The sequence below is a fragment of the Coregonus lavaretus genome (assembly GCF_964263955.1).
Source record: "Coregonus lavaretus genome assembly, chromosome: 26".
Taxonomy (NCBI): domain Eukaryota; kingdom Metazoa; phylum Chordata; class Actinopteri; order Salmoniformes; family Salmonidae; genus Coregonus; species Coregonus lavaretus.
This window is the reverse complement of record NC_140013.1, coordinates 23,711,914-23,784,002: the sequence shown is the minus strand read 5'-3', so window position 1 is coordinate 23,784,002 and position 72,089 is coordinate 23,711,914. Positions and strand designations below refer to the sequence as shown.

General features: G+C 44.1%; 1 protein-coding gene across 1 annotated transcript; it reads right to left on the bottom strand.

Annotated features, from left to right (window-relative positions):
• Positions 1-28,303: 28,303 nt before the first annotated feature.
• On the bottom strand, positions 28,304-69,611 carry LOC311101403 (replication protein A 70 kDa DNA-binding subunit-like). Its single transcript, XM_084142536.1, has 17 exons — positions 69,481-69,611; positions 69,225-69,275; positions 68,865-68,943; positions 67,591-67,699; positions 67,171-67,259; positions 66,936-67,007; positions 63,628-63,757; positions 63,176-63,278; positions 63,019-63,087; positions 62,496-62,688; positions 60,442-60,578; positions 58,380-58,528; positions 48,052-48,184; positions 38,008-38,184; positions 36,523-36,630; positions 35,217-35,303; positions 28,304-29,532 (listed from the first exon to the last, which is right to left on the bottom strand). The coding sequence occupies exons 1-17, from the start codon at positions 69,511-69,513 to the stop codon at positions 29,425-29,427; spliced, it is 1,827 nt and encodes a 608-aa protein (XP_083998662.1). The 5' UTR covers positions 69,514-69,611; the 3' UTR covers positions 28,304-29,424.
• Positions 69,612-72,089: the final 2,478 nt, after the last annotated feature.

Here is a 72,089-nt window from a genome sequence, read left to right as displayed (position 1 = left end):
ATTTTTTTATGATCCTTTTAAACTATTACTACTAGTTTGATGGTTGTAGCCATCAATTGTCCCATTAACAATCACCCATATTAGCAAACTTATTTCATTTCAAACTTCACATTTATAGGCTACTAACCATAATGAATGATATCAGCAAAATGCCTGCGATAAGTGATTGGTATGGTCCGTGTCGATAATATTTGTTGTTTACAAGGAGGGCACATTTTTCAATGAGTCATTTCCACAGTATTCAAGAACAGGTGAAGAGCACATTTTTTAACCCTCTTCTACAAGATCCCATACTCCCCACTTGTTGTAGGTGAGGCATATGTGTATGCAAACCATTGCCAGGGAAAATCTGTTCTCTTGATGGGTCTTTTACTGTAAAGACCAACATAAAAACCCACACAAAACACCACAAGCTGAATGCATATATGCATCATGGCTACATCAACCAGTGTAGCTAGGCTAACACACATCGGCTACAGCGAGAAGACTTCCTGTGTGTCTGGGCTTATCCCTATTCCTCCTCTCCTCCCTCATATCACTCACCACGCTCCCCCCTCCCTCCCTAACACAGGACATGGGGTCCTTGACATAATGACACATGAGGAGGACATAGGGAGACACCCGGCTTTAAAGACATAATCACCCCACTGCTGTCAGAGATCAGGTCAGACTCTTTCTTTCGCTCTCTCTCTTCCTCCCACTTCCCCCCTCTATCTCTCCCGCCACACGCATGCCTGGCCCGCTTAGCATTTAGTCAGTGTGTCAGCCCCACACACATTCTACATGACAGAGGGTCGACACTTACACCGCGCCCCAGTGACTGCGCTCATCCACTACCGTCGCCCCGGAGGTGAGAGGTCCTCCTTCTGCCATTCACCACAACCCAAAATATGCTGCGACTGTCTTTCTGCCCCTCCAGCAGAGATGAGCTCCAGAGGTCGAGAGGAAGATGGGGGTGCTTTGACACAGGAGGCCAGGCCTCATCAGAGAGAGCTACGAGTGACTGAACCTCCACTTGAACTGACAGAGCACAGCTCGAAACAAAATGGAGGAGCACAAAGAAGGGGTTACATGAGAGATCAACACAATGAGAGCGTTCCACTGACTCCAGTACACTCCTTCTCTCCTCCATCCCTTATTTCATGGACCCCTGACTCCACCAGCACGAGGATTAACATCCACTGCCCTGCGTTCAGCCAGGGGGAAATTACATCAAAAATGCATAATATAAAATCCACTGAATCTTTCTGTTTTCTTCAAGTCAGCAGTGGAAAATACATTTGAAATGTTTTGGCGTTTACAAAAGGCGGAAGTAATGTAAGGATGCAGTGATTCATATTCTATGTGTAAAGATAATTATTTGTACTCATATTAATATGTAAATAATAGTAGACTTGATCAGAGGCAGACAAAGGGAGCTTCAGCAGTAGTTCTGCATGGCTAGCCTCTGCCTCAGCTATTTACTTCCATGAGAGGAATGGAGCATTAGACTAATGAGCAAAGTGGCCAATGCCCCAGAGCACCATTCCCCAGGGGGAGACAGTCAACATACAGTTCATACCCACTGACCCTCAGCTTCTCTACCCCTCTCCTCTCTCTAAAAAACAGATGCTTATTCAACACAGATAAACACACACACACTAAGCGCTCACACACACAGAAAATAGCAGAGCCACTTAAAAGCAAATCAGCCAAATTGCCAATCAATATTAGTGATAAACAGGCCAGGGTGCTTTGACAGGCCTTTTCTAACCCAGCCAGTAGAAGCCTGGTTAATGAGAGGGCATTTAGAGCACACAACACACACACACGGCTGGGCATATCCAAATGACCAGCAGCTGCCAATAAACACAGCCAGGACCAAAGCAGCATATTGATCAGCTTGGACTGGCATGGTCACACAGTCTGAGCTCCATCATCACTGGGCTCCGGCTTCTCTATACAACAACCCTCTGTAATCAAAGGACCAAAGCCCTGAAGGTGGAGGTGGATGTGGGGGGGTCGAGGACTGATGACGCTGGTACTGGAGCTCCATTCACATTTAAGATGACATCAGCCGGTCGGCACGGTTCAAAACAGCCAATCAGAAAGGCAATTACAGCCCTATTACAACGTATTAGTGTCCTTTGACACTGTTAGTGGTGTGGGCTGTCCTGAATTAAAGCAAACAGGTTCAGTATGATAGGATGGGATGGTACTGTGTGTTTTATAGACTTGATGCTGACTCACTGACAGCGTTGTTGTCTTTATGTCAACACAGTGTTTGAAAAGGCTTTTCTATCTCTGTTTTGTTCTTATCTGCAGTGAGTCATCAGTGTCTTTTTTTTTACCCTGCTCTCATCTTTCAACCTTTCACATCTCTCCTGCTCGCCGGCTCTGTTCATCCAAAATTGCCTCCACCCACCCACTCTCTCCTTCTCCTCCTCCGTTCAAACCTAACGACCCATACTTCATCCTCATCACTCTATTTCTCCTTAGCCCATAGTCCATTGAAAAACCATCTCAAGCCATAATCAATTACAGCCAGATCAATAAGTGTTGTCAGAGGAGAGAACCTGGTGACAGAGGTCTCATTGAGTTGTCAGTTAGACTGGTCGTTCTGTCCTCTCAGGCCCTGCTCTCTGACAGGTAAAGATCTCTGTAGTACAGCCATCAACACTAACAAGCTGTCACGCCCTGGCTCTGGGGACTCTGAAATGTTGAGCCAGGGTGTGTAGTTTCGTTGTTATATTTTCTATGTTGATGTTCTAGATCGTTTAGATCTATGTTGGCCAGGGTGGTTCCCAATCAGAGGCAGCTGTATCTCGTTGTCTCTGATTGGGGACCATACTTAGGCAGCCAGTTTGGCACTAGTCGGTGTGGGATCTTGTTCCGTAAAGGTTTGTGTTGTGTAACCTAGGACTTCACGTTTCGTTTGTTTGTTGTTTTGTCGTGAGTTAAATACTTAATAAAATGTACGCTTATCACGCTGCGCCTTGGTCCGTATCATCAGTAAACGAGCGTGACACAAGCAAACACACACACATATATATTCAGTGTTTTTCTTGAGCAATGAGTGTATTTCAGTGGATAACATATTTCAAATCAATTATCATAATTCATCTTCCAAATATTGACTTCTAGGCTTACTTACCACCACTGAAGCTGTTTTGAGTAATTCTCACTTTACAGCTCTACTGCACATAAACTAAGAAGCTTTCTTTCTAAAGGTTAATTTCTTACAAAACCCACTACAATTATTTAGGATTGTGATTAAATCATATTTACACTTGTTGTCAGAGAAGTGTTACAATTGTGAATAGGTTGTATATATATCTTTTTTTTTTATGCAACTTTCGTTAGACAGAATGGCAATTTTTCAGCAGTGTGTTTGTTGCCATGCCCCACGCCTGCCTGGCAGACAAAAGGGAAGTTAAGATAATTGAAATTCTACTGTTATTTTTGATACGTACAGGTAATCGTTTATCGCATTTACCGCCGCAGCATTCCATGAAATGACAAATTATGTGGTTTTGGGGCAGCATGATTTGAGTATGAGCTTTCGGCGAGAGGCTGGGAGCTAGCAAGGTGTCTGCCCTCCATGAGATAATTGCCTGATGTCTTTCAGGACAACCAGGATGGTGTCTAACGTCCTGCAGCTTGAGAACTGCCTCACCTCCCATTCACAGGGAAAACCATATTTACAGGTTGTTGTTCCTAATAGAAAAGTAGAACTATAACAAATGGGTCTGTTCTCCTGCAGACCTGCAGCCCACCTGGTTTAGTGGCATTACTCAGTCTGTTAGGCAAGCTGTCCATGATGCCTTCAGAGGAATGCACAATGTGGATTGTTTGGAGATGCAATCCCAGCAGAGCTGAGGGACAGTATTAAAGATTCAACATACTGTCAACTGTGCCAATGTTTGTGTAAGGCTCAGTCTCTAAGAAGTCATGGGGGCTTTCATCCAAATAGACATTGACAACCCCTATTGACTATTCTGAGTATATCTGTCCAGCTCTGAGAAGGGCTGATTATTGATTTATACAGAATACAGAGACTGTAGCTTCACATGATGGCCATGCTACATTACACCTCTCATCCTGATTCTAGGAAAATATCAAAGGACGGGAGTTAAAAGCCCCTGAATGGAGTTAGAAGTTAGTGTGATATAATGCATAGCATGCCATCAAAAGACACTACATGATGATTGGCACCTTTGAAGACCTGTACGTGTTATAGGCTACAAGGCCTAAATCTTTATCTGAAGGCTTAATGAGGTTGAAGATAACCACTATGTCTTTTTAAATCTCCAGTGAAATGGCAAAGTGCTCAGTTTACCTCAGGCCTTTTAAATTGTCCCGGAAACTCAGATATACAGTACCATATGTACAGTGAGGGAAAAAAGTATTTGATCCCCTGCTGATTTTGTACGTTTGCCCACTGACAAAGAAATGATCAATCTATAATTGTAATGGTAGGTTTATTTGAACACTGAGAGACAGAATAACAACAAAAAAATCCAGAAAGACGCATGTCAAAAATGTTATAAATTGATTTGCATTTTAATGAGGGAAATAAGTATTTGACCCCCTCTCAATCAGAAAGATTTCTGGCTCCCAGGTGTCTTTTATACAGGTAACGAGCTGAGATTAGGAGCACACTCTTAAAGGGAGTGCTCCTAATCTCAGCTTGTTACCTGTATAAAAGACACCTGTCCACAGAAGCAATCAATCAATCAGATTCCACTCTCCACCATGGCCAAGACCAAAGAGCTCTCCAAGGATGTCAGGGACAAGATAGTAGACCTACACAAGGCTGGAATGGGCTACAAGACCATCACCAAGCAGCTTGGTGAGAAGGTGACAACAGTTGGTGCGATTATTCGCAAATGGAAGAAACACAAAATAACTGTCAATCTCCCTCGGCCTGGGGCTCCATGCAAGATCTCACCTCGTGGAGTTGCGATGATTATGAGAACGGTGAGGAATCAGCCCAGAACTACACAGGAGGATCTTGTCAATGATCTCAAGGCAGCTGGGACCATAGTCACCAAGAAAACAATTGGTAACACACTACGCTGTGAAGGACTGAAATCCTGCAGCGCCCGCAAGGTCCCCCTGCTCAAGAAAGCACATATACAGGCCAGTCTGAAGTTTGCCAATGAACATCTGAATGATTCAGAGGAGAACTGGTGAAAGTGTTGTGGTCAGATGAGACCAAAATCGAGCTCTTTGGCATCAACTCAACACGCCGTGTTTGGAGGAGGAATGCTGCCTATGACCCCAAGAACACCATCCCCACCGTCAAACATGGAGGTGGAAACATTATGCTTTGGGGGTGTTTTTCTGCTAAGGGGACAGGACAACTTCACCGCATCAAAGGGATGATGGACGGCGCCATGTACCGTCAAATCTTGGGTGAGAACCTCCTTCCCTCAGCCAGGGCATTGGATGGGTATTCCAGCATGACAATGACCCAAAACACACGGCCAAGGCAACAAAGGAGTGGCTCAAGAAGAAGCACATTAAGGTCCTGGAGTGGCCTAGCCAGTCTCCAGACCTTAATCCCATAGAAAATCTGTGGAGGGAGCTGAAGGTTCGAGTTGCCAAACGTCAGGCTCGAAACCTTCATGACTTGGAGAAGATCTGCAAAGAGGAGTGGGACAAAATCCCTCCTGAAATGTGTGCAAACCTGGTGGCCAACTACAAGATATGTCTGACCTCTGTGATTGCCAACAAGGGTTTTGCCACCAAGTACTAAGTCATGTTTTGCAGAGGGGTCAAATACTTATTTCCCTCATTAAAATGCAAATCAATTTATAACATTTTTGACATGCGTCTTTCTGGATTTTTTTGTTGTTATTCTGTCTCTCACTGTTCAAATAAACCTACCATTAAAATTATAGACTGATCATGTCTTTGTCAGTGGGCAAACGTACAAAATAAGCAGGGGATCAAATACTTTTTTCCCTCACTGTATATATATATATATATATATATACACACACACACACACACATACACACACACTACCGGTGAAAAGTTTTAGAACACCTAATCATTCAAGGGTTTTTCTTTATTTTTACTATTTTCTACATTGTAGAATAATAGTGAAGACATCAAAACTATGAAAAACACATATGCAATCATGTAGTAACCAAAAAAGTGTTAAACAAATCAAAATATACAGTGGGGAAAAAAAGTATTTAGTCAGCCACCAATTGTGCAAGTTCTCCCACTTAAAAAGATGAGAGAGGCCTGTAATTTTCATCATAGGTACACGTCAACTATGACAGGCAAAATGAGAAAAAAAATCCAGAAAATCACATTGTAGGATTTTTTATGAATTTATTTGCAAATTATGGTGGAAAATAAGTATTTGGTCAATAATGCATGATGTTTCCACCCCCATGTTTCACAGTAGGTATGGTGTTCTTTGGATGCAACTCAGCATTCTTTGTCCTCCAAACACGACGAGTTGAGTATTTACCAAAAAGTTCTATTTTGGTTTCATCTGACCATATGACATTCTCCCAATCCTCTTCTGGATCATCCAAATGCACTCTAGCAAACTTCAGATGGGCCTGGACATGTACTGGCTTAAGCAGGGGGACACGTCTGGCACTGCAGGATTTGAGTCCCTGGCGGCGTAGTGTGTTACTGATGGTAGGCTTTGTTACTTTGGTCCCAGCTCTCTGCAGGTCATTCACTAGGTCCCCCCGTGTGGTTCTGGGATTTTTGCTAAACGTTCTTGTGATCATTTTGACCCCACGGGGTGAGATCTTGCGTGGAGCCCCAGATCGAGGGAGATTATCAGTGGTCTTGTATGTCTTCCATTTCCTAATAATTGCTCCCACAGTTGATTTCTTCAAACCAAGCTGCTTACCTATTGCAGATTCAGTCTTCCCAGCCTGGTGCAGGTCTACAATTTTGTTTCTGGTATCCTTTGACAGCTCTTTGGTCTTGGCCATAGTGGAGTTTGGAGTGTGACTGTTTGAGGTTGTGGACAGGTGTCTTTTATACTGATAACAAGTTCAAACAGGTGCCATTAATACAGGTAACGAGTGGAGGACAGAGGAGCCTCTTAAAGAAGAAGTTACAGGTCTGTGAGAGCCAGAAATCTTGCTTGTTTGTAGGTGACCAAATACTTATTTTCCACCATAATTTGCAAATAAAGTCATAAAAAATCCTACAATGTGATTTTCTGGAGAAAAAAAATCTCAATTTGTCTGTCATAGTTAACATGTACCTATGATGAAAATTACAGGCCTCTCTCATCTTTTTAAGTGGGAGAACTTGCACAATTGGTGGCTGACTAAATACTTTTTTCCCCCACTGTACACTGCTCAGTAAAATAAAGGGAACACTAAAATAACACATCCTAGATCTGAATGAATGAAATAATCTTATTAAATACTTTTTTCTTTACATAGTTGAATGTGCTGACAACAAAATCACACACAAATTATCAATGGAAATCAAATGTATCAACCCATGGAGGTCTGGATTTGGAGTCACACTCAAAATTAAAGTGGAAAACCACACTACAGGCTGATCCAACTTTGTTGTAATGTCCTTAAAACAAGTCAAAATGAGGCCTCCAAAACGTGGAGGCCACACACGTGCCTGTATGACCTCCCTACAATGCCTGGGCATGCTCCTGATGAGGTGGCGGATGGTCTCCTGAGGGATCTCCTCCCAGACCTGGACTAAAGCATCCGCCAACTCCTGGACAGTCTGTGGTGCATGGAGCGAGACATGATGTCCCAGATGTGCTCAATTGGATTCAGGTCTGGGGAACGGGCGGGCCAGTCCATAGCATCAATGCCTTCCTCTTGCAGGAACTGCTGACACACTCCAGCCACATGAGGTCTAGCATTGTCTTGCATTAGGAGGAACCCAGGGTCAACCGCACCAACATATGGTCTCACAAGGGGTCTGAGGATCTCATCTCGGTACCTAATGGCAGTCAGGCTACCTCTGGCGAGCACATGGAGGGCTGTGCGGCCCCCCAAAGAAATGCCACCCCACACCATGACTGACCCACTGCCAAACCGGTCATGCTGGAGGATGTTGCAGGCAGCAGAACGTTCTCCACGGCGTCTCTAGACTCTGTCACGTCTGTCACATGTGCTCAGTGTGAACCTGCTTTCATCTGTGAAGAGCACAGGGCGCCAGTGGCGAATTTGCCAATCTTGGTGTTCTCTGGCAAATGCCAAACGTCCTGCACGGTGTTGGGCTGTAAGAACAACCCCCACCTGTGGACGTTGGGCCCTCATACCACCCTCATGGAGTCTGTTTCTGACCGTTTGAGCAGACACATGCACATTTGTGGCCTGCTGGAGGTCATTTTGCAGGGCTCTGGCAGTGCTCCTCCTGCTCCTCCTTGCACAAAGGCGGAGGTAGCGGTCCTGCTGCTGGGTTGTTGCCCTCCTATGGCCTCTTCCACATCTCCTGATGTACTGGCCTGTCTCCTGGTAGCGCCTCCATGCTCTGGACACTACGCTGACAGACACAGCAAACCTTCTTGCCACAGCTCACATTGATGTGCCATCCTGGATGAGCTGCACTACCTGAGCCACTTGTGTGGGTTGTAGACTCCGTCTCATGCTACCACTAGAGTGAAAGCACCGCCAGCATTCAAAAGTGACCAAAACATCAGCCAGGAAGCATAGGAACTGAGAAGTGGTCTGTGGTCACCACCTGCAGAACCACTCCTTTATTGGGGGTGTCTTGCTAATTGCCTATAATTTCCACCTGTTGTCTATTCCATTTGCACAACAGCATGTGAAATGTATTGTCAATCATTGTTGCTTCCTAAGTGGACAGTTTGATTTCACAGAAGTGTGATTGACTTGGAGTTACATTGTGTTGTTTAAGTGTTCCCTTTATTTTTTTGAGCAGTGTATTTTATATTTGTGATACTTCAAAGTAGCCACCCTTAGCCTTGATGACAGCTTTGCACACTCTTGGCATTCTCTCAACCAGCTTCAGGAGGTAGTCACCTGGAATGCATTTCAATTAACAGGTGTGCCTTCTTAAAAGTTAATTTGTGGAATTTATTTCCTTCTTAATGCGTTTGAGCCAATCAGTTGTGTTGTGACAAGGTAGGGGTGGTATACAGAAGATAGCCGTGTTTGGTATAAGACCAAGTCCAAATTATGGCGAGAACAGCTCAAATAAGCAAAGAGAAACGACAGTCCATCAATACTTTAAGACAGGAAGGTGGGTCAATACGGAAAAATTCAAGAACTTTGAAAGCTTCTTCAAGTGCAGTCACAAAAACCATCAAGCGCTATGATGAAACTGGCTCTCATGAGGACTGCCACAGGAAAGGAAGACCCAGAGTTACCTCTGCTGTAGAGGATAAGTTCATTAGAGTTACCAGCCTCAGAAATTACAGCCCAAATAAATGCTTCACAGAGTTCAAGTAACAGACACATCTCAACATTAACTGGTCGAATTGCTGCAAAGAAACCACTACTAAAGGACACCAATAATAAGAAGAGACTTGCTTGGGCCAAGAAACACGAGCAATGGATATTAGACCGATGGAAATCTGTCCTTTGGTCTGATGAGTCCAAATTTGAGGTTTTTGGTTCCAACCGCTGTGTCTTTGTGAGACGCAGAGTAGGTGAACGGATGATCTCAGCATGTGTGGTTCCCACCGTGAAGCATGGAGGAGGAGGTGTGATGGTGTGGGGGTGCTTTGCTGGTGACACTGTCTGTGATTTATTTAGAATTCAAGGCACACTTAACCAGCATGGCTACCACAGCATTCTGCAGTGATACGCCATCCCATCTGGTTTGCACTTAGTGGGACTATCATTTGTTTTTCAACAGGGCAATGACCCAACACACCTCCAGGCTGTGTAAGGGCTATTTGACCAAGAAGGAGAGTGATGGGGTGCTGCATCAGATGACCTGGCCTCCACAATCACCCGATGGGATGAATTGGACCGCAGAGTGAAGGAAAAGCAGCCAACAAGTGCTCAGCATATGTGGGAACTCCTTCAAGACTGTTGGAAAAGCATTCCAGGTGAAGCTGGTTGAGAGAATGCCAAGAGTGTGCAACGCTGTCATCAAGGTAAAGGGTGGCTACTTTGAAGAATCAAAAATATAAAATATATTTTGATTTGTTTAACACTTTTTTGGTTACTACATGATTCCATATGTGTTATTTCATATTTTTGATGTCTTCACTATTATTCTATAATGTAGAAAATAGTAAAAATAAAGAAAAACCTTTGAATGACTATGTGTGTCCAAACTTTTGACTGGTACTGTATATATTTTTTACTCCTCTCAGAAACAAACTGTGTCTCTCTTCCACCGTTTTATTTATTTAATGCAGTAGAAAAACAGCCATATCTAATCCTCAGAGGTTTAAGTATTGCCCTCAGTGTCACACATCCTTGGCTGCTCTTCTGTCTTGTCTCTTTATCTGTCTAAGTCAGGGTACCGTGCTCGGCTGGGGACACAGTAACCCCTCCACATCCATCAGAGCTTCTGGTGGGAGGGGGGCTGTCCAAGGCACCAGCACTGAGAAGCATGAAAGGGGGAATTTAGATGGCGACCCACCCACCGTTCCAGTGGGCTTTAGAAGCCCCTGAGTCAGACCCGGCGTCACACTGCCCTTCCGGCCCGCTCCCCACGGTAAAGCCCCCAGCACGCCTCCGCTTAAAAGACACATCCTCACGATCAAACGTGACATATCTGCCTCTCGCTTGTCCTTACAGTCGTGTTACGTTCCAGGGTCTCAGAGTCTTAGTGTCGTGGGGCTGGTGCCTACACACCAGGCTTCAGTAATCTACAGACATCCCCCACGCAAGCACACATACACGTACCCCCCACAACCCTCACACACACACACACACACCTACACACACCCCCGCACGCATGCCACACACACACGCAAAAACCCACACCCACCCCCGCACGCATGCACACACACACCCTGCAGGCGCTTCATTAGCAGACATCAAAGACCTGCCAGAAAACACAGGGGTCACTAATGGTCCAAACAGGGACTTCAATTAAGCAATTACAATGGGGGGCTAGCTAGCCTGGCATAGACCAGTGGTGTCTTCAGGGGACAGACTCCTCCCACGCTGCTCTGCAGCGTTATCTGTGTCTCTACAGACCTGCATGCAGCGCCTAAAGCCCCTCTGAAGGATAGTTCTGGCATAGCATAGCATCCTCTCTTTGTAATTATAGCACTTCAGAGTTTATGATGCCGCATATTAGCTTCATTTTTCATTCTTAATATTTGTCACAAAAGCATTCCTCCCTTTGCTTCTCTCCCTTTCTTATTATATGCCCTGAGTTTGTTGTTTTTCCTAGGCAAATATGAGGCACAATGGTTGGTAAGTAATGATTTAGGATCATGGCTGTAGGGTAAATATCATCTCCCTAGTGAGAGCAATTGACTTGGCTGAGTTAAAGAGGCATCTGGGGGGTGGGTTTGCTCTGCTGCACCAGTAACTGTAATCTCTGTAGGCTTTCTTCTCTCTCCTCTCTTTGTGTAGTGATAATTTAGAACGGTGGGGAGGAATAATTATTTAAAGATTGCATATAAGCCTATGGCATCTCTGTAATAACTTGAGAAGAGGTTATATCAGTGTGTTTCAAAATGGCAGAACATTAATACAGGGAGTGGAACATCCTAGCTTCTGTGCAAATACTTTTGGAAGGATATCTTTAATTGAACTTCTCCACCCTTCAGTCTTCACCTGCCTGCCTGTCTTGCCTCCCCCTCACACACACATGAAGGACTACAGGGCTTCTTCACATTCAACCTTGCCTTCAAGGTTCTGTAGAAAGATGTCAAAATATAATCTGCAGCAGGCCTTGTGTAAAGCTAGCTGTGCAGACGCTCTGTCAGCCAGCAAGACAATACAGCCCTGAACACCCAGACTCCCATTTTCTTCATTTCATTCCAGAAAAGGTTGCACTGACAGTGAGTAAATAAGCCAAATGCTCTTTAGCTGGCCAGCTTGGAGTGTGTTGTGTGAGTGGGAGGGTGTATATTGTAAAAGGCAGCAGGAGAAATGACTCCATCACAACAGTGGATCACCCACAGGAGCACCAGGAAGCCCAGATCACTAAAGACAGGGCAAGGCCTGTGGCGCCCAGATTGCTGCGTCTCAAATGGCACCCTATTTCATATATAGTGGCCTTGCCCTATGGGCCTTGGTCAAAATATGTGCACTATATAGGGAATACGGTGTTATTTGGGATGCACCCAGAGACAGGGTAAGGCCTCTAGCCCTCCCCAGCGCCTGTAGAGGTTCAGGGGGTGAGTCCTCTCTGGGCCTGGCCTGCTTGACATGGAGATAAGATCAGACCAGCATCCTGGAGACAGAGACAAATGCGTTCCTTTTCCAAGGCTAAGTCCCAAATGGCACCCTATTTCCTACTACACAGCGCACTTGTAATGAATACTCAGGGAGAAAAAGGTGTAGATTCACGTGCAGAGCGCGGCAGGTGTTTATTTCGCCTTTGCAGAAGGCAGGAATCGTGGTCACAGGCGGCAGTCAATGGTCATACACACGTAGGCAAACAGGCAGGAGAATCAAAACTAGGACTGAACGCTATAACTGGTTCTCACAAACAAGCTAGGAAAAGGCTTAGTAGAGTCAAAACGAACAATACCTCACAAGGCACAAACAGAATGAACTGAACTAAATAAGGAGCTGATGAGACCAGGTGAGTAACTAACACAGGTGAAATCCATGAACAAAAATGAAAGACAGGGCTACGTTCAGGAACACAAAGAATCAGGGCTACGTTCAAGAACACAAGGTGAACTAAGAAAATAAATACAGAACCTTAAAGCACTACTTTTGACCAGAGCGCTATGAGCCCTGGTAAAAAGTAGTGCACTAGGAACAGGATACCATTTGGGATGCACCTCAAGACTTTATTGGTACATAAATCTAACAAATCTGTATGACTACATGAGCTTCAGATCAGTTCCCATCATACTGTGTAGACTAGAGCGACTGTGTAGGGACAGACTCGAGCCATTGAATCCGTGCAAATGAAAAAGGCTGGCGAAGCCAACAAATGTTCTGCAAATGTACTATTCTCTTTCTGAAGCCCACATTAATAAGCCCAGCTATAGACTCTCCCAGTCTCCCAGGACCAGCAGGCTAACCCTCATGACTGGAATAACATTGCAGGGAAAAACCCTTCGAAAAAGAGATGCTCAAAGCAAAACTACAGTGTGTGAGAGACAGAGGGAGGGGGTGGAGGGGGATGGAGGGGAGGGGGTTGTGAGAGAAAGGGAGATCAATATTGATGTGGAACAGCTTCCTTCCAGTTGGGGTGTCCTCCGCATGCACGCAAACGCACACCCATGTCCCAAAGGGTCACACACTCTTTGGCCCGGAGGGGAACCCACTAGCCTCACCAAACAATTAAAGGCCCTTAAACAGTGAGAGGGGAAGAGAGGGAGGAGAGGAGAGAGAGAAGGGCAGCCAGCCAGAGAGGCAGCATGAGAGCAGGGTCTTGTTATATAATCAAACAGGCTGTCCTAACCTCCACCAGAGGGACCTAAAAATACCTGTTTTTAGACAGAGGGAGGGGAGTGAAGAGCAGAATGCTGCAAACTCTGAAGCAGACAGGCAGGGAGGATGGTATGGAGAGGGGAGGGAGGAAGGCAAGAAGGGAGGGAGGGAGGGAGGGCGGGAGGGCGGGAGGGCGGAGGAAGACAAGCAGGGAGGGAGAGAGGGATGGAGGGAGAGAGGGATGGAGGGAGGGAGAGAGGGAGGGAGGGAGGGAAGGTGGTGGTGTTGGTGTTGGTGTTGGTGTGAGTGTGAGTGTCTAAGAATAGAAGTCGTCTGTGGGGTGCTGGTGCTCTTCTCCAAGTAATTTAAAGTGAACAGCAGTAAGAGGGAAGGTGATAATAGATACACATCAGGTGGTACGACTCGCTGTTCTTGATCCTCCCTGTTACGTCAGGGGAAAAAGGGAGACATTTCAGAGCAAAACCAGGAGAGTGGGTGTATGTCTAATATTTCTTTACATGTCAATGAGCTCTGACAGACCAAAGCAGTATTCACACCATGACTCTTTCTACTGTCTAATCACCTGTTATCTTGACACTTCAATGAACTCGGAGATGATATCACTCCTCAATATTCATTGATGAGCAACTCCTTATTCAACGCAATGGGTCATCCAATTAAAAGATGCCCAGACAAGGTCAGCTACACCTGGTCACCCAGAAATACACCACAGTGATTCTCAAAGGGCCTTGTGTCAGATTCAACAAAAGAGCAACATGAAACTTCAAAGTTATTTGAAATGGGAAACCTTATCAGGCATAGCAATTTCACTGATGTGCCAGACCTTTGATGTTCTCCCCTTTGTTTTACAATTTCTTCTTTGTGATGTATGATTTATTGTACATCTCAAAAATCTGCCTGCGCCATCCAAAAGCACTCTCTGACCGTGTTCCTGTAACTGCTAACAGTTGTTGACAGGATCAGGATCCCACCACTGCATCTGTTAAACACAAGCATGCACACACACACACACACACACACACACACACACACAGCTAGTAACGTTTTAATCTATAATACAGGGGTGACCAAATATGATAATCTAGACCAGACTGGAGCTGAACAATAGACAGCCATGTGTCCGCCAGTTAGCTCTGGGTAAACATTTACCTCGCAACCCGGTGAGTGCATTCTGTTCAGCACAGCACACACCCCTTTAATACCCACCAGCCGGTTAGACAAAGGTGACTCATGCTTTTGACTTATTTTCCAGGCGAGAGCAATTCATTTGTTATTCTGACCCACTTTAAAACATGTTGAAGACAACGATTTTTGATGGCTGACATCAATAACAACAACATCAAACATGCCACCTTCTCAACCTGATATGTGGATAGTATACTTAGCCTGTCTGTCTGTTCATCGCCTGGAAATTGCTATGAGTCATATTATCAGTGGCTGCTGCTGTGAGGAGACAAGCCAGCCACAAGCCATCCACAAGCGAGCCAATTGTATTTTAGGGGATGTTGATGAATGTCTCCTTAAGTCTTTGTGACTTTACCTATATGGACCCTCTACTGGAAACAGAGGACGGAGAAAAGAGAGGGAGTGAGGAAGATTCATTTAGATTTCATCCAAAAAAAGTATGTATTTTTCAAGAATACGAGCGCCGGTAAAAATGACAGGCAGAGAAACAGGCAGCAGAGAAATACAATTACAACAGCAACTGTCATCATCGCTATCAGGATGTTTAATTCATTGGCATGGCCTTATAATCTAGTGCTTGAGAAAATCAAACAAAAAGCCCCTATCTATAACCAAATCCAATTAAAGTGGAAACAGGATAAGCGCCAGAGACACATTTGTATGTACAGATTCAATCTACAGCGCTTTTGAGAAGATACAATGGGTTATTACTTTATTTGATCACAACAATTATTGCGAATATCGGCTTTCCACCTGCCAGACATTTGATTGTCAGATAAATCTTCTGCACTCACTTGAGGAGGCAGGCAGGCAAGTAGGTAGAGATTCTGCCAGCTATCTTTTCTCTCTCTAAACAACAAAGGCCTTGGCTGGGCAGCCGTTCTAGTGCTGAGCAGAAGCCACATGACCAGGATGTGTGGTCAACAGGTCCCAGACCAGAAAGATACACTGCTGCTTTTCGACTGTAACACCAGTGTTACACTAGTATGTACACCCTTATGTTATACCAGGGAAATTGACATACTTGGTATTCATATCCCTAAAGATATAAAATAACTTACCAAGACTAATTTCAACCATGGAGAGGTAAATACCTGTGTATTTATTGAAAAATCACACTGATTAACTAATTAATCATATCACAGTTTACGTATTTACTTATGGCGCTGCCTACTGTACTCCAACGGACTTGTCTTTCAAATGATATGAGCAAACAAATCCTTAAATTAATTTGGAATGGTAAGCCAGACAAAATTAAACATGCTTATTTATATAATGAATATGAGTTTGGGAGGCTGAAATTATTAAATGTTAAAGCATTGAACCTCTCACTAAAAGCTTCACTCATACAAAAGTTATACTTAAACCCAAAATGGTCCTCCAGTAGATTATTAAGAATGGCCTCATTCTCTGTTTAAAAAATGGCCATTTTGCCTTCATCCAGATTACAACATCACATTTTCGGTTCATAAGGAAAATGAAACCTTTCTCAAACAAGCCATACACAAAGCTGGTTAGAATTTCAATTTCAGCCTCCAGAAAAGAAAAAACAAATATTACAACAAATATTATGGTTAAACTAAAATATACTATTTTTTTAATGCCATTTTTATTAATTATATTATGAATAAGAATGGTGGAGTTATGTCACACATGCAGCTATCGAAAATATATGGGAATGTCTGCTCAATACAAAGTTACAACAAACTGATTGCAGACTTACCGCAGAAATGGAAACGGCAAGTGGAAGGGGGAGAAGGTAGGGAACTTGTTTGTCTGCCCTATATTAAAGATCAAAATTGGCTGAAAAAAATTGGCATAAATAAAATAATGTAACAGTTCCATTTGAGGACAAAGACGCTGACAGCTGCGCCACACAGGTTGCAAAAAAGCTGGGAAGACATCTTTGATGTTCTGATCCCATGGCACGTTATGAACTGATATACAAACAACGATTGATTCAACAATTCAAGTTTTTCAATGTAAATTATTATACACAATTCTTGCTACCAACAAAATGTTATATATATGGGGCATACAACCATGTCAGCTATGCAGATTTTGGTATTGCCCCCTTAAAGCTGGTTTCTGGTCACATGTTCAGGAGTGGCTAAAAAGTCATAACATTGTTCTAAAATTAACCCTACAAATAGCACTGTTGGAAAGCCATAGTCAATCAATCAACAACATAATAATACTCTTAGCAAAAATATTAATTTTAAAATCATAATCTGTTGATAATATGCGATTAGAAAGGTTCAGAATCTATGTAAGACATCACAGAACAGTTAAAAAATATATGGCACAAGGAAATCAAAGAGAAGGTGGTATATGGAGATAGGTGGGATGGGCTGAGAGAAGTTGAGGGGTGGATTTAATCTGTAATAGTTACTAATCTGTAATAGTTATTAATCTGTAATTGTTATTAATCTGTAATAGTTATTAATCTGTAATAGTTATTAATCTGTAATTGTTATTAATCTGTAATAGTTATTAATCTGTAATAGTTATTAATCTGTAATTGTTATTAATCTGTAATAGTTACTAATCTGTAATAGTTATTAATCTGTAATTGTTATTAATCTGTAATAGTTATTAATCTGTAATAGTTATTAATCTGTAATTGTTATTAATCTGTAATTGTTATTAATCTGTAATAGTTATTAATCTGTAATTGTTATTAATCTGTAATAGTTATTAATCTGTAATTGTTATTAATCTGTAATAGTTACTAATCTGTAATAGTTATTAATCTGTAATAGTTATTAATCTGTAATTGTTATTAATCTGTAATAGTTACTAATCTGTAATAGTTATTAATCTGTAATTGTTATTAATCTGTAATAGTTACTAATCTGTAATAGTTATTAATCTGTAATTGTTATTAATCTGTAATAGTTATTAATCTGTAATAGTTATTAATCTGTAATTGTTATTAATCTGTAATAGTTACTAATCTGTAATAGTTATTAATCTGTAATAGTTATTAATCTGTAATAGTTATTAATCTGTAATTGTTATTAATCTGTAATAGTTATTAATCTGTAATTGTTATTAATCTGTAATAGTTATTAATCTGTAATTGTTATTAATCTGTAATAGTTATTAATCTGTAATAGTTACTAATCTGTAATAGTTATTAATCTGTAATAGTTATTAATCTGTAATAGTTACTAATCTGTAATAGTTATTAATCTGTAATAGTTATTAATCTGTAATTGTTATTAATCTGTAATAGTTATTAATCTGTAATAGTTACTAATCTGTAATAGTTATTAATCTGTAATAGTTATTAATCTGTAATAGTTACTAATCTGTAATAGTTATTAATCTGTAATAGTTATTAATCTGTAATAGTTACTAATCTGTAATAGTTACTAATCTGTAATTGTTATTAATCTGTAATTGTTACTAATCTGTAATAGTTACTAATCTGTAATTGTTATTAATCTGTAATTGTTATTAATCTGTAATTGTTATTAATCTGTAATAGTTGTGACTGAAAATAATATACAGTATATAATGTGTACCGGACATTTAAAATTAAATATGTTATGTGATATTATGCAAAAAAGTACCATGTATGTAAAAATGTATTTGTAACAAAAATGTATTTGTAACAAAGTTACTTTTGTCCTCCAAAGAGGGGTGGGTGGTGGATGGGCCAATATATATACAGTATATATATTTTTAACACTGGGGTAAATCCTGTAAGGAACCACAGGGACACGTGCACACACACACTCCCCCAGGTACTAGCGACTGGGCACCAGCCAGGGCCATGAATTTTGAGAGATAAACACAGCGCTCCATCCATTACAATTACAGCAGCACCCCAGAGTGCCTCCTGCCCATCTGTCTCCATGGTGTCAGGGCCATGCAGGGGCCTGTGGGCCTTAACGCTTCCTCAGCTCAGCACAGCTCAGCAAAGCATGCATCACCAACCCACCAGGGCACACTGGGCACATGCTAAGCCAGAGGAGAGGACGCATGGAGCATCAAAACAAACAAGGACTAGGGCTGTATGTCCCAAATGGCACCCTATTCCCATATATAGTACACTAATTTAGACCAGGGCTCTGGTCAAAAGTAGTGCACTAAATAGGGAACAGGGTGCAGTTATGGATGCAAATGGAGAGCTTCACAATGTGCAATTACCACCAAAACAATGGTAGCCAATAGCTGACTCATACTCACTCATACATACACTACCCGAAAAGTTACATTGTTAGTCTATTATCATTTCTTTATTTCCCCAATTATGGACCCATTTTAAGATTAGATGGATAGATGATCAGATTATTTTTATTGGGGTCTTGGACTCAGTGATCAAATTTCCCATTCAGTTTGGTGTAGTACAGAGTGGACGTCACGGAGCAGATTGTATTTCTCTAATGGCCCCATTACACCAGTTTCTATGAATATATGTAATTGACTCCACAGAGCATTAATCGTTTTTTACCCAGCATGAATGCTGAAGTGCTTGTCTCAGAAACAGACCATTCTTTCCCGAGTCACATACAAACATGTGCACATGAATGTATACACACACACACCAGCACACACACACATACCTATTTCTTCTTCTTCACGTTCTTCCCACACTTGCTCTAGTGTGACACTCTGCATGTGTAAAACTGTTTGAGCCGTCAACACCTAGCTACGTGAACACATGGACCCCCCTCAGTGTCTGGTATACGTAAACAAGAATACTGCTCCCCTCATCCAACATATTTGTAAAATGTCAACATCTTTCTAAGAAACCAGGCAGGGCGGGGAACCATGACAAGATGAACTTGTGTTGTACTTAATGCCAGCTAAAAGAAGGTAGAAAACCACCGTGAATCTACAAGCAGTATATTTCTAAATGCATCAGGGGTAACCAGGTTCATACGGTTTACAGTGCTCTATCTATTGCATAGAAAATTAGCGTATCAACTGATTTCTCCAGTTTAAGTGTCCTCTACAGGTGTGGAACACACATCTGCATATTTACAATTCATCTCACAAATCAAAAGCCTCTATAAGAACAGAGACTCATCAAATTCCTTACCCACTGAGTGAAACAGATGAGCAGCACCAGCATTGGCAGTCAAAGGTTCCCACCAAGCAGCTGTTGATAACAGACAGCGTGCAGCACTGCCCTACAACGCTATCCTATCCACCCATCACAGTATGCTTAGCCAAGCTGGGAGTACTGCACACGCTATCTATAGAAGTCAGCCTTGTCACAGTTAGGAGGGCAAGAGCGGTTTGCCATAGCAGAGGCTGTTTGAGGTCTTAACCAGGTTTAGATAGAACTCCTATGTACTCTGAATCCTGCAACTGGAGTGTAGGGGAGGCCATGCCCCAGGGAGCCAGACAGACAGAAGCAGCCATTTTGGTGCTACACAGATCCCACTCCACCCTTCTGTCTGACCTGTTCCATTGAGACTTGACGTCTTAGCAGATATATACTTTAACAGTAGTGTAGCATCTGGGAGCATATTTCATATAGATTAAGAAGATCCCCAACTGTACTATTCAGACATCTGTTTTTAGGGAGAGATCTGGGAATGTCCTCTGATCCCAAGTCTGATGTTTGATTGTCTGATGCTGATGACAATCTAACTCCTTCCCATGGGCTTAATATAGTTTTCATTTATTCATTCATTCAATTGAAAGACAGATTTACACTACAGTACATTGAGGCCCTCCTGATTGTGATTTCTCCACCTACAGTGCGTATATTAAGTATTCACCCCCCTTGGATTGTGCACATTTTGTTGCGTTACAAAGTGGGATTGAAATAGATTTCATTTAGATTTTTTTGTCATTGATGCACACAAAATATTCCAAATGAAATGAAAATTATACAAATTTTTACAAATACAAATTAAACAACTAAAATATAGTCACAGCATAAGCACAGCATTCACCCCCCTTGTTTAGGCAAACCTAAATTAGTTATTGAGTCAAATTTGACTAAACAAATCACATAATAAGCTACATGGACTCATTATGTGTGAAATAATAGAGGTTCACATGATTGTCCCCCATACAACAACATCTGTAAGGTCCCTCAGTTAAGTATTGCATTTCAAGCACAGATTCAACTACAAAGACCAGGGAGCTTTTCGAAAGCCTCAAAAAGAAGGGCAGTGATTGGTAGATGAGTAACAATAACAAATCAGACATTGAATATCTCTTTAGCATGTTCAACTTAATAATTATGCTTTGGATGATGTATTAAACCACCCAGACACATCAAAGATACCGTCGCCCTTCTGAACTGAACTACAGGACAGGAAGAAAACTGCTCAGGAATGTATCCATGAGGCCATTGGTGATTTTAAAACAGCTACGGAGTTCAATGGCTGTGATTGGAGAAAACTGAGGAAGGATCAACAACATAGTAGTGACTCCACAATAATGACCTAAAAGTGAAAACAAGAATACAATTATACAGAATATATTCCAAAACATGCATCTAAAGTAATACTGCAAAAAAACATGGCAAAGGAATACACTTTTCATTTGGGGCAAATCCAACAACATCACTGAGTAACTGCCTCCTTATTTTGAAGCATGGTGGTGGGTATGCTTGACATTGGCAAAGACTGGGGTGTTTTGCAGGATAAAAATAAACTGGATGGAGCTAAGCACAGAATAAATCCTAGAGGAATACCTGCTTCAGTCTGCTTTACACCAGACACTGGGGCGAATTCACCTTTCAGCACTACATTAACCTACAACACAAGGCCAAATCTACACTGGAGTGCTTACCAAGAAGACAGTGCATGTTCCTGAGTGGCCAAGTTACATTTCTGACTTAAATCTACTTGAAAATCTATGGCAAGACTTGACAATTGCTGTCTAGCCATTGTCCCAAACATCTTGACAGAGCTTAAAGGAATTTTGAAAAGAATAATTGGCAAACATATCCAGGTGTGCAAAGCTCTTAGACTTACCCAAGAAGACTCACAGCTCACTAATCGCTGCCAAAGGTGTTTCTAGAAATGTATTGACTCAAGAGGGGGGAATACTTACAGTTGAAGTCGGAAGTTAACATACACCTTAGCCAAATACATTTAAACTCAGTTTTTCACAATTCCTGACATTTCATCCTAGTAAAAATTCCCTGTCTTAGGTCAGTTAGGATCACCACTTGATTTTAAGAATGTGAAATGTCAGAACAATAGTAGAGAGAATGATATATTTCAGCTTTTATTTATTTCATCACATTCCCAGTGGGTCAGAAGTTTACATACACTCAATTAGTATGTGGTAGCATTGCCTTTAAATTGTTTAACTTGGGTCAAACGTTTCGGGTAGCCTTCCACAAGTTTCCCACAATATGTTGGGTGAATTTTGGCCCATTCCTCCTGACAGAGCTGGTGTAACTGAGTCAGGTTTGTAGGCCTCCTTGCTCGCACACGCTTTTTCAGTTCTGCCCACACATTTTCTATAGGATTGAGGTCAGGGCTTTGTGATGGCTACTCCAATACCTTGACTTTGTTGACCTGAAGCCATTTTGCCACAACTTTGGAAGTACAGTGAGGGAAAAAAGTATTTGATCCCCTGCTGATTTTGTACGTTTGCCCACTGACAAAGAAATTATCAGTCTATAATTTTAATGGTAGGTTTATTTGAACACTGAGAGACAGAATAACAACAACAAAATCCACAAAAACGCATGTCAAAAATGTTATAAATTGATTTGCATTTTAATGAGGGAAATAAGTATTTGACCCCCTCTCAATCAGAAAGATTTCTGGCTCCCAGGTGTCTTTTATACAGGTAACGAGCTGAGATTAGGAGCACACTCTTAAAGGGAGTGCTCCTAATCTCAGCTTGTTACCTGTATAAAAGATACCTGTCCACAGAAGCAATCAATCAATCAGATTCCAAACTCTCCACCATGGCAAAGACCAAATACCTCTCCAAGGATGTCAGGGACAAGATTGTAGACCTACACAAGGCTGGAATGGGCTACAAGACCATCGCCAAGCAGCTTGGTGAGAAGGTGACAACAGTTGGTGCGATTATTCACAAATGGAAGAAACACAAAAGACCTGTCAATCTCCCTCGGCCTGGGGCCCATGCAAGATCTCACCTCGTGGAGTTGCAATGATCATGAGAACGGTGAGGAATCAGCCCAGAACTACACGGGAGGATCTTGTCAATGATCTCAAGGCAGCTGGGACCATAGTCCAAACAATTGGTAACACACTACGCCGTGAAGGACTGAAACCCTACAGCGCCCGCAGGGTCCCCCTTCTCAAGAAAGCACATATACAGGGCCGTCTGAAGTTTGCCAATGAACATCTGAATGATTCAGAGGAGAACTGGGTGAAAGTGTTGTGGTCAGATGAGACCAAAGTGGAGCTCTTTGGCATCAACTCAACTCGCCGTGTTTGGAGGAGGAGGAATGCTGCCTATGACCCCAAGAACACCATCCCCACCGTCAAACATGGAGGTGGAAACATTATGCTTTGGGGGTGTTTTTCTGCTAAGGGGACAGGACAACTTCACCGCATCAAAGGGACGATGGACGGGGCCATGTACCGTCAAATCTTGGGTGAGAACCTCCTTCCCTCAGCCAGGGCATTGAAAATAGGTCGTGGATGGGTATTCTAGCATGACAATGACCCAAAACCCACAGCCAAGGCAACAAAGGAGTGGCTCAAGAAGAGGCACATTAAGGTCCTGGAGTGGCCTAGCCAGTCTCCAGACCTTAATCCCATAGAAAATCTGTGGAGGGAGCTGAAGGTTCGAGTTGCCAAAAGTCAGCCTCGAAACCTTAATGACTTGGAGAAGATCTGCAAAGAGGAGTGGAACAAAATCCCTCCTGAGACTACAAGAAACGTCTGACCTCTGTGATTGCCAACAAGGGTTTTGTCACCAAGTACTAAGTCATGTTTTGCAGAGGGGTCAAATACTTATTTCCCTCATTAAAATGCAAATCAATTTATAACATTTTTGACATGCGTTTTTCTGGATTTTTTTCTTGTTATTCTGTCTCTCACTGTTCAAATAAACCTACCATTACAATTATAGACTGATCATGTCTTTGTCAGTGGGCAAACGTACAAAATCAGCAGGGGATCAAATACTTTTTCCCCCTCACTGTATGCTTGGGGTCATTGTCCATTTGGAAGACCCATTTGCGACCAAGCTTTAACTTCCTGACTGATGTCTTGAGATGTTGCTTCAATATATCCACATAATTTTCCTTCCTCATGATGCCACCTATGTTGTGAAGTGCACCAGTCCCTCCTGCAGCAAAGCAACCCCACAGTATGATGTTGCCATCCCCGTGCTTCACGGTTGGGATGGTGTTCTTCGGCTTGCAAGCAACCCCCTTTTTCCTCCAAACATAACAATGGTCATTATGGCCAAACAGTTCTATTTTTGTTTAATCAGACCAGAGGACATTTCTCCAAAAAGTACGATCTTTGTCCCCATGTGCAGTTGCAAACCGTAGTCTGGCTTTTTTATGGTGGTTTTGGAGCAGTGGCTTCTTCCTTGCTGAGCGGCCTTTCAGGTTATGACGATATAGGAATTGTTTTACTGTGGATATAGATACTTTTGTACCTGTTTCCTCCAGCATCTTCACAAGGTCCTTTGCTGTTGTTCTGGGATTGATTTGCACTTTTCGCACCAAAGTACGTTCATCTCTAGGAGACAGAACGCGTCTCCTTCCTGAGCGGTATGGCGGCTGCGTCGTCCCATGGTGTTTATACTTGTGTACTATTGTTTGTACAGATGAACGTGGTACCTTCAGGCATTTGGAAATTGCTCCCAAGGATGAACCAGACTTGTGGAGGTCTACCATTTTTTTTTCGGAGGTCTTGGCTGATTTCTTTTGATTTTCCCATGAGGTCAAGCAAAGAGGCACTGAGTTTGAAGGTAGGCCTTGAAATACATCCACAGGGACACCTCCAATTGAGTCAAATGATGTCAATTAGCCTATCAGAAGCTTCTAAAGCCATGACATCATTTTCTGGAATTTTCCAAGCTGTTTAAAGGCACAGTCAACTTTTATTTTAATTTAATTTTTTTATTTTTTCGGGGGGAATGGATCAGCTTAATATTGCAGATAGATTGTATCTTCTATCAATGTAATTGTCTGCATCACTTCCAATCCCCCATGTTTTTTTGTTTTTTAAATATATATATACTCCCCTTTATTACTTTTCAACCCCACCATCCTTTCCCTACTTGGAGTAAATTAGTGAACAACAATGCCCAGGCCTCTACTTCCGGTCTATAATTACTATCTACACCTTATGGACAGAGTTAATTTTACAATAATTATATTATATATATATATATATATATATATATATATATATATATATATATATATATATATTATTATTATTATTTTAGTCTTTTTTTTTGCTCCTGAACTTCTTCTACTCTCCGATCATTTTCATGATGTCCATCCGGTTTGCTTCTATATGCCATATCTTTCTAACTGTGCTCTTTCCCAAAAGCTCCCAACATACAACCTATATACTTATTATGGACACAGTATGCTTACATTATTAGATATCTTTGTTATTATTTGTTGTTATTTGTTATTAGTCCCATCCTTCAACTCTATTCAATACCTCCCATCTATCTCTTAACACCATCCATATAGGATTTCTATTTGCCATATATATTTCAACCGTACTGTGATGTTTTACAAAAGTTCTGAACCTTTCTATTCTCATTGCTTCTACAGATTGTGAATTAAAAATAAACATTTTTGCTAAAAGTATTATTATATTATTGATCGTTTGAATATGACTTTTCAGATCACCCAGTAATGCTATCTGCAAGGTTAGTTCCAGGTAAATATTGCAATCCTTTAGCCATTCCTGGACCTGTGTCCAAAAACAAGCTACAAATGGACAGAACCAAAACAAATGATCTAATGATTTTGTCTCTTCACAGCAAAATCTGCAGAGCTGGAAAGATTGTATCCCCCATATAAATAACATTCTATTGGTAGCAAGAATTTTATATAATAATTTAAATTGAAAGATTCTAATTTTTGAATCCGGTGTCGTTTTGCGTGTCAGTTCATAAACACTATGCCATGGGATCGGTACGTCAAAGATCTCTTCCCAACTATTTTGCAATCTATATGGGACGGCTGTCAATCCTTTGGTCCATAAGTGAAACTGATATCCTTTTTTATTTATCACAGTTTTCCTTAACCAATTATGTTCTTTAATGCAAGGCCGACAGACAAGTTCCTTACTTTCTCCCCCTTCCACTTTCCTCTTCCACTTTTGCGGTAAGGCTGCAATTATTTGGTTGTAATTTTGGGTAGAGCAGACATTTCCATATGTTTTTGTTAGCTGCATGTGCGACATAACTCCACCAGTCCTACCGATGATATCATTTACGAAGATTATACCTTTTTTAAACATTCTGTCAAAAAATAAATGTTTTTTGTCAATTAGTATATTTGAATTTAACCACAATATGTGTTGCATTATTTGTTCTGTCGTTTCTGGAGGATTAAATTGAAATTGCAGCCAACTTTCTATGGCTTGTTTTAGAAATAGTGACATTTGGGAGATTATTTCCTTTTCAAATAACTGAAAGTGAGAGGTTGTAATCTGAATAAAGGGAAAAAGGCCTTTCTTGAACATTGGGTGAGACAATCTTACTAATTTGCTTGAGAACCAGTTCGGATTTAAGTATAACTTTTGTATGACTGAAGCTTTTAGTGATAGGTCTAATGCTTTAATATTTAATAATTTCTGTCCTCCGAATTCATATTCATTATATAAATATGCTCTTTTAATTTTGTCTGGCTTGCCGTTCCAAATAAAATTGAATATTTTTTTCTCATATAATTTAAAGGCACAGTCAACTTAGTGTATGTAAACTTCTGACCCACTGGAATTGTGATACAGTGAATTATAAGTGAAATAATCTGTCTGTAAACAATTGTTGGAAAAATTACTTGTGTCATGCACAAATTAGATGTCCTAACCGACTTGCCAAAACTATAGTTTGTTAACAAGACATTTGTGGAGTGGTTGAAAAACAAGTTTTAATGACTCCAACCTAAGTGTATGTAAACTTCCGACTTCAACTTTATCTAATAAAGGTATATTAGTGTTTTATTTTTCATTAATCTTTTATTTTGTAATGTTTTTCATCCACTTTGAAATTAGAGTATTTTGTGTAGATTATTAAATTAAATCCATTTGAATACCACTTTGTAATACAAAATGTGAAGAAATCCAAGGGGGTTAAATACTTATCATACCCACTGTAGTTCACCTGCCAACCCCCAGGTCCCCATCTGTAACGCCCATCTGATGTCAAGTAATTCTGAATATTACACAGAAATGTAATTCAGTTTAATTTAATGGGAGTCGGCCAATATATTTTTCACGCTAAGAAGTGTAAAATCAATTCTAAATGGAAGTCTGCATGGCATAATGGAAATGGGAAGGCAATAATCTAGCTAGGTGTAAACGGCTGGCATCTTGTGACGACTCCTCAGGATAAGTTTGAATGAAGTGATATTATTCATTCACCATGTTTTATATTTGTAGTCTACATGCAGGATGTAAGAATTATTCATAATATGATAGACTTGACTCCCTAAAGCCGTCAAAATGTGCCTTAGTTTAATAGTTGGGAGTCCCTCCCTCTCCCTCTCAGCTGAGTGTGATTGGGTCACGGAATGAAAAGTTTGAGCTCAGCAACAATCACTGGCTCACCCCTCACTGAGCCCAGAGGCTGTTTCCATGGTTACATGTGACTGATAGGCCGAGGTGAGGGGGGAGGGGGTGATTCACAAACAGATCCACTCAGCTTTGACACTAGTTATCTTCTGAGGCAAAAGACAACAGCCAGCCCAGCCAACAAATGTCAACAGTGGCATTATATAGAGGAAACCTCTAGGAAGTCTTCCTAGGGGAAAATCACCATAGAAAGAAGTAGAGGGTGTCCGTTTGAGAGGTGGGGGGAGGAAGGTGGGAACAACGACAAGCTCAAGCGATATGAGGCACAGCTTAAAAAAAACACATTTTGAACAGTGGGAAGACAGCTTTAATCCATCTCAGCAACACACAATGGGCTGAAGATGCAGCGTTCAGCGGAAACGCGATGGTTATCAGAAGAAAAATGGGGAAGAAGAGCTTTACTGATGTTCTGCTTAAATACAACATGGAAGTGAAGACTGCAGGAGGGAATCTGTGGCACATCTGCGCTCCACCTCTGGAGATAGATGTGTGTCACAAATGGCACCCTATTCCCTATATAGTACACTACTTTGGATCAGAGCCTTATAGGCCCTGGTCAAAAGTAGTGCACTGTAAAGGGAATAGGGTACCATTTGGGATGCATACAGAGAGCGCTGTGAGCCAGCTACTGAATAAATCCTTTAAAATGCAGCAACAAAGATAACCAGGCTCCAGACCTGCCCCACGGCCCCCACCCCACTGACCTGGTTAACCTGCCTGCTGTACAACATGGTTACACTCAGACATATTTATCTGGCTACACTCCAGCAGTGCATTCTAACATCACATTAACCTGGGCCATTTATTCATATCTGTCAACAGAACAAAGCAGAAAACAATTTAAAAACACACCTGACGACTCCATCGCTTTTGATCACAAACAGGTTTATTTGTATACAATCAATTGACCAAATAGATGTAAAGAAAAATGCCAATTATTGTTCTCCAAAATATTCTAACTTAAGAGGGAATGAAAATAATGACAAAAGTTAAACCATGTATCTACATAAATACAGTACAGCACATCTCCCGCAAGTCTGCCTGCTCTGTGTGTGTGAGAGAGAGAGAGAGGACAGGAATAGCTGCTCTTATCAGGGATGGGCAGGTCCAGGCCAGGCATAGTGACAGAGTGAAAGAGAGCGCTAGCTACAGCTACAGCACAGACCCCCCTCTGCTTATACAACACACCCATGCAATAACAGCTGGCCGACTTAAGACACGCCACACAGCAATGATTTCTGTGGTTAAGACTGTCCCATCCCCGTCTCCATCACTCCCTCTCTCCCTACGTCTCCATCACTCCCTCCCTACGTCTCCATCACTCCCTCCCTACGTCTCCATCACTCCCTCCCTAGGTCTCCATCACTCCCTCCCTACGTCTCCATCACTCCCTCCCTACGTCTCCATCACTCCCTCCCTACGTCTCCATCATTCCCTCCCTCCCTCCCTCCCTCCCTACGTCTCCATCACTCCCTCCCTCCCTACGTCTCCATCACTCCCTCCCTCCCTACCTACGTCTCCAAAATCCCTCTGGTTCCATTTTATCCACCACCCAAAATGTCAGCAGTTTCAGAAGAGTCACCCTCCACCCATCACCATAACACAGGGGGATATAATACTGCCCCAGCAGCACTCTCTGAAGATTACTGGTTGGTCCAAAAAGACAAAACCAAACTTCCAGTACATTCAACATATTCAAAGTTCAGTGACTTACAGAGGTAACAGAGGTACACAGACACAGCTAAATCAAAAACAATAAGTATAGAAGAGCGACACTTTTAGTTTGCGTCTGAAATGGCACCCTATTCCCCAAGTAGTGCACTACTTTTGGTCAAAAGTAGTGCACTACATAGGGGATAGGGTGCCATTTGGGACAGAACCCAGGACTGGTTCACAGTCAGTCTGGCAGGTTGTGAAGTGCTGTGGCTGTAGATCAAATCAAGGGGAAGAGCTTGTACGTAGTCAAGGGGGCAAAGCAAGCATTCTTATTGGGGGGCAGCCATCTTCCTGATGTTCATGATGAGTCTCTTGCTGTACTCCTTGTGGTCCACAGGTTTCACCTCCATCACCGTCGCCTTGATCCGGGACTCGTCCTAAAGGGACAGGGGAACACATGGCATAGATGTTACATGATGTCACCCTCAGTGTCCATTCACTACACTGGCTACCTCCCAATTATCTCTCTTTCCTCGCAAAGTGTGAACTTATTCACTTCCCTGATTTAAAAGTAAATGTCTGGTACAACAAATGTGGTGGAAATTCCCTATAGCCCCATGCCTCCACCAATCCAATGCTTTAGATTTGTGGGAAGTAGTATATTACTGGGACGCACCCACTGTGTTAGAGGGAAGACGGACCAACACAAACCTCGGCCGTGTGCAGTAGATCACCTGCTGGGTGTCGAAGAAACAGTGGCCATTCAACATGTAGAATCGTCGGGAAATTAACAGAAAAAGACAGCAGAGGTTCTGCGGTCAATAGGACGGACACCCGCTGCTTTTAATTGTTGGTCTGCACGGTCCGTTTGGACTTTCACTGGAATGCATGTTATACAAGCCTGTGCATCCAAGGACAAAGCTTGGATTCACCACAGGTGACTGACTGCAGGTTCAGCCAGAGACAGCAGCACTAAGTAGGCATGCAGCCTGGTACCACAGATTAGCCTACTTCTTTAACACGTTAGAAAAAAGTTGATATTTTAAAAGCCTGTATTTAAAATCTGCATCTAAAATCTGCTGTCTGGCATTTAGATAGATGTTGATGCAACCTCCGTACACTGCGACAGATAGACAGCGTTTAAATGTTTTCACCACCTCCACATCTCTCTAGAGTAGATAAGGTCATCCACCTGGTCCATCACTCTTTAAAACAGGCGGCTACAGTTACCTGCTGCATCCCAAATGGCACCCTATTCCCATTTCCCTACATAGTGCACTACTTTTGACCAGAACCCTATCGATCCTGGTCAAAAGTAGTGCACTATGTAGGGAAAATGGTGCCATTTGGGATGCACACATTCACTTTGTCTCCATTAATCACTCAGGTACCACTAGAGGTGAGATGGAAGACATGTTCCTTTCGATTTACTCTCACTCATATTAGAGCCTGAGACAAAACAAGCCCCCTCACTAAGAGGGAATCCCATCCATCTAGCAGCCCTTACATAATACAGGGCCGTATTCATAAGTGCATGCTGTAGCAAAATATATTCCAACGGAAAGCTAAAATACGTGTTTCTTATTGGACTGGTAGTTCAAGTAGTCCCTCCGTTTGTCAGTTTTCTTCTGTTTTGGTGGCTAATGAATGCGACCCAGGAGATGAAGATTAGATTCGACAGAGTCATCACCATCCTACAGTCTCTCTCTCTTTGCAGAACTCTACAGAACAATCTTCAGGCACAGGTAATAGCTATGCTGCTGCTAAAATGCTAATTCTACACAGCGGACACAAAATATCAAAACGCTGCAATTAATTGTCTATATAGAATCATCTCAGAGGAGAAATGCCCATTTCCTGTGTGGAGTGAGCATTGTTCTGGGCTGTGCTAATGTATGTGCAGGTGGCGGGGGGGAGGGCAGGGTGTAGAGCGGAGTGAGGGAGGGTCTCGTAGTGTGCGTGAGAAGGAAATGGGGGGGGGGGTTGAGCTGAGGGAGGAGGGGGAAGTCAGGCCCAGGCTGAGAGCAGTGAGTCAGGCCCACAGCCAGCCAGATACTAATGAATAAAGGAAAACACACACCACAGGCTTAGTAGCCTGGACGGCCTGGCCCTGCATCGCTAACAGTTCTGCCAGAGTACAGCAGCTATAACAGTCAGCCTAGCCAGCCCCACAGCACTGGGATTTGCATCTGGCTAAAACTTTAGAGAGCTTCTGCTGCTGCTTGGGGTTTGGCTTCTGAGGGCTTCCGGTGGTGTAGCACTCCTCTCTCACATGGGCTTGGAAAAAACAGATTAAAAAGGACTATCTGCCCTGTGGTTACGATCTGCCCTGTGGTTACGATCTGCCCTGTGGTTACGATCTGCCCTGTGGTTACGATCTGCCCTGTGGTTACGATCTGCCCTGTGGTTACGCCGCACTCACTCCATTAGGTTCAGCTAAATAGCTATTTATGCAGTCTGGGTGTTAGTGCATTCACACTCTCCTATCTGCCTCTAACCACGGCCAGATGGAACGCTTGAGAAGGTATACAGTAACGTTATGGTTCAGTGGATGACACCTTAGGCATGTGGGGTTTGACTTCTGCAGACATTTGCAGCATGTGGTCCACTGAACACCTCCCATGTTTACAATAGTAGTTAATACTGTAATATTTTTACAGCAAAAAAATTATTGAACCATAGTTGAATTGTCCACTGAAGAATTTGAGTGGTAATTGCAATGGATATATCTTCTAATTTCTACAGCAAGAAGCAAGAATGATTTAACAATGGTTGCATTGTCTGTTCATTGAAGAATTCCACCCCATTAACTAAGCTACAGCAGATACGTCCCCATCTCTAGGAGATGTCTCAGTTGGTCGCTACAGGTGTGGACACTAGACAGAAGACAGCGGCCCTGATAGGGCTGTAGTGTCAGTCCTGTGCTCTGCTGTGCTGCCCCCACCTGGGTTTACACGCTGACACTGTGGCTGGGGGGGTAGGGCTCAGCTTAGCTAGCTTTACTAGCATGTGTGTGATTGATGTGACAAAGCTTTGTGTGTGTGTCCCTGTTTGTTCCAGCCAAACACAAAACAATTTTATATTTACATTTTTGTCATTTAGCAGACGCTCTTATCCAGAGCGACTTACTTTACTGCATTCATCTTAAGATTGCTAGGTGAGACAACATATCACAATTGTAGCAAGTACATTTTCCCTCAACAAAGTAGTTATGAGCAAAGTCAGTGGTAGGAAAGGGGGGGGAAATCGCCATGGGATTTATTTAAGATATTCTTTAAAAAGAGGTAGGGTTTCAGACGTTTTCAGAATATGGGCGGGGACTCCGCTGTCCTGACATTAGGGGGAAGCTTGTTCCATAACCTTCCCAGCATCACTACAAAGTGCACACACCTCACCCCCCCACATATACAAACACAGTGCAGTTCCGATGTGACCTTTCTTTAATAGTCTTAAGTGTGCCAGCGTTGCTATGGTAGATAGTGGGAGCAGAAACCTGACTAACCAAATCACACATGAAAAGGGCATCAGTCTTTTCATCCTGTGTGCAGCGTCTCTCAAACAGACACAGCAGCAGAGATGGAGGGTGGTCTAGAAATGCTCCCTCATTCTCTACCATCTAATGAGTGACTCCCTCGTCACTCTGCCTTAGTCCCACAACTAAAATCACCCTCACCCCCCTTTTCACCCCCCAGCACACACAGCTCTCTCAGGCTCACAGCCTCACACACACAAACCCACTGCACTGCAGCTCCACAAGCGAGTGTGACAGAGTTTGTCAAGCGATTAGTGTTGGTCACATCTTGCCAGAAAGGCAGGATTTATGTGGGCAAAGCGAGGAGAATCAGACTGCCGCTTGCTATGCAAATCCACAGCACTTCTCTGCTTCTCCTTCCATAGTACTACTGCACTGGGCTGGGCCCGCCATGGGATGGAATGGGATGGAAGGCAGACTTCTATTTGAGAGCTTGACATGGTTTTATGTCCGATGTGCCCTCTTTTCTCCAGTGTCCCCCAGACAACCACTGGAGACCCAGACAACCACTGGAGACCCAGACAACCACTGGAGACCCAGACAACCACTGGAGACCCAGACAACCACTGGAGACCCAGACAACCACTGGAGACCCAGACAACCACTGGAGACCCAGACAACCACTGGAGACCCAGACAACCACTGGAGACCCAGACAACCACTGGAGACCCAGACAACCACTGGAGACCCAGACAACCACTGGAGACCCAGACAACCACTGGAGACCCAGACAACCACTGGAGACCCAGACAACCACTGGAGACCCAGACAACCACTTGAGACCCAGACAACCACTGGAGACCCAGACAACCACTGGAGACCCAGACAACCACTGGAGACAGACTAAACCAGTTACAAGGACTAGACTGTCTGGACCAAGAGAGGAATGTGAGAGCTAGGGGGAGAGAATAACAGCACTATACGAAGTTACAGCTGGGTTACGATCACGTATAGGCTAATCATAATTATTTATAAAATGAACTAATTATTATAATTTAAACCTAAATTCTAGAGATATGCTTCTCTAATCTCCGGATTCCTCACACAATGATCAAATATATTGTCAGCAGACATGGCTAAGTTGCATCTCTTCCATCAACACAATATCACGTCTCTGCTAGTCTGTCTGTGGTCAGCGCAGCAGGTAGGCAGCTACTAGGTCACCTCTGGAAGCGCTGACAGTGACCTTGTTTTCTCATCAAACTGCTGCTTGAGTTTTAAAAATGCTGCTGATAATTGTCGATATAGATAACTAAGTTTATTAGACAGATGCCATCCAACACTGCTGCTCTCATATGATGCTATAGTATTGATGCTCTAGTAAAGTACTGGTATGAGTCATTAACCATGGCAACCATGAACAAAAACATAAAAAAATTGCTAGTTACATATCGGGATATTATTTTTGACGATAAATCACATTGACAATATCGCAGTATAATTTTGCCGATAGTTCGCTGTAACTGCACAAAAACAGCTTTTTTCCATAGCTTGTTCTCCATCTTTTTAAATAGGAAACAATTTGTTTTGATGACTGATCACAACTTGTTTCCCTCTGCAGCAGACATATGGAGAGCAATATGTTTGGAACATCGAATCGCAATACATATAGAATCGTGAGAATCACAATACATATGGTATCGGCACCTAGGTATCGTGATAATATCGTATCGTGAGGTCCCTGGCAATTCCCAGCCCTAATGTCAATATGAAACCCTTACATTGTTCATCCTACATCAGAAAACATGCTGTACAACCTAGCTACACGACTCAAAGAAGATTAACTGCATTCTTTTTCTCCAGGAAAATGGGCTTGCAGCAGTATGCCCAGATGTGTTTTAAGGAGACATTGGGTTGAGGCAATGGCCAGGACATCCTTGAAACAGCAGGCTCCTGTAAGCTGCCGAGCCTGAGCTGACTATGCCGTGTCTTCTCACAGCCACGGTGTGACAGACAGTGGTCTCTACTCTTCTGTTGTTAATGGGCCTCCCTGGCAGAGCTCCAACTCTCCCTGCTCTCAGTCCCAAACCAATCAATTATTTTATGCTGCGCCCTCAAAACAAGGCTCCATCTGTGTAGCTTCCAGGAGAGGGTGACCACAACTAATCTGTGTGCACCTTTTACACAGCCCCTGAAAACAAGCTGTCTAAAGAAAACACAGTGTCTGTTCTGTGGTCTCTCTCTACAGAGGAAGGGATGGAAGGAGAGGGGGAGAGGGAGAGGAGGCAATTCAACCAAAAGGAGAAATATATTGGTTGACATTAAATCGGCTGATATATTGGGCATGTTTTTTTAAATTTCATATCGGTCTTTATACCACCGATATTGACAAATGATAAACAAAAAATCATGCTAATCTGAGCACTTCAGTTCATTTAATATTTGTTTTTCAAATGTAAGAAATGACATTCAAAAGCATCTTTGAAGGGCCGTTTTTCATTTGGAGCTAAATCTGTACAGAAAACTGACTTTTCATATCACATCTGAAATACAATGCATCGGCCGATGAATTGGAACAGGTATAGTGTATTTTGCCTCCCAAAAATAAGTATTGTATCGGATATCCAATATCTGTCAGGTGCTACTTACATTGTAGGTCTCCAGCTTGACTCTGTTGCGGAAAACGAAGGTGTGGAAGTTGGCCTGCTGAAAGATCTCCTCGAAGGCAGCTTCATTCTGCATGAACATTTACAAAATGGGATCAATTTAACTTTAATGACAAATTTGCTAGTTTCCATTAAAAAGCCATTGATTAAATCAACATGGCTGGTTCTAAATTAAAGCAGTTTTCCATCTAATTAAAATTAAAAAATAATAATGTAGTGCAAAAAAACGAGACCACACGGCACAGCAGCCTGTTCAGGCAGAGCAGTAGCTGGTGCTGGTGGCTGGCAGGGCCAGGCTAGACACTGCCTGGGGCTCAGCACCTCCCCAGGCTCTTTCCTCAGGCCAGGCTTTGAACCAGACAGGCAGGCAGGCAGAGAGGGTGACAGGGAGGCAGGCAAGCAGGCAGAGAGGGTGACAGGGAGGCAAGCAGGCAGAGAGGGTGACAGGGAGGCAGGCAGAGAGGGAGGCAAGCAGGCAGAGAGGGAGGCAAGCAGGCAGAGAGGGTGACAGGGAGGCAAGCAGGCAGAGAGGGTGACAGGGAGGCAGGCAGAGAGGGAGGCAAGCAGGCAGAGAGGGTGACAGGGAGGCAAGCAGGCAGAGAGGGTGACAGGGAGGCAAGCAGGCAGAGAGGGTGACAGGGAGGCAAGCAGGCAGAGAGGGTGACAGGGAGGCAAGCAGGCAGAGAGGGTGACAGGGAGGCAGGCAGAGACGGAGGCAAGCAGGCAGAGAGGGTGACAGGGAGGCAAGCAGGCAGAGAGGGTGACAGGGAGGCAAGCAGGCAGAGAGGGTGACAGGGAGGCAAGCAGGCAGAGAGGGTGACAGGGAGGCAAGCAGGCAGAGAGGGTGACAGGGAGGCAAGCAGGCAGGCAGGCAGAGAGGGTGCCAGGCAGAGAGGTAGACAGGCAGAGAGGGAGGGAGACAGGGAGTAAGGGAGGGAGACAGGGAGTAAGGGAGGGAGACAGGGAGTAAGGGAGGGAGACAGGGAGTAAGGGAGGGAGACAGGGAGTAAGGGAGGGAGACAGGGAGTAAGGGAGGGAGACAGGGAGTAAGGGAGGGAGACAGGGAGTAAGGGAGTAAGGGAGGGAGACAGGGAGTAAGGGAGGGAGACAGGGAGTAAGGGAGGGAGACAGGGAGTAAGGGAGGGAGACAGGGAGTAAGGGAGTAAGGGAGGGAGACAGGGAGTAAGGGAGGGAGACAGGGAGTAAGGGAGTAAGGGAGGGAGACAGGGAGTAAGGGAGGGAGACAGGGAGTAAGGGAGTAAGGGAGGGAGACAGGGAGTAAGGCTCACCGAGTCCTTGAGCTGCCCTAGGTAAGCAGCGTTCTGTCCCAGGATGGCTTCAGCACTCTCCTGGAAGCAGGTCACCCACTGGTTGTCCCCGTAGTCTGCTATGTTGGCCTGCAGGACGAGAGGAGGAACAGAGAGACAGACACATGGCAGGAGTGAGTACTGGGGAATGTCAAAGGGAAAGGTCATCTGGGCTTTGTTGATCATAGGTTGCAACACAAATGGCACCTTATTCCCTTTATAGTGCAATACTTTTGACCAGAGTGCAATAGCCCCCTGTAGCCAGTATAAAAATGTATGCACTCACTAACTGTAAGTCGCTCTGGATAAGAGTATCTGCTAAATGACTAAAATGTAAAAATGTAAAAGAAGTGCACTACATAGGGAATAGGGTGCCATTTGGAACGCAGCCAGTATAAAAAATGTATGCGTCTCAGGGATTTGATAATTTGGTTTATTATTGTATGATGTCACGTTGCTGCTGAATATTCAATGTATTGCCGATTGCACAAGTTTATACTCCTGGGAAAATCATTATTATAGAACTCTCCTGTTCTATACATTTGGCACCAGCAGAGCCAAGGTGTACGTGTGCGAGCTGCGCGCAGTGGTAGCATATTCACAGCTTATGTTCCAGTTCTGTGAAGAAAATCAATATGCTGACTGGCGAGAGGTGCAAAACAAAAGAAAAGCAGCTTATTTTAGATATTTGGCTGCAAGAGCTCGCTTGCTGACTAAATGAGGTAGTATTTTAATGCTGCTATTTTTAACAAGCAGAGACAAAATGCCTCAGCATTGAGCAACAGCATTGAGGGGAAAATAGAGCAATTAACTCAACATAATCCTGACTTACACCCAACAAAACAAACTAAATTAATCCTAATGAGCCAGCCACTATTTGACGATTGCAGCAGCGAGAGCAGAATGGGCTTAAATAATAATCTTCTTTAAACATGACTGTAAAGAGAGCCGATGGGGAGAGTTAAGGACCGTGAGAGAAGTACCATAGGGGGAGACTCGCTGGAGGCCTGGGAGAAGAGGGGAAAACTGTGCCCAGAAGGCAGGAGAGAAAGAAAGGAGAGAAAGAGCAAAAGAAAGAAAGGTAGGTGAAGAGCAAGAGTGAAAGGAGGGAGGGAGAAAGACAAAGTGAAAGTGTGCGTGCCAGAGAGAGAGCGAGAGAGGCAGAGTAATGAGAGAGAGTAGATAAGTCCCCCAGAGGAAGACCACCCCCCCCCCCCCAGCCACAGCAGTGGTCACAGCCCCACCCACAGGGTCCTGTGAGGATAAGAGAGAATGAATAGAGGCCTTGGGGACGGGGTCAGGAGAGGGCAGGTACCCTGTCACAGTGAGGGTGAATGGGGTTGCAGAGTGGGACGCAGTGTGTGCATTCCTGCGTGTGCGCTTGTGTGTGGGTCCTCTGTGACCGTGCATACCGAATCCAGCCAGAAAGACAGAGGGTTTAGACAGAGAGAGAGCTGAGCCACTCACAGAGAGGATGAGTCGGTACTTGAAGTTGGGGAACTCTTTGTCACACTTCTCACAGCGGAACATGCCGTTCTGCTGGTCCACCACCTTCTTATTGCAGTCCTGACTAGGGCACGCCTGGTACAGACAGTTCTCCTTACGGATGTACACTATGGTGGCGATGCAGCTGAAGTAGTCTGCCTGGAGAGGGACACACACACACACAACATTACTGAGTATACTTTTGTCAAGTGTTTTGAAAAGCACTGTTTTGTGGAAGGCCATATTCTATATGTCATATATGCAGCTGAAGTAGTCTGCCTGGACACAAAGAAACAACACATACATTTGAAGTCGGAAGTTTACATACACCTTAGCCAAATACATTTAAACTCAGTTTCTCACAATTCCTGACATTTAATCCTAGTAAAAATGCCCTGTTTTAGGTCAGTTAGGATCACCACTTTATTTTAAGAATGTGAAATATCAGAACAATAGTAGAGAGAATGATTTATTTAAGCTTTTATTTCTTTCATCACATTCCCAGTGGGTCAGAAGTTTACATACACTCAATTAGTATTTGGTAGCATTGCCTTTAAATTGTTTAACTTGGGTCAAACGTTTCGGGTAGCCTTCCACAAGTTTCCCACAATAAGTTGGGTGAATTTTGGCCCATTCCTCCTGACAGAGCTGGTGTAACTGAGTCAGGTTTGTAGGCCTCCTTGCTCGCACACGCCTTTTCAGTTCTGCCCACACATTTTCTATAGGATTGAGGTCAGGGCTTTGTGATGGCCACTCCAATACCTTGACTTTGTTGTCCTTAAGCCATTTTGCCACAACTTTGGAAGTATGCTTGGGGTCATTGTCCATTTGGAAGACACATTGCGACCAAGCTTTAACTTCCTGACTGATGTCTTGAGATGTTGCTTCAATATAAATCCACATGATTTTCCTTCCTCATGATGCCATCTATTTTGTGAAGTGCACCAGTCCCTCCCACAGCATGATGCTGCCACCCCCGTGCTTCACGGTTGGGATGGTGTTCTTCGGCTTGCAAGCCACCCCCTTTTTCCTCCAAACAGAACGATGGTCATTATGGCCAAACAGTTATATTTTTGTTTCATCAGACCAGAGGACATTTCTCCAAAAAGTACGATCTTTGTCCCCATGTGCAGTTGCAAACCGTAGTCTGGCTTTTTTATTGCGGTTTTGGAGCAGTGGCTTCTTCCTTGCTGAGCGGCCTTTCAGGTTATGTCAATATAGGACTCGTTTTACTGTGGATATAGATACTTTTGTACCGGTTACCTCCAGCATCTTCACAAGGTCCTTTGCTGTTGTTCTGGGATTGATTTGCACTTTTCGCACCAAAGTACGTTCATCTCTAGGAGACAGAACGTGGCTCCTTCCTGAGCAGTATGACGGCTGCGTGGTCCCATGGTGTTTATACTTGCGTACTATTGTTTATACTTGCGTACTATTGTTTGTACAGATGAACGTGGTACCTTCAAGCGTTTGGAAATTGCTCCCAAGGATGAACCAGACTTGTAGAGGTCTACAATTTTCTTTCTGAGGTCTTGGCTGATTTATTTTGATTTTCCCATGATGTCAAGCAAAGAGGCACTGAGTTTGAAGGTAGGCCTTGAAATACATCCACAGGTACACCTCCAATTGACTCAAATGATGTAAATTAGCCTATCAGCAGCTTCTAAAGCCATGACATCATTTTCTGGAATTTTCCAAGCTGTTTAAAGACACAGTCAACTTAGTGTATGTAAACTTCTGACCCACTGGAATTGTGATACAGTGAATTATAAGTGAAATAATCTGTCTGTAAACAATTGTTGGAAAAATTACTTGTGTCATGCACAAAGTAGATGTCCTAACTGACTTGCCAAAACTATAGTTTGTTAACAAGAAATTTGTGGAGTGGTTGAAAAACAAGTTAATGACTCCAACCTAAGTGTATGTAAACTTCTGACTTCAACTGTACATTACTGAGCATACTTCTTAGTCGTTTTAAAATGTGTACACTTCAGATGTTTTGTGGAAGACCATATTGCTATACATGCAGCTGAAGGAGTCCGCCCAGACACAAACAGACAAACGCACAACATTACTGAGAATTATTCTATCAATCGTTTTGAAATATAGTTGTTTTGTGGCAGGCCATATTGTAATGTGTCATATGTGCAGGCTTGGTCCATGATTTCTACATAAGGTTGATGACATTACACGGCACAGAACTAACAACTGATAAGCATAAAGAACAGATCTGAGAGGACGTCAAGTAGAATATTCAAACTCTAATAAAGAGAAACATTACTGCAGTGGGATGCAAAAAAATACAATCCAACGGCAATCTGCATAGCATAGCTCCAAACACAAATACAAAACAGCAAATGCAGGCAGACTTCTTTTTTATGGGGGTATATGCAAAGTTTATAACCTCCATATACATAAACAGCCTTTTAGAATAATTCCTAGCCTGTCGGAGAACAGCAAGTGCCTGGTGAGAATTTCCCAGCACTGAGTCCTGAAATAAATAAATTGGTACAGATACAGAAAGGGCTGTGGGAGTGAGCAACATGATGAACTGTCAACGGGGTTGGAGATGAGTCACGTCGCCTTTCATTCTGTCGACACACATTGTAGAGTTCCCTTTCTCTTTCTGTACCCCCACCCACCACTTCATACGCCTTTCTGACACAGACAGGTCAGAGTCACGGCTCAACTGATCATTGTTTTAGAATCTCTCCCCCCTCTATGTGTCAGTCCCCCTCCTACTGCTCCTCACCACCCTGCATGTGGCCATTGGGACAGAGAGGTGACAGTGAGGTGAGAACAGGGTCGTGTTGAAGGGGAGTGAGAGGAGCAGACACTTTCACGCCTTAACACTGTCTGTTTCCCAAATAGCGCCCTATTCCCTATATAGTACACTACTTTTGACTAGGGCCTATAGGCAATACCACATGGTAATATCTCATTATGTAAACAAACAGAAGAACCTCTGAGGCCAAGCGCCTTCATCAGTCAGCCATTAGAATTCATCCAGAGGACAAAACAGGGTGTGCTCTTTTAAAAAATCATAACACTCTTACACAATAATGACCTACAGTAGGATTACAACGGGGGATTTTAATAACCTGGACGTCCTGATTCATATTCATGGAGGAGAACATTGCCTGGCGTACAGAAAGAGAAGCAGGGGACAGGAAAAAGAGGACATTTCTGCCTGGTACACTTCATTGAGAATTCTACATGCAGGAGTTTAACTCACAATCGAGATGGAGGCCCCAGGCAAAGTCTTAACCTCCAGTTTTCAAAGGAAATAAATAGAAAAACAGGGAACGTTTCCGCCGCATTGGCCGTAATATATTTTTTTCTCTCTCTCTCTCTCTATAGGCTAACTGCTGGCCACTGTCAGTATGCCTAAGGGATTCAGCCCCAATTAAGTTGCACAGAAGGACAATTGATATTCTATGTCACTTCAGACTACAAAACATTTTGGGAGTAATCAATGACAGTGTCCAAATGAGAGAAAATCTCTTCCTTTTCAACGCATGGAATCTGCCATTAAAACTTCTGTTGTTTTAACAAACTCCTCATACTTCCCTTCCCACACTGAAGCTTCCCCAAAGAGCACTAATTAATCAAGTTAATACCTCTGCAATTAATAAGTCACACACCACAGAGGGAGAGAGAGACGAGACGGCTGAAGATTTTTTCTCTCCTGTCGGTCACAAGGCTTTACATACGCAGGCAGTGTCAAGCCATCAGGAGGGAGCGGGCTGTGGACGGGGTTAGCCATTCGCTGTCGACAGGGCAAGCCATTGTCATGGAAATTTAAGATTTTGTGACAGGGACAATTAATTTCCGCTGACTTGCGGAGGGCCTTGAGAGGGCCGACCTTGTGACCCCCTGTGTCTCAGAGTCTCTACGGGCTGAGCAGTAGCAGGAGGAGTACAAGGAGGACAGACTGAGCTTGAGTCAGCTCCTCTGTCAGCCCCAGCCTTCATCACACACACAGACACTACAGGCAGAACTAGAGCGCTGGGTCACACCTCTCCCTTCCTCTCTCCTCTCCTAGTACCACAGCCTAACAACAGGATAAAGCTCCTTAACCCAACAGGAGGCTAATGCATAGTCTGGATGACTCTAGTGAAGGTCAAGGGAACTAGTGAATCAGCAATGCAAATACTGGTTAGCCTACTTTACAATGAGATAGTGAGTATGTTTACATGCACACTAATAATTTGATATTAAACCGATTATGGCAGTAGGCTGCGTATGGAAATAGTCATGTAAACACCTTACTATGCTCATCTTAAAAATCAGCAAAAGGCCAAAATCGAAATAAGCATTCCGCGATTAAAAGACCTGCTTTTCTGAGCAATCTTTCTAATTATTAGGACATGTAAACAGCTTAATCAGGTTCCAGCGGTGTATTAGATCCTCGTAAGTGCCAGCACCGGTAGCCAAGCCTCTCTTATGCGCGAGTGAAGTGAGTTCGGAAAAACTGAAAGTAGGTATCTTAGAAATATTTTTCACAAACAAACTTTATATGTCCAAACTCAGAATCAAAAAGGCTTCTCCAAAATAACATGGCCACAGTGGTAGAACATTCATTTTGATTGGCGATTTTCTGCATTTATCTAAAGTCCTATCAGGTAGCCTGATTTCAGATGTGTCCATGTAAACCCGATTATTAGGGAAATCGTTTTTCTTCCAAAGCATGTAAACATTTAAAAACTATTATAATAAATCAGACTAACCACAATAATGGCATTACTGTGTGCATGTAACCTATAAAGTACTTTACAATGTGAGGGGAGTGTCAAGTAACTGGTTAGTCTATATAGTGTCCATACACTCTTCAATGTGAGGGGGCATAAGGATTCAAGAACGAACAATAACAGCGCTATACTGAGGCTTGGTGACACCAGGCCCTGGAGAGGTGCAGCGTAGATGAGAGAGAGCAGCAGAACCAGGGCTAGATCACAGAGAGCAGCAGAACCAGGGCTAGATCACAGAGAGCAGCAGAACCAGGGCTAGATCACAGAGAGCAGCAGAACCAGGGCTAGATCACAGAGAGCAGCAGAACCAGGGCTAGATCACAGAGAGCAGCAGAACCAGGGCTAGATCACAGAGAGCAGCAGAACCAGGGCTAGATCACAGAGAGCCAGGAGCAACACTACTAAAGCCCAGCCAGCCACTGAGCCAATCACCACAGCAATGCCTCAACATTCTCCACGTACACAAACAGGTAGGGATTTAGCCACAAATAGAGGTTTCCAGTTGAGTGTTGCTGTTGTATTATTTATCTAGGCCTATAATTGGAACAACATGCCCCATGTCCCCTTCCGTTTGCTACGGTAGGAGATTTCCTCAAATGCTCTTTGACCAAAGCCTGTCTATACCCCAAAGCCATCTATCCATTCTCCAACACCTCACTCCTTCACCTGACCTGAGTCCTTTAGTCAATCCTGAGCTTTTGTACCATTCTCTCTCCCAGCCCCATCCTCCCTCCCCCTCTCTCTCCCAGCCCCATCCTCCCTCCCCCAGCCCCATTCTCCCTCCCCCAGCCCCATTCTTCCTCCCCCTCCCCCAGCCCCATCCTCCCTCCCCCTCTCCCTCAGCCCCATCCTCCCTCCCTCCCTCCCAGCCCCATCCTCCCTCCCCCTCTCCCCCATCCTCCCTCCCCCTCTCTCCCAGCCCCATTCTCCCTCCCCCTCAGCCCCATTCTCCCTCCCCCTCTCTCCCAGCCCCATTCTCCCTCCCCCTCTCTCCCAGCCCCATCCTCCCTCCCCCTCACCCAGCCCCATCCTCCCTCCCCCAGCCCCATTCTCCCTCCCCCTCTCCCTCAGCCCCATTCTCCCTCCCCCAGCCCCATTCTCCCTCCCCCTCCCCCAGCCCCATTCTCCCTCCCCCTCTCCCAGCCCCATTCTCCCTCCCCCTCTCCCTCAGCCCCATTCTCCCTCCCCCTCTCTCCCAGCCCCATCCTCCCTCCCCCTCTCCCAGCCCCATCCTCCCTCCCCCAGACCCATTCTCCCTCCCCCTCTCCCTCTCTCCCAGCCCCATTCTCCCTCCCCCAGCCCCATTCTCCCTCCCCCTCCCCCAGCCCCATCCTCACTCCCCCTCTCCCAGCCCCATCCTCCCTCCCCCTCTCCCAGCCCCATCCTCCCTCCCTCCAGCCCCATTTTCCCTCCCCCTCTCCCAGCCCCATTCTCCCTCCCCCTCTCCCAGCCCCATTCCCCCTCTCCCAGCCCCATTCTCTCTCCCCCTCACCCTCTCCCAGCCCCATTCTCTCTCCCCCTCACCCTCTCCCAGACCCATTCTCCCTCCCTCCCCCACACCCTCTCCCAGCCCCATTCTCCCTCCCCCTCCCCCTCACCCTCTCCCAGCCCCAACTCCCTCCCTCCCTCCCAGCCCCAACCTCCCTCCCTCTCAGCCAATCCTCCCTCCCTCTCTCTCTCTCTCTCTACAGACCCATCCTCCCAGCCCCTCCTCCCGCCCCCTCTCTCTCCCAGCCCCATCCTACTTCCCCCCCCCCCTCTCAGCCCCATTCTCCCTCCCCCTCACCCAGCCCCATTCCCTCTCCCCATCCTCCCTCACCCAGTCCCAACCTCCCTCCCTCCCAGCCAATCCTCCCTCCCTCTCTCTCTAGCCCCATCCTACTCCCCCCCCCTCTCTCCCAGCCCCATCCTACTTCCCCCCCTCTCTCCCAGCCCCATCCTACTTCCACCCCTCTCTCAGCCCCATTCTCCCTCCCCCTCACCCAGCCCCATTCTCCCTCTAGACCCATCCTCCCTCCCCCCCTCTCAGCCCCATCCTACTTCCCCCCCTCTCTCCCAGCCCCATCCTACTTCCACCCCTCTCTCAGCCCCATTCTCCCTCCCCCTCACCCAGCCCCATTCTCCCTCCCCCTCTCCCAGCCCCATTCCCCCTCCCCTTCACCCTCTCCCAGCCCCATTCTCCCTCCCCATCCTCCCTCACCCAGCCCCATCCTCCCTCACCCAGCCCCAACCTGCCTCACCCAGCCCCAACCTGCCTCACCCAGCCCCAACCTCCCTCCCTCCCAGCCAATCATCCCTCCCTCTCTCCAGACCCCCCTCCCAGCCCCAACCTCCCTCCCTCCCAGCCAATCCTCCCTCCCTCTCTCTCTCCAGCCCCTCCTCCCGCCCCTTCTCTCTCCCAGCCCCATCCTACTCCCCCCCCCCCTCTCAGCCCCATCCTCCCTCACCCAGCCCCAACCTCCCTCCCTCTCTCCAGCCCCTCCTCCCACCCCTTCTCTCTCCCAGCCCCATCCTACCCCCCCTCTCTCCCTCCCAACCCCATCCCCCCCCCCTCTCTCCCTCCCAGCCCCATCCTCCCTCCCCCTCTCTCCCTCCCAGCCCCATCCTCCCTCCCCCTCTCTCCCTCCCAGCCCCATCCTCCCTCCCCCTCTCTCCCTCCCAGCCCCATCCTCCCTCCCCCCTCTCCCTCCCAGCTCCATCCTCCCTCCCCCCTCTCCCTCCCAGCCCCATCCTCCCTCCCCCTCTCTCCCTCCCAGCCCCATCCTCCCTCCCCCCTCTCCCTCCCAGCTCCATCCTCCCTCCCCCCTCTCCCTCCCAGCCCCATCCTCCCTCCCCCCCTCTCCCTCCCAGCCCCATCCTCCCTCCCCCCCTCTCCCTCCCAGCCCCATCCTCCCTCCCCCCCTCTCCCTCCCAGCCCCATCCTCCCTCCCCCTCTCCCTCCCAGCCCCATCCTCCCTCCACCTCTCGCTCTCACTCGCTCTCCCTCCCAATAAGCTGAAATTACAAGTACACATATTACTTGACTTATCTGAGAGCAATCACTTCATTACCAAGCTGAATGAATGGAGCCCCTCTTCTCTTCATAAATGTGACTTCACATAAAGCATATACCTAGGTAGGGAGAGGGCCGCAGAGGACACCTACTATGGTGATGATTAATGAAAGGGAGAACATCAGAACACAGTAGGGTACATCCCAAATGACACCCTATTCCCTATATAGTGCACTAATTTTGACCAGGTCCCATAGGGACTAGGGTGCAATTGGGCCCTGGCCAAAAGTAGCGCACTATGTAGGGAACAGGGTCTCATTTGACACAAACAAGCTAGGATTCTGCTTTAAAAATAAGCTCGGGATCCAGCAACACAGTCAATTAATGAGTCGCTCCGAGTTAACATCATGACTGCCAACCAAGAGAAGAGAATCCTTGACAAGGTTCCAGTATTCCTCTAGTGACTGAGATGCTGCTTTCAAAGACGTGATCCCTTGCATTCCATATTGTCTTTGTTTGTCCTTGAATATTCTTGCTTTGAATCAAGTCAACAAAGAAAATCAATATTTTATAGACTGTTTGATGTACATGTGTTTGTCTACTTAAAAAAGTATGTTTGTACAGTTGAAGACGGAAGTTTACATACACCTTAGACAAATATTTAAATGAAAACTATTTAAAGATTTTCACAATTCCTGACATTTAATCAGAGTAAGAATTCCCTGAATTCGGTCAGTTAGGATCACCACTTTATTTTAAGAATGTGAAATGTCAGAATAATAGTAGAGAGAATGATTTCTTTCATATTTTATTTATTTCATCACATTCCCAGTGGGTCAGAAGTTTACATACACTCAATTAGTATTTGGTAGCATTACATCAATTGTTTAACTTGGGTCAAATGTTTTCGGTAGCCTTCCACAAGCTTCCCACAATATGTTGGGTGAATTTTGGCCCATTCCTCCTGACAGAGCTGGTGTAACTGAGTCAGGTTTGTAGGCCTCCATGCTCGCACACGCTTTTTCAGTTTTGCCCCACAAATGTTCTATAGGATTGAGGTCAGGGCTTTGTGATGGCCACTCCAATACCTTGACTTTGTTGTCTTTAAGCCATTTTGCCACAACTTTGGAAGTATGCTTGTGGTCATTGTCCATTTGGAAGACCCATTTGCGACCAAGCTTTAACTTCCTGACTGATGTCTTGAGATGTTGCTTCAATATATATCAACAATTTTCCTTCCTCATGATGCCATCTATGTTGTGAAGTGCACCAGTTCCTCCTGCAGCATAGCACCCTCACAGCATGCTGCTGCCACCCCTGTGCTTCACGGTTGGGATGGTGTTCTTCGGCTTGCAAGCAACCCCCTTTTTCCTCCAAACATAACAAGGGTCATTATGGCCAAACAGTTCTATTTTTGTTTCATCAGACCAGAGGACATTTCTCCAAAAAGTACGATCTTTGTCCCCATGTGCAGTTGCAAACCGTAGTCTTGCTTTTTTATGGCGGTTTTGGAGCAGTGGCTTCTTCCTTGCTGAGCGGCCTTTCAGGTTATGTCGATATAGGACTTGTTTTACTGTGGATATAGATACTTTTGTACCCGTTTCCTCCAGCGTCTTCACAAGGTCCTTTGCTGTTCTGGGATTGATTTGCACTTTTCACACCAAAGTACATTCATCTCTAAGAGACAGAACGCGGCTCCTTCCTGAGCGGTATGACAGCTGCGTGGTCCCATGGTGTTTATACTCGCATACTATTGATTGTACAGATGAACGTGGTACCTTCAGGCGTTTGGAAATTGCTCCCAAGGATGAACTTGTGGAGGTCTACAGTGTTTTTTCTGAGGTCTTGGATGATTTCTTTTGATTTTCCCATGATGTCAAGCAAAGAGGCACTGAGTTTGAAGGTCGGCCTTGAAATACATCCACAGGTACACCTCCAATTGACTCAAATTATGTCAATTAGCCTATCATAAGCTTCTAAAGCCATGACATCATTTTCTGGAATTTTCCAAGCTGTTTAAAGGCACAACTTAGTGTATGTAAACTTCTGACCCACTGGAGTTGTGATACAGTGAATCATAAATGAAATAATCTGTCTGTAAACAATTGTTGGAAAAATGACTTGTGTCATGCAAAGTAGATGTCCTAACCGACTTGCCAAAACTATATAGTTTGTTAACAAGACATTTGTGGAGTGGTTGAAAAATGAGTTTTAAATGACTCCAACCTAAAAGTGTATGTAAACTTCCGACTTCAACTGTATGTGTGCGTGCGCGTAACAAACCTTGTCTCCGTGTCCGAGGTTCTCCGTCTTGATGTCAGCCAGGGTCTTCCAGTTGGTGTTCCCTCCTCCTCCTCCACCTGTCCTCGCCTCCGTCAGAGACTGGCCATCCATAGAGTGGCCCTCCTTGTCATACCTGGACGGACACGGACAGACACACCTTTAGTCAACATGTCACTGCAGAAACAACTCCATCAATCACAATAGAAGAGAAGACAAAGAAGTAAAGTGTAATACATAGAGGCGTCTTGTAGCCCACTGCCCTGTAGCCCACTGCCCTGTAGCCCACTGCCCTGTTGCCCACTGCCCTGTTGCCCACTGCCCTGTAGCCCACTGCCCTGTAGCCCACTGCCCTGTAGCCCAGTGCCTTGTCGACCACTGTCTTGTAGCCCAGTGCCTTGTCGACCACTGTCTTGTAGCCTAGTGCCTTGTCGACCACTGTCTTGTAGCCTAGTGCCTTGTCGACCACTGTCTTGTAGCCCAGTGCCTTGTCGACCACTGTCTTGTAGCCTAGTGCCTTGTCGACCACTGTCTTGTAGCCCAGTGCCTTGTCGACCACTGTCTTGTAGCCCAGTGCCTTGTCGACCACTGTCTTGTAGCCTAGTCGACCACTGTCTTGTAGCCCAGTGCCTTGTCGACCACCGTCTTGTAGCCTAGTGCCTTGTCGACCACCGTCTTGTAGCCTAGTGCCTTGTCGACCACCGTCTTGTAGCCTAGTGCCTTGTCGACCACCGTCTTGTAGCCTAGTGCCTTGTCGACCACCGTCTTGTAGCCTAGTGCCTTGTCGACCACCGTCTTGTAGCCGTGCCTTGTCGACCACTGTCTTGTAGCCGTGCCTTGTCGACCACTGTCTTGTAGCCGTGCCTTGTCGACCACTGTCTTGTAGCCGTGCCTTGTCGACCACTGTCTTGTAGCCGTGCCTTGTCGACCACTGTCTTGTAGCCGTGCCTTGTCGACCACTGTCTTGTAGCCGTGCCTTGTCGACCACTGTCTTGTAGCCGTGCCTTGTCGACCACTGTCTTGTAGCCGTGCCTTGTCGACCACTGTCTTGTAGCCGTGCCTTGTCGACCACTGTCTTGTAGCCGTGCCTTGTCGACCACTGTCTTGTAGCCGTGCCTTGTCGACCACTGTCTTGTAGCCGTGCCTTGTCGACCACTGTCTTGTAGCCGTGCCTTGTCGACCACTGTCTTGTAGCCGTGCCTTGTCGACCACTGTCTTGTAGCCGTGCCTTGTCGACCACTGTCTTGTAGCCGTGCCTTGTCGACCACTGTCTTGTAGCCGTGCCTTGTCGACCAGGGCACCCTATTTCTTATATATTTCTTATATAGTGCACTAAATAAGGAATATGGTGCCATTTGGGACACAGAAATAGTCTGTGCTGAGAGTCAAGCAGGCTGAGTGGCAGAGAGAGTGGCTGTGAAATGAATCAACAGCAGTGATTGGGGAATCAGAAACCAATTTTTACTCAGCGTTACCTCCAGGTGATTCACACAAGACAAGGGGGAAGGAGAGAAGAGAGGGATGGAGAGTAGGGGGAGGGGACAGGGAGGAGAGCAGGGGAGAGGGGGAAAACTAAAAAGCACTCAGGTTGGAATGGTGCAAGAGATCAATAGAGCTGACTAATCTATTGCTAGGAGTTATTGTGTAGTGCTTCGGGGGGGGGCTGTAAATACAGGGAGTGGACCTTGCGCTTAGAAGCATGACTAATTGAAAATATCCCCATTAATGGCCTGCGAGCATGTGGCCCGGCCACTATGGCCTCTGCCAATTTCCCCTCCCACCCCTCCACCGAAAAATTTGTGCAATTCTTTCCTGTGGCACCTATTCCCTCATCTCTGTACTAGCATCCCTACTTTGTTATAATTCTACTGGTGTTTGTACTGATAGGGGGTCTGAACAAAAACACCTGGCTGATGATGCATTAAAAACAACATCAACCTAGTTCTGAAATCCACCAGAAAATACTTTTCTGATTACCAACAACTCCTTTCATGAAGCTGCTGGTGTTTCGCCAAGAGAAATAGGCTGGAATAGAATGAAAGGAATGAAACATTTATTGTGTTTTCAGATCCAGACAGGGCTGACTTAATGTACATCTGATTTCTCAAGACGTTATATTTGACAGTTACAAATAATGAACAAAATGCTAAACAAGATACCCAGGAGACTATGTAAGGCAGACTGTAAAGGCAGACAAACCGCTACAACAGGCAGGGTACAGTAAGTCAGTGGGCTTGATGAAGGAGATAAAAGGAGGACAAATTAGAACTGGCAGAAGATGTGCAACAGTGGACTGACAGACAGGCAGCAGGCAGGGAGATGCTCTGAGCGTGGATGAAGTGAGACTAACCGACGAAGAGAGAGACAACAACGACAAGAAGAGAAGGGAAAATAACAGATTCATGTGCATAGCATGCTACCCCGTCACGACGAGCCATACGGCCAAGGGCAGGACAGGCAGGACAGGACGGCAGGGAGACATGACAGAGAGCATGTGACAGAGGGAAGGAGAAAGAGCAGCTATGCATGACAGGAACCCTTCTGTAAGCACTGTTCTGTTCCTTCCCTGCCTCCAGCTATGGCTCTCGTGGTGGGTTTCTGACTGGCAGACAACATACAACAAATATGATTAGTCATCCATGAGATCAGCTCAAGCATTCACTCACTGTAGTTGTGAAGTTGAATGATGCAGTACATGGGGTAATCATCAATGTGAACAGAGATGTAAATATGACCATGTATTCTATTCCAACATAACATTTCCAAATTGTCTGAAAGGTTTTTAATTTCACAAAAAGGACAGATTAAGCATGCGCCAGGCGGGAACTAAGCGGGGATAACAAGAGAAAGAGGGAATATGAGGAGAGACCAAGTAGCATTGCCACATAGTTAAGCTACTTGTTTAATTAAAATATTAATAGTTATGTTGGAGCACTGAGCAGAATCTAGGCAGAACTACTGAACAGCAACAGCACACTTCCAGCTTCCAGTGTGTGAGCGAGGGAGAGGAGAGCAATCAAAAGGTTCTTGAAATCACTAACTGGTGCGCTGTTTCATTAGCAGAGGGTCCGCACTCAAAAAGTTTAGGCTATTTAATTCATTGGAGGCAACAAGTGCAAAGGACAAATATATTTTCGCTGTGAGCAGAGCAGCTCCACTAGTGGGTAGCAGTGTGTCCACATCCCAAGTGGCACCCTATATAGTGCACTACTTTTGACCAGGGCCCATAGGACTCTGGTCAAAAGTAGTGGACTATAAAGGGAATAGGGTGCCATTTGGGACGCATCCTGTCTGTCTGTAGTGTTAAGGGAGATCAGATGACTCAGTGAAGAGGACTGCAGGAGAACACCACCGAACAGAAAGAGTGAGAGTGGTGTGTCACTAAGTGAGCAACGGCAATAGGAATGAGGACAACAAGAGGAAAGGAACAAGACGATATGTCAGGAAGGCAAAGAATTACAAGAAGATGGCAGTGACAGACAGACAGCTGTCCAGTCAGATAGGAGAGAGAGAGTGGACAGGAGCCACTCCAGATGTGTCTGTGATGCCATCTAACGGACAAAGGCTGCTATTGTATGCACCGGAGGATCAGTAGGGAAACATTTCACGTTAAGGTTTGCTTATGACACAAAGTAGAACAAAATTAGAGAAACAAATTAGATTTTATTTATCTAAATCCTCCCAAATAGCAACTGAGCAGTCAAGGCATTTTCAGGGTATGTTACTTGATACTGAGGAAGAGCAGGGTAATTGACTAGACTAAGCTATAATTAAGTAGATGTGGTTTATGATAAGGTAAATAAATTATCGTTAGGCATCTTTCAAATGCCTAAATAATGAGGGCACCAAATGAGCATGTACCAAAGTTGCAGAAAGCCGAGAAAAAAAACAGCACCAGTTGAGTAAGGAACACTTTCATTAATCTAGCTAAATTTATCTTTAAGCATTTCAATTATGCAATAGAGAGGGGCTAAGACAGTGCCCTAAATTACTGCAGCACCACAGGAATCGCATTTGATGCTCTCCATAAAGACAAATCCATGTCTTTCATGCACAATAGCTCATATTCCCAGTTCTCCCCAAAAAAGAACAGATTTCATGGCAATCTGTAGAAGTCTATTTCAAAGACAAGAAGGGAATCATATAATATATATTATTATGGAGCTCAGCACCAAATCAAGGCTCAAGATAATTGCTGCGTAGTGCAGCATTCTTGTTTGAGGAAATTAAACACTTTCTCTCCATAAGATGAATTAGTTTGACATTGAATGGGAGAGTGGTGTTGTTTCAGTCCAGCACACACAGGAATAGGCTAAGCAGAACCACTGATCCACTGCATGGGTTTCAGTCAACAGCTTACCCAGGGTAGGATAGATACTTACGGAAATCCCAAGAGTCTGCAGCAAAATGTATCAAATTAAGACACCTACACTTTGCAAAACTGTTTTTTTCCAAGAGCATGGCTCTTACAAAAGGCTTACAGAGCTTGCCTTAGTTCTTCAGTTGTAAAAAGCTCTGGGTTTTCTATGCTTGCAAGATTAATACATTCACATAAAAAGGCCTCTTCATTTGTGGAAAGATCGGTTGCATCCCAAATGGAATCCTATTCCCTATTGAGTGCACTACTTTCGACCAGAGCCCTATGGGGCACTATATATGGAACAGGGTGAAATTTAGGATGCAGACTGCTGAAAGCATGGCTCTCTGATGATCAACATCCTTCTCTCCTGAGTACTGAAAGTATTCAACAAGCACTGATGTGCTAGGCCTAAATCATTCACTACTAACCTAGTTTTAAATCAACATATTGCTCCGTACTACTTGAAAAGCAAAAATACATTTCTGTTCTCAGTACAACATTTTACTTCCTTACAATATGTGAGAGTCTATTCCATCCTTAGACCGTAACCATCATGTAGGGCTGGGAATTGCCAGGGACCTCACGATATGATTGCGATATGTATTGCGATTCTATATTGCAATTCAATTCTGCGATTTTTTCTGCGATTTGAGGTCCCAAATATATTGCTCAATATATGTCTGCTGCAGAGAGACAAGAGAGCATGAGAAACTTAGTTTTGATCAGTCAGCTAAATAAAAAAAGTGCTAAAAATATGTTGGCTCACTATTTAAAAAGATGGAGAACAAACTACGAAGTTTTGGTGCAGGTACAGCTGACTAGCGGTAGCTAACACTACCTACAGTAGCAACAAATAAAAACGATACTTTGAGTCAATGGATATACAGTGGGGAGAACAAGTATTTGATAACCTGCAAAATCGGCAGTGTTTCCTACTTACAAAGCATGTAGAGGTCTGTAATTTTTATCATAGGTGCACTTCAACTGTAAGAGACGGAATCTAAAACAAAAATCCAGAAAACCACATTGTTTGATTTTTAAGTAATTCATTTCCATTTTATTGCATGACATAAGTATTTGATACATCAGAAAAGCAGAACTTAATATTTGGTACAGAAACCTTTGTTTGCAATTACAGAGATCATACGTTTCCTGTAGGTCTTGACCAGGTTTGCACACACTACAGCAGGGATTTTGGCCCACTCCTCCATACAGACCTTCTCCAGATCCTTCAGGTTTCGGGGCTGTCGCTGGGCAATACGGACTTTCAGCTCCCTCCAAAGATTTTCTATTGGGTTCAGGTCTGGAGACTGGCTAGGCCACTTCAGGACCTTGAGATGCTTCTTACGGAGCCACTCCTTAGTTGCCCTGGCTGTGTGTTTCGGGTCGTTGTCATGCTGGAAGACCCAGCCACGACCCATCTTCAATGCTCTTACTGAGGGAAGGAGGTTGTTGGCCAAGATCTCGCGATACATGGCCCCATCCATCCTCCCCTCAATACGGTGCAGTCGTCCTGTCCCCTTTGCAGAAAAGCATCCCCAAAGAATGATGTTTCCACCTCCATGCTTCACGGTTGGGATGGTGTTCTTGGGGTTGTACTCATCTTTCTTCCTCCAAACACGGCGAGTGGAGTTTAGACCAAAAAGCTCTATTTTTGTCTCATCAGACCACATGACCTTCTCCCATTCCTCCTCTGGATCATCCAGATGGTCATTGGCAAACTTCAGACAGGCCTGGACATGCGCTGGCTTGAGCAGGGGGACCTTGCGCGCGCTGCAGGATTTTAATCCATGACGGCGTAGTGTGTTACTAATGGTTTTCTTTGAGACTGTGGTCCCAGCTCTCTTCAGGTCATTGACCAGTTCCTGCCGTGTAGTTCTGGGCTGATCCCTCACCTTCCTCATGATCATTGATGCCCCACGAGGTGAGATCTTGCATGGAGCCCAAGACCGAGGATGATTGACCGTCATCTTGAACTTCTTCCATTTTCTAATAATTGCGCCAACAGTTGTGGCCTTCTCACCAAGCTGCTTGCCTATTGTCCTGTAGCCCATCCCAGCCTTGTGCAGGTCTACAATTTTATCCCTGATGTCCTTACACAGCTCTCTGGTCTTGGCCATTGTGGAGAGGTTGGAGTCTGTTTGATTGAGTGTGTGGACAGGTGTCTTTTATACAGGTAACGAGTTCAAACAGGTGCAGTTAATACAGGTAATGAGTGGAGAACAGGAGGGCTTCTTAAAGAAAAACTAACAGGTCTGTGAGAGCCGGAATTCTTACTGGTTGGTAGGTGATCAAATACTTTTGTCATGCAATAAAATGCAAATTAATTACTTAAAAATCATACAATGTGATTTTCTGGATTTTTGTTTTAGATTCCATCTCTCACAGTTGAAGTGTACCTATGATAAAAATGACAGACCTCTACATGCTTTGTAAGTAGGAAAACCTGCAAAATCGTCAGTGTATCAAATACTTGTTCTCCCCACTGTATACTTAACAAAAATTTAAAATGCAACATTCAACAATTTTTAAGATTTTACTGAGTTACAGTTCATAGAAGGAAATCAGTCAATAAGTGGGTGGGCCTGGGAGGGCATAGCCCCACCCATTGGGGAGCCAGGCCCAACCAATCAGAATTACTTTTTCCACACAAAAGGGCTTTATTACAGGCTGAAATACTACTCAGCACCCCCACCTCAGACAATGTGGAGGTCCTGGGCTGGCGCGGTTACACATGGTCTGCGTTTGTGAGGCCGGTCTGATGTACTGCCAAATTCTCTAAAACGATCTTAGAGGCGGCTTATGGTCGTGGAATGAACATTACATTCTCTGGCAACAGCTCTGTTTGACATTCCTGTAGTCAGTATGCCAATTGCACGCTCCCTCAAAACCTGAGACATCTGTGGCATTGTGTTGTGTGACAAAACTGCACATTTTAGAGTGGCCTTTTGTCCCCAGCACAAGGTGCACTTGTGTAATGATCATGCTGTTTAATCAGCTTCTTGATATACCACACCTGTCAGCAGGATGGATTATCTTGGCAAAGGAGAAATACTCACTAACAGGGATGTAAACAAAGTTGAAAAATAAAAAAATGGGACCAATACTTTACATGTTGCGTATATATTTTTGTTCAATATAATATTGTCCAAAAACAATATCATAACATGTAGCCTAATGTGCTGGTTGGGTCACTGCCACACGCAGTACAGAAGTGTTATATAGGACTTAGTCCACCACTGTCTGAGAGACTAATGGCTGAGGTCAGGACTCATATCAGCAACCTCTGAACTGTTCGCTTAATTGATGGATGCCTGCGAACCTGCAGTGGCCCACTGGCCCTTGAGGACCTGCATCATCCAACGGCAGCTAGGCTCTGCACTGGAAAACACAACACCGGCTCCTTATCTCTGGCTGTCCATGTGAGAAGTGACTGGAGTGTCTACGTCCCAAATGTCACTCTATTCCCTATGCAGTACACTACCTTTCGACCAGGGCCCATAAGGTTCTGGTCAAAAGTAGTGCACTATATAGGGAATAGGGTGACATTTGAGACACATCCGAGAAAGTGAAGGAAGCTCAGAGGGCAGGAAGTGGAACACCTGCGTTGTTGAAGTGAGCAGGCGGAAACATTGGAGATCCTGCGAAGTCTCTCCACTACATCCACATCATTATCCAATGCCATATTGGTAAACAAGCTATACAATTTAATGCAAAATGCTTGAGACAAGCTACCACTCAGACAATGGTAGAGAATGATCTTGAATAGGAAGCATGTAATACTACTACCACATTATGTTTGGGGAATAACCTCTTTGTAAATGGCCAAATATCATTCAAATACTCAACTAGTCCTAATTCTGTATAGCTCAGTCCATTAATGTTTGTAGGACAGGGTGTTTAGCATATTATAAAAACAAATATTACAGACAAAAACCATTTCCAAGAAATGTCAGATACAGTGACCCGACAACAACCTTTCAAAGGGTAGTCGTGAGGGAGAGATAAAGCTGTGATCAGAAAATCGCCACAGCCCAGACACCCAGTGAAGTAGCAGATATCAGCATATTTTGTTGACTTGCCACCCCTCTCTCCCTCCCGCTATGTAGTCACATTTCACTGCTCTCATTATGCAGATCAAGCCTTCTGATCCGCTCAAAAATAATTACAGCGGCCCAACGTTTTTTCAAGGCACAGGGAAGTGGAATTTGAGCACGTCAAGACACACAAGACGTGCCAAAATATAAATTGGAATTGTTATTGGGTCTCCTTCCCTTTCATTCTTCAGCCTCCTTTCATCTTATTTCCCTGTGGAGTGTGGGGCCGGTGTTGCTGTTGGAAGGTAAATAAAATAGCACATTGGGTGAGAATCGATTGAATCTCCACTTTTGAGACATTTTGCCTTCAATGTCTGACTGGGAGGCCAGGCCTGGTCTGTTGTGTTGTCTGCTGTCAGAGTGGAGCAGGAGGGGAGAAGGAGGTGGTGGAGAGGAGGGAATGTAGAAGATGGAGGGACAGATCAATCAATGTGCCAGAGAGCTGAGGTGAAGGTTAAATAGGAGCAATGGCTGTCCCTTCAGTCCCTGTGAACACCCCACCTCCTCCATCAATCCCCCCTTCCTTCCACCATATACATTTAGCCGACTGCCTTTCCAACCCTGCTTCTACCCATTGAATTACAAGATTCCAATTTTATGCTTCTACCCGGCCATTGACAAGACACGGCTTTGACATCTACTTAAAAAATGAAACTGCTGCCTAGCTTCCCAACTAGATATGGGATTGGAAAAGGAGAGTATTTATTTTGGGATATGGAACACAGTGAATAACATTATTTAGGTAATGAATAACGGGAATTGTCAAGAGAACGCAAAGAAAAGATTAAAGCATGAGTCATAGTAAAGGTTTTCCCATTGTTTTGCTGGAGCAGCCAATAGGGGGTCTTCAAGGGATAACACAGGGGCTTGTTCCTCTGTGATAGTGTCTGCCATGTGGATGTGCTACCAACTACCTCTTTCCCTAAATAACTACTCTCACATACAAATTAACTAACTGGGCCTATATTCACTATGTATTTGTTCCAATAAAATATAGGCTTTAGGGTTACTTCCAAATATTTTTTCAATTTAGTCATTGCCATTAATATGAAATAAAATATTTATGTTCTGCCCCGTCAACGTGATTAAAACACAAATGCTCCCATCACCACAATCAAAGACACATTTGTTCACGTCACTTCTGGTCTCGAATGCACCCGTTATTTGTGGCATCTTTTGAAGGGCAGATTAGAAGAAGAACAAATGCATTTTCTTCAGATTAAGAATGATTTGCATTCATATGTAAAGCTTCATTGAAGTAACCCCCCTACATCTTCACTAATGAAGGTAGGCTAATCTTGATGATACAAGCCGGAGCACGCACCCTCTCAGAGTTTGGGGATCTGATATTTAACATTCAAATTCCTTTAAACCCTTTAGAATTTTCTCAACAGTGGAGCAGAGGATGTGAGAGAGTCGCGGCAGGTCTTCTAAACAAAAATATGACCCAATAGTGGATCCATACATACCGAGGCTGTTCTTACATTTACATTAACGTCATTTAGCAGACGCTCTTATCCAGAGCGACTTACAGTTAGTGAATACATATTTTTTTATACTGGCCCCCTGTGGGAATCGAACCCACAACCCTGGCGTTGCAAACGCCATGCTCTATCAACTAAGTTACATCCCTGCCGGCCATTCCCTCCCCTACCCTGGACGACGCTGGGCCAATTGTGCGCCGCCCATGAGTCTCCCGGTCGCGGCCGGCTGCGACAGAGCCTGGATTCGAACCAGGATCTAGTGGCACAGTTAGCACTGCGATGCAGTGCCTTAGACCACTGCGCCACTCAGGACACCTACCTTCTTGTATAACACACAGTCACAGAGGCCTTTAGCACCTAAAGCTATTTGGCACAAGATGAGACACTTACCAGCCCCGCAGCTTGTATGCCTCAGGGATGTCGGGGTTGATCATGACGGTGCTGCTGAACGAAGCAGACAGAGATCTGCCCCCATAGTCCGACAGCTTGGCCCCTTTGATGGCCAAGATGGGCTGCCCAGAGCCATCAAAGTTCTCTGCCTGCAAATAGAACAGGTAGGTTGACTGAGGATACCAACGATATACACTTTATGTGCAAAACTACACAAATTAGTGGATTTGGCTATTTCAGCAACATCCATTGCTGACAGGTGTATAAAATTGAGCACACAGCCATGCAATCTCCATAAACAAACATTGGCAGTAGAATGGCTTTACCGAAGAGCTCAGTGACTTTCAATGTGGCACCGTCATAGGATGCCACCTTTTCAACAAGTCAGTTCGTCAAACTTTCTGCCCTGGTCAACTGTAAGTGCTGTTACTGTGAAGTGGAAACGTCTAGGAGCAACAACGCTCAGCCGAGAAGTGGTAGGCCACACAAGCTCACAGAACAGGACCGCTGAATGCTGAAGCGTGTAAAAATCGTCTGTCCTCGGGTGCAACACTCACTACTGAGTTCCAAACTGCCTCTGGAAGCTACGTCAGCACAATAATTGTTTGTCGGGAGCTTCATGAAATGGGTTTCCATTGCCGAGCTGCCGCATACAAGCCTAAGATCACCATGCACAATGCCAAGGGTTGGCTGGAGTGGTGTAAAGCTCGCCACCATTGGACTCTAGAGCAGTGAAAACGTGATCTCTGGAGTTATAAATCACGCATCTCCATCTAGCAGTCCAACGGACGAATCTGGGTTTTGAGGATACCAGGAGAACGCTACCTGTCCCAATGCATAGTGCCAACTGTAAAGTTTGGTGGGGGAAGAATAATAGTCTGGGGATGTTTTTCATGGTTCGGGCTAGGCCCCTTAGTTCCAGTGAAGGGGAATCTTAACGTTACAGCATACAATGACATTCTAGATGATTCTGTGCTTCCAACTATGTTGCAACAGTTTGGGGAAGGCCCTTTCCTGTTTTAGCATGACAATGCCCCCGTGCACAAAGCAAGCTCGAGTGAGGTCGGGCACTGATGTTGGGCAATTAGGCCTGGCTCGCAGTAGGCATTCCAATTCATCCCAAAGGTGTTTGGTGTGGAAGAACTTGACTGGCCTGCACAGAGCCCTGAACTCAACCCCATCGAACACCTTTGGGATGAATTAGAATTCCTACTGCGAGCCAGGCCTAATCGCCCAACATCAGTGCCCGACGTCACTCATGCTCATGGCTGAATGGAAGCAAGTCCCCGCAGTAATGTTCCAACATTTAGTGGAAAGCCTTCCCAGAAGAGTAGGGCAGCAAAGGAGGGACCAACTCCATATTAATCCCCATGATTTTGGAATGAGATGTTTGACGAGCAGGTGTCCACATACATTTGGCCATGTACTGTATCAGCACTGGGGGAGAAGAAAAAAAGTGGAAAAAATATTCATGCAATTCTGTATTTACTAAAGCTTATTGCTCTTTATAAACGATACGTTGTGTACCTCTGCAAGTCCCCCTGGATAGGGGATATCTGCAGAACAAACAATGAGGGAACATTGTGCTGTAGCTTGCCAGAATGAAAGAAATGGTGGCAAACTAAGCATAGCCCTACTGAGCCACGTATAAAATCAACTGCAGGAGCTGGGTTCCTTCATCACACTGTGACAGGGTATTCTCGGGGACTTCAACAACATCAGCTTCTATTAAAAACAGAGAGAGAGAGCCCACTGCTCAAATTTCCTCTCCCTCTTCAAACTGCTTCATTTCCAACCACAGGGAGGCACACCGCTCTCAACACCTTTTCAATTAGGAGAGAGAGGTGTACTGTACCCTGCCTGGGGCACTGGCTGACAGGACACAGGACACCCAAACGTAATGCAGGTGTGTACAGCACATAATGAAGGTGCTACAGCATGTCACCCAGCATGAGAGAAACTGAGTTTCATCCTCTCTTTATCCAGCAGGACTGTCCCCTTGTGTCCAGATGCATATAGACAGTCTATATGGCTGTGCTGGTGTCTGTCCCCCAGTCCTCACCTCCTCTCCCCACAGGGTGACCTCCACCAGTTTACCAGACTGGTCCATCAGGTTGAGCGTCCTCTTGGAGACCTCACGGTTGTTCTTGGTGGTGAGGCGGGTCACGTCGGTCACGCTCTTACACACTCCAATCACATCTGGAAAACACACATGGTCACTTCATTAGCACAGTAGACGATGAGCAGCATTACTGTGGAGAACCTTGAGTGACCTAGGAGAATCAGACACATGATCAATATTTATAATATGTATATGTGGAAATGTCCATCGATAGTTGAAGTTATTTTCAACACAGGTGACATCATGAGCACAGTAGACTATGGTTGTGTTTGAGATCGAATTCCACTAATTTGCATGCGGACCCTGCAGACTAACTGATCTAAAAATCACTTTACGTCCTAAATAATTATCCTCACGGGGCAGCAGGTAGCCTAGCGGTTAAGAGCATTGGGCCAGTAACCGAAAGGTCGCTGGTTTGATAGCCCGAGCCGACTGGGTGAAAAATCTGTCGATGTGCCCTTGAGCAAGGCACTTAACCCTAATTGCTCCTGTAAGTCACTCTGGATGAGAGCTAAAATTGTAATAATTATTTATTTATAGATCAGTCAGTGTGATGCTCTCTAACACAGCCTCTCATCAGTCTCTCCCAGCCTGACGGATGTAGGCTATACTTTGTTTATATTATCACTGTCTGAAGAAAACCTTGAGACTCCATTTTTTTATATGAATGAAAGCAGTCAACCTACCTTTATGTAGTCTAAACAGTTCCGTTTTTTTTTTCATTTCCTGAAAAGGTTCCGTTTTGGAACTTGGGAGGATTGTTTGCACTGGGATGGACTACTAGTCCCTGAAAAGACCTTGACCAACTATCTATGGAATAAGTCACACAGAGACAAACACCCATTCCCATTATAAATAAGTCACACATTTCCACATATACATACAGTATTATAAATATTGATAATGTGCGTGAGTCATTAAAGGTCCCATAGTTCTCCACAACACATTCACTCAGGGGAAATCAGGCACTCAATATTATCCTGTTCAGATCAAGTATGAGGTCACTGCCTACCCATCATCTCCTGGTCACATGGCACATGCACTACTAATGTTTATCATGAAGTATGTATAGGAATGGAAAAATAAAATAAAACAAAATGGATGTTGCTGCTAATGTAATTTATCCTGAGTACAGATTAATGTTAACCTGCTTCTATCAAGGGGAGCTGATGCATAGCCATTTATCCCTGCAAGGGGGCCAAAGCTAATGAGACGTATCAGCGACATTACAGTTGTATAGCTGCATCCCAAATGGTACCCTATAACAGTGCACCACTTTTGACCAGGGCCCTCTGATCAAAAGTAGTGCACTATTTAGGGAATAGGGTGTAATTTGGGAGCAACATAGACTCTCTGCCATCTTGAAACCCTTTCTTCCAGTCTTTGTTAGGTTACAACTCATTTAAGCATGATTAAGAAGATGTCTTCAACATCACGGGGCTGGCTGGGCTGACGCCTGCTGGTCCTGAAGACAAATGACTCCACAGCTACACTACAAGCTGCACTGAGTCTATTACCATCATACAACTGGGAAAAGTACCAAATGGCATCCTATTCCCTACATAGTGCACTACTTTTAACCGGAGCATATAGGCCCTGGTCAAAAGGAGTGCACTATATAGGGAATAGAGTGCCATTTGGGACGCTGACTATGGCTTTTTATTACCGACCCAATTTACCAGTGAGTGTTTTCACCCTCCTCACCGGGCTCAGCCATAGGGCCCAAAGTCAATCTGTGCCACAGGCCATTACTGTCATCAGCATTATTCATGACTTTTGTCTCTCCTCTTATAATTCCCTCAACCTCCCCAGTGCAACCCGCTGCTGCCGTAGCATCCATCTCCCCTACGCTGCCCTACCACTCGATTGAAGCTATCCCTATGATAGGATAATAATAAAGTACGTCTGTTATTAATGACGGTGTATCACGCCACGCCAGCCCTGCCTGGACCACCCATCCCCTTCGCTCCTTTCTTGCTACACCTGTGCCTTACCCAAAATGGTGTCCTTTTCTCGGGCCTCCAGGTCGGCGATGGAGACGAAGTTGCACTGCACCATGGGTACGTCCTGGGTGTCCTCACAGGGGATGATGGTGGACTCTCCATTCAGGGTCATCTCATAGTCATTCTTCAGGGACGAGTACTGCTTGTTGGCAATCTTCAGGGATCCCTTGGAGATGTAGAACACCTGGACAGGGATCAAATAAGGTTCAAATCTAAAATAGATTTGTGCACAGGATTCATTTCACCTGAATACTGATGTAGGAGCTAAATAAAGCCTGGCAGAGGATCTGAAGCAAATGATCATGTTGCTACTGTCCTGAGACTCATTTTGGAGAGAATCATTCGTCTCAGATTTGTATCATTCTATCAAATCATATTATATCCAATTCAGCACTTTGTACACATCAAATATTGGCAATAGCACATTGAGATTGATTACTCAGTTGACCCAAATCTACCAAAGTGACAGACATATGGTGGATAAGCATCATTAATAGGAGGCAGTTCATCTCACCTTGCCAGTCTCAATGATGCTGTAGAACTTGTCCACCTCCTGGGTAAAGGCAGTCACTCTGATCTCTCCCTGCATCAACAACACAGTCAGCTACAGACTAGCTCCACACGATCCAACACGGCAACATGAGAAAATGCAAACAAAAAGGGTTACTCACACTCTCATCCACAATCTCCATGGAGAACAGCTTGCCGTCCCCACGAGAGTTGCTCCAGGTGCGGATGCCACTCTTGTTGGTGACACGGGCTCGGATGGTCCACCTGACAGAAAATAACCAATGTTTATGTAGTTGTTGGATGGATCTCTAGTCCTTGAAAAGACCTTGACCAACTATCGATGGAATAAATCACACAAACATATCCCCACATACAAATCAGCCTGTCATTATTCAGTTCTATGACTAAAGAGTATGGTACAACAGGATTATCATGACTCAAGAGTAAATATTTGGGCAAGAGATCATGTTGTTGTTTGAGATGGTCATCAAAGTGATAGGGTGTCTTTTGGGATGCAGTATATACCCTATATATTGCACTAAGAAGTACACTATATAGGGAATATGGTGCCATGTGGGACACAACCATAGACGGGTATAAGAAGACCACTCACTTTGACTGGTAGGGGTTGAGGCTGGCGATGGGCACGACTTTGGAGGATCCCCCAGGAGTGCTGGGCATGGCAGACGGAGGCATGGCCTTCTTCCCCCCAAACTCTCTGCTGGGACCTTTGTTCATGGAGCCTTATGATAGATAGGGAAATGAAAAAGAGAACAGAGGAGTTATTGGTGCATATAGAGAGCAGTGATAGAGAGGCAAACTCAAAAGAATAGACATCCATAATTCATCAGGGCTGAATTACAAAAACCTAATTTCTTTGGATCGCAACTCCTTGATCACTGTAATTATCTCACTTCATGAGAGTAGTCTCGCATCACAGAAAAACTTAATCAGGAAGAGTAGTGGATTTATTGCGGTAGATTTGGGATAGTAGGAGAGAGGAGTGTGTGAGTCAGATGTTGTTTCTGTGAGCGAGATGATGATTCACATATCACAGACTCAAAGCAGACAGAAGTGTGAAATAACAAACCAAAGCTGCTCTTCCCACAGGAGATTGGTGCATGAGGCCTGACTTTGAGGTTTCTCTGTTCGGACAAGCACTAGCTGCACATTTGATTTGTGTGCCTCTCACACTGTGGATTACAGCTCAAAGTGTCCACTTTGCCAACCTCTGCATTTCTAGAAATTAAGCCCCCAGATCCAGCAGCACAGCCACACAACTGAACAATAATAACTGTGCTGATGAGGAGGATGAAGCTCACCATAACTACTTCAATTCCCTGACACCAGATTAGTGGGATGAATACCTACGACCCTGACCATAAGATATAAGCTCATGAAGCCGTAGATTGGGCTAAGAGTTCATCTGTCACAGTTCACAAAATGCCTTTCAATACTGTAGGTTAGCACTAAGAAACCTTTCCTTTAGCCCTGCATATTTTCATGAAATAACTGGGTAAACACTTGTACTGTGAAATGATTAGAAATAGTTATTCAGAGAGATGGGTTATGAGATGATTAACATGAATTTAATTACCTGCACCCTTTTCCTCTTAGACCTATTTAGGGAGCATTTGTAACAAATAAATGCAAAATTCAAGTAGAATAACTAAATATGTATATTTTGGAATCAATGTCAGTAGCATATTATTATTGATAATTAGGCTACCCATCACGTACCATCTCTCATCATGGCATGATTATCATTTTATTTCAGTACTAATTATAACCAAGTGCTTACCTAATTACTTGATGAAAAGGGAACTGTCGAAGGAGCTGAAACCCATTAATCAATACTACTGTATATTCAGATCATATCCAATTCAAAACCAGATTTACAGTCTGACTGACGAGCACATCTGGACTACTGGAAATAATAACCAGTGTGAAGTACAGATAGTTCACCAGCAGCATGTCTGTTTTATAGCTTTTCTCTAAGACTGATTTTACTGTCTTATTTGCAACAAAGAGGAGACCGAATATAGACCTAGTATTTTGTGCTTAACAGCATCACGTGTCAACTACCATCTTAGTAAGATAAGTATAACGTTACAGATGACTGCATATACCCAAGAGGCAAATGTTTATTAGCTAACTGTTCTGACAAAAACAGTAGCAGTGTCATATGTTCTGTAGATCTGAGGATTTCAACCAACATTTGTCCGTTTTGCATAAATGCTGACATCTACTGGAAACTGCAAGGAAATAACCTATATTGAAGTGTTTAGTAACCTTCTAAACCACTATAAATAAATGTATACACTACAGGTCAAAAGTTTTAGAACACCTACTCATTCAAGGGTTTTTCTTTATTTTTTAAAACTATTTTCTACACTGTAGAATAATAGTGAAGACATCAAAAACTATGAAATAACACATATGGAATCATGTAGTAAGCAACAAAGTGTTCATCAAATCAAAATATATTTTATATTTGAGATTCTTCAAAGTAGCCACCCTTTGCCTTGATGAAAGCTTTGCACACTCTTGGCATTCTCTCAACCAGCTTCATGAGGTAGTCACCTGGAATGCATTTAAATTAACAGGTGTGCGTTCTTAAACGTTAATTTATGGAATTTCTTTCCTTCTTAATGAGTTTGAGCCAATCAGTTGTGTTGTGACAAGGTATACAGAAGATAGCCCTATTTGGTAAAACACCAAGTCCATATTATGTTAAGAACAACTCAAATAAGCAAAGAGAAACGACAGTCCATCATTACTTTAAGACATGAAGGTCAGTCAATACGGAAAAGCGCTGTGATGAAACTGGCTCTCATGAGGACCGCCACTGGAATGGAAGACCCGGAGTTACCTCTGCTGCAGAGGATAAATTCATTAGAGTTACCAGCCTCAGAAATTGCAGCCCAAATAAATGCTTCACAGAGTTCAAGTCACAGACATCTCAACATCAACTGTTCAAAGGGGACTACGTGAATCAGGCCTTCATGGTCAAATTTCTGCAAAGAAACCACTACTAAAGGACGCCAATAAGAAGACTTGCTTGGGCCAAGAAACACGAGCAATGGACATTAGACCGGTGGAAATGTGTCCTTTGGTCTGGAGTCCAAATTGGAGATTTTTGGTTCCAACCGCCGTGTCTTTGTGAGACGCGGTGTGGGTGAACGGATGATCACCGCATGTGTATTTCCCACCGTAAAGCATGGAGGAGGTGTTATGGTGTGGGGGTGCTTTGATGGTGACACTGTCTGTGATTTATTTAGAATTCAAGGCACACTTAACCAGCATGGCTACCACAGCAATACAACATCCCATCTGGTTTGGGCTTAGTGGGACTATCATTTGTTTTTCAACAGGACAATGACCCAACACACCTCCAGGCTGTGTAAGGGCTATTTTACCAAGAAGGAGAGTGATGGAGTGCTGCATCAGTTAACCTGGCCTCCATAATCCCCCGACCTCAACCAAATTGAGATGGTTTGGGATGAGTCGGACGGCAGAGTGAAGGAAAAGCAGACAACAAGTGCTCAGCATATGTGGGAACTCCTTCAAGACTGTTGGAAAATCATTCCAGGTGAAGCTGGTTGAAAGAATGCCAAGAGTGTGCAAAGCTGTCATCAAGGCAAAGGGAGGCTATTTGAAGAATCTACATGATTCCATATGTGTTATTTCATAGTTTTGATGTCTTCACTATTATTCTACAATGTAGAAAATAGTACAAATAAAGAAAAAACCCTTGAAAGAGTAGGTGTTCTAAAACTTTTGACCTGTAGTGTATAGCTGCAAAACATTAGGAATGTATCTTGAGAATACGGTCCATTCATGACTCAACCTCAACTCCTGGTACAGGATGTGAAAAGGCATTAGATTTAAAAGCACAGTTGGTGATCTGGAGTTGTTTACCATCAATTCCATTCTGGGGCTGCAGGGGGTGGACTGAGGGATTGGGGGCTGACTGTGGGGCTTTACTCTGACCTGCAAGGGAGATGATGAAGTGAAAGGTCAAAACTCAAGTAAGCTGCACATTCAACATGGTAAGCTATATCCATGTCTGGATTCAAACATTTGTTCAACCTCTATCCCCCTAAGCCGTATGATACGGTGATGGTTAGAAATGCAATATGGGCTGAAGACTCACCTTCCACGTAAGGCGTGGGCTCTCCGATCTTTCCAGCCACCTCATCAGCAGACTTCACCACCTCCATGTCCAATATGACCACCACACGGCTGAACAGAAATAAACAGCTTAACAATTGCATTGTAAATTATTTTCCAAAGACTAAACACATGGTTGATATTCTAACAGAAATTGTATGTATGTGTATATCCATTGTGTGTGTGTGTCCATTATAACAGCTCTAAAAGTTTGTGACTCATCTCAGCCAATTCATCAAAAGGAGAAAAATTATGCAGCAACAAGGAGGGCCTACATGAACAGCTAGCCTACATTAATATAATTTGAATAATAAACCATGTTTCCAATATAAATGGAAAGAAAAGGGTTTGTCATTCTGTAGGCAAGAAAACATAAAAACATCAAAAGATAGAAGCACCATACCGTCCATCCTTCAGGACATTGGTCACGTTCCTCTTCAGCTGACAGATACAGTTTGGGGCTAGTCGGTTGTCCTCAGCCATTTGGTTGAGCTGGGTGGAGAGCATGAACGCTACAGGAGGGATAGAGAGATGATAGGAGAGATGTTAGAGACAGACCAACACAAACATCAGCAGTACAGTGGAGGACAGCCACCCGCTGCACACGCCCATTGCTTGTGTTAGTCTGTCTTGTCTATGAGAGCTGATGATATGCATCTCCCAACTAAAAACAACCCCCACACAGACAGATACAAACATGCCATCCTTGGTAGTAAACATGGAACAGATCCAACTGCAGCCCAGTCTAGTATGGGATGAGGATAGATTTAGATCCCAAAAATATGTTCCTTAATGTCTTAAAATGCACATTATTTTTTCATGACTTCGTATGGTATCACAACACTTCTTAAACTTCGCCAAATTAAAAGGAAGAAATTGATACATGTTTTTTTTATTCTTTGATGATTTCCAGCTCTCTATTCCTTTTACTGAATCCTGACTACCTCCTGCTGGTCAGCCCCAGGCAATCCACAGCATAAAACATCCACAGCACAAAACACTCCAAAGTGCCCCTGTTGCTTAGGTCAGCTATTTACCTTGATATTTTCTGGGTGAGACTATGGAGAAGAACTAAAACCACTTTTCATTTGCCCTGTTGTCTTTGAAGCCTACCTTCTGGTGTAATTCAGATTATGACTGGATTGCACTATGTAGCTCAATTGGTAGAGCATGGCACTTGTAACGCCAGGGTAGTGGGTTCGATCCACGGGACCACTCATATGTAAAAATGTATGCACACATGACTGTAAGTCGCTTTGGATAAAAGCATCTGCTAAATGGCATATTATTATTATTACTATGGATTTACAAAAACTGGGTGCACTAACTGTATGTCGCTCTGGATAAGAGCGTCTGCTAAATGACGTAAATGTTAAAAAAAAAAGTTTCTCAACAGCTTTATTTGGCAGGTCTCTAACATCTCCATTAAGAATATCCTTGACTTTAATTTACACTGATACCTTGACATTTACTGTATATATTCAATACAGTTGGAACCATGCATTCATTTAAAATACTGGCATATGTTATCCAAACAGAAAACGTTTGTTGTCGTTGCATGCCACTATCACAAAGCAATGCTATGTATGTGCCACCTGTAATGGTCACCTGCCATACAACCATTTCTGTGTGTACTTTTAACAGGTGGTGGAGTGGATTTGGAATAGTTCTACTCACAGGACATTGAGTGTTGTCCATCACTCATCATCAGACGAAAGCGGGCTGGTCCACTGCCTCCATCAATTTTACGGATGTTCTTAAAGAATATGAATACAGGAGTGCAGTAGAAATTATCTTGGTCAAGTCGACTAATCTAGTAGTGGTCGAAATCTGTATTACCGTCTTGGTGAAAATCCTTGTCTTAAATGTTGGTCTCTAAAACATGGGTCCATACTGTCCAAGTTAGCTAGCTAACTGTTGATAATGCCAGTAATCATTCTTCAACAGTTGGCCCTATTAACTTGGCTAACTAACTTAGTTATCTAAAGTTAGCGAGCTAGCTACCTACCTACTTCCACAAAATCCATTCATACTCACCACTAATTGAAGTATGGGGTTTTGTAAATCATTAGAGCCTTTGGTTAGGGCCTGTTGAAAGAGTAGAAAACAGCTTGAGACAGATGAAAAATATATCTAGATAGCTAGCTAACGCTAACTAGCATTGTGGCTAGCTCAACAAAGCTTCCAGCAGCAGCACATTAGCAGACAGTCCCTGTCTGAAAACCATCTTCCTCGATGCTGGGTAAACTTTGTTTGCATGCTTTCTGGGATGTCATAAAACGCCACCACCTACCTCTATCGCTCCCTTCGTCAGCATGTTAGTCATGTTGAAGCTGAGTTTATAACTATATAGGGCGAAAATGTATGTTTTAACTCAGAGAGGACAATCTCACTTCTACAGCGGCAGCAATTCCTCAGTGTGGCGCCAAATGTATCCCTGAACGCGCGAACTGTTCATAACGTCATCGCGTCATTTCCTGCTAAGCCTTCCGGTTTCTCTTATGGATCTAGGATCAGTTTACACTCGTCAAGACCACCTTTAGCAACAGGGGATAAAACGTAAAACTGACCTCAGAACAGCATGCCGAGCCAACGTGCCTCTATGGGACTTTGGTTAAACGTGTAAAAAAGTGTTTATATAGTAGGCATTGCCATGTCTAAAATTGCTTTATAAGAAGACACAAAATAAGTTGTATGAATAGCTGCTCCTTTTATTAGATGTCCTGCAAATCCTGCAACATTTATGAAAACCATCTTTGTTGAAGAAAAACATGATTCACAAACACCGGCGGATTTAAACATGCTGCATGGTCAATCTGGAGTCTGCATTGGCCATGCACCATTTACGGTGATATGGCTTCTGAAGAAGTCAGGACATTCATATTTCCTGATCTTTACAGAGCTGTTGTGAAGGAAGTTGTCAAGGAAGTGAGTTTGTGTTTATTTAGGACCTCCCGCCCCCACCTACCTTCAACCAATCATGTCAATGCAGAGCAATATAGAGCCCTCTGCATTGTAACAAAATTTGGGAGGCGAAAAGCTATGCGGTATGGAGCTGAATTTGGCCTTTGTGTGCCTCTGGAGGCTTCCGAAATTGCATCACACCCTCCATCCAGTCTCCAAACACATTTTCGGATCAAGCATAAATTGGCTTTTAGTGATTTGGAGGCCCCAGGCAGAGGCCCCGCCCATGTATTTTTATAAGCTACTTTACGCCACAGTCCCTTCTAACGTGTTCTACACGGCTTGTGAGCGTCTTAGGAAAAGAGAAGACATGTCAGTGTCCCTGAGAGTATTAGCTTTCTGGCATGGGGGTCATAGTAGCCCCAACCGTTCAAAAGCTACAGCTAAATTCTGATGAAGAAAAGGGAAAGTGATCCATTTGCCACAATCGCTAGCACACATCAGAGATTACTCACGAGAGGAGGAGGGCCTCAAGCGGAGGAGGAATGCAAGTTAACAGAAATAAATGTATTATTAAACAAAATTATGCCAAGTTCACAAGGCTCCCTGATGGTGTGAGGCCCCAGACAATCACCTTAGTTGCCTAATGGTAAGTCCGCCCAGTTCAGAAGCTGCTGCTGCAGTATGCTTTCCCTCCTAAAACATTATTTTTATTAGTCATTTAGCAGACGCTCTTATCCAGAGCAACTTACAATTAGTGAGTGCATACATTATTCTTATTTTTTCATACTGGCCCCCCGTGGGAATCAAACCCACAACCCTGGCGTTCCAAGCGCCATGCTCTACCAACTGAGCTACAGGAGGCCTGTACATAGACACCATATTTTCTTTACATTGATTGGAGACAATGCAATGCAAAGCAGGAATTTGCTCTAAACTTCTACTTGCGTTTGAAAGGTATCCTACTTTTCTCCCCATCTAACAAAGTGTAATGTGCAAGTATATACTGAACAAAAATATAAATGCAACAATTGTGCATCTGCTCAAATAGAAAATCCTAATTGATTTCAGACTCAGTATGGAACCTGACGTTGTATAAGTTACCGATAAATACAAGATAAATAGTTAGCTAGCTGAGATTTGCAGCTAGCTTGCTAATTAAATTGTTCGCTATCTTTATTCTGTCGTATATTTTCAGTTAGCTAGCGAGTGTCTCGCTGAATGCATTGCAATTTCTTTCTATGTGTAGCCGGCGCGGTCTGCTCGTTGCCGACTACTGCATTGTGTTCCGGTGCACTGAAGACAAGACACTGGCGTACTTGAAGGCACTTTATTGTGTACAACTCTCTCAATCTGTTCAACATCAAGGAGAGAAAATGTTCAAAACTCTACCCTCGACCAGAATCCGCCTCTCTCAGTCGAGTAGAATGCAGACTCAGTATAATCACATTCAAAAATCCAAGGAATAAAATACAACATAATTGGAAAATAAACATCGCATCTGGTGTATATCTTATGTATGTGTCATATTGCATGTTATCTCTGCCAAAAACTCTGAGCTTTTAGCCTTTACATTAATACTGTGCAACATGACATAAACCATCTTTCAAATAGGTAATACATACAGTAATATGCACGAAGCAACATGTAATCCTTCACATTTGAGCTTTTCAGTGCCATTAAACACTAATCAATATATGAAAACATTTTAAATGAACACATATTTGTAACCTGATATTGGGAATACATACCTGTTCAACATCAAGGAGAGAAAATGTTCAAAACTCTACCCTCGACCAGAATCCGCCTAACATTAAAAAAAAAACTGAAACGTGGGCTTCAACACAAGAGGAAAGAATGAAGATCGCTAACTTACAGCTAAACAAAACACGAGGTTAGCTAAGTTAGCAATTTCTCAAACTCTCAAAAATAGCTAAATTCACGACACAGCTTGATTAAATGTATGTACACTCATCATATAATATACATACAAGTTAC

Bases quoted from the DNA above. Each gene is read 5' to 3' on its own strand.
- LOC311101403 (XM_084142536.1), bottom strand. From the start codon at position 69,513: ATGACTAACATGCTGACGAAGGGAGCGATAGAG. The intron at 36,631-38,007 runs GTGAGTGGCTCA...CTCGTCCTGCAG, and splicing joins AGTACCGACTCATCCTCTCT to GCCAACATAGCAGACTACGG. The intron at 35,304-36,522 runs GTGAGCCTTACT...ATGTTCATGCAG, and splicing joins TAGGGCAGCTCAAGGACTCG to AATGAAGCTGCCTTCGAGGA.